Genomic DNA, 72,089 nt, shown 5'->3' on the forward strand with positions numbered 1-72,089 from the left:
TCCTCCATCCTTCTCTCCTTATTTTTTTTCTCATAGGTAAGAGTCTCTCATGGTATGTCTCCCTTTTGGATTTCTTCCCATTCAGTTTTCCATTCTTTTCCTTACTGTTCTCTGCACTGTTTATTATATTTTGCATATGACGGAAACCACATGAAAATTGTCTTTTTCCTGATTGACTTATTTCACTTAGTATAATACCATCCAGTTCCATCCATGTCAATGTACATGGTGGGTATTCATCCTTTCTGATGGCTGAGTAATATCCCAATTGCATCATCATCATATGCCAAGTGATGTGGCACATTTTTTTATGTCTGTTGGCCATTTCTGTGTCTTTGGAGAAATGTCTGTTCATGTATTCTACCCATTTCTTGACTAGATTCTTTGTTTCTTGGGGTGTTGAGTTTGATAAGCTATTTATAGATCTTGGATACAAGCCCTTTATGTAACAAGGCATTTGTAAATATTTTCTCCCATTCGATAGGTTGCCTTTTAGTGTTGTTGACTGTTTCTTTTGCTGTGCAAAGGCTTTTGCTCTTGATGAAACCCCAGAGGTTCATTTTGGTTTTTGTTTCCCTTGCCTTTAGAGACATGTCTTTTTTTTTTTAATTTATTTTTTATTTTCAGCATAACAGTATTCATTATTTTTGCACCACACCCAGTGCTCCATGCAATCCGTGCCCTCTATAATACCCACCTCCTGGTACCCTGACCTCCCACCCCCCACCCCTTCAAACCCCTCAGATTGTTTTCCAGAGTCCATAGTCTCTCATGGTTGACCTCCCCTTCCAATTTACCCCAACTCCCTTCTCCTCTCTAACTCCCCATGTCCTCCATGCTATTTGTTATGCTCCACAAATAAGTGAAACCATATGATAATTGATTCTCTCTGCTTGACTGATTTCACTCAGCATCATCTCTTCCAGTCCCGTCCATGTTGCTACAAAAGTTGGGTATTCATCCTTTCTGATGGAGGCATAATACTCCATAGTGTATATGGACCACATCTTCCTTATCCACTTGTCCATTGAAAGGCATCTTGGCTCTTTCCACAGTTTGGTGACTGTGGCCATTGCTGCTATAAACATTGGGATACAAATGGCTCTTCTTTTCATGACATCTGTATCTTTGTGGTAAATACCCAGGAGTGCAATGGCAGGGTCATAGGGAAGTTCTATTTTTAATTTCTTGAGGAACCTCCACACTGTTCTCCAAAGAGGCTTGCAACAGCTTGCATTCCCACCAACAGTGTAAGAGGGTTCCCCTTTCTCCACATCCTCTCCAACACATCAACATGTGTTGTTTCCTGTCTTGCTAATTTTGGCCATTCTAACCGGTGTAGGGTGATATCTAAATGTAGTTTTAATTTGAATCTCCCTGATGGCCAAGAACCATAAGATACCTGGGAATAAACCTAACCAAAGAGGTAAAGGATCTGTACTCAAGGAACTACAGAACACTCATGAAAGAAATTGAAAAGACACAAGATGGAAGACCATTCCATGCTCTTGGATCGAAAGAATAAACATTGTTAAAATGTCTATACTGCCTAGAGCAATCTATACTTTTAATGCTATTCCAATCAAAATTCCATCGGTATTCTTCAAAGAGCTGGAGCAAATAATTCTAAAATTTGTATGGAATCAGAAGAGACCCTGAATCACTACAGAAATGTTGAAAACAAAAATAAAATGGGGGGCATCATGTTACCTGATTTCAAGCTTTACTACAAAGCTGTGATCACCAAGACAGCGTGGTACTGGCATAAAAACAGACGCATAGACCAGTGGAACAGAGTAGAGAGCCCAGATATGGACCCTCAAATCTACGGTCAAATAATCTTCGACAAAACAGGAAAAAATATACAGTGGCAAAAAGACAGTCTCCTCAATAAATGGTGCTGGGAAAACTGGGCAGCTATATGTAGAAGAATGAAACTCAACCATTCTCTTACACCGTACACAAAGATAAACTCAAAATGGATAAAAGACCTCAATGTGAGACAGGAATCCATCAGAATCCTAGAGGAGAACATAGGCAGTAATCTCTTCAATATCAGCCACAGCAACTTCTTTCAAGATATGTCTCCAAAGGCAAAGGAAACAAAAGCGAAGATGAACTTTTGGGACTTCATCAAAATCAAAAGCTTCTGCACAGGCAAGGAAACAGTCAAGAAAACAAAGAGGCAGCCCACGGAATGGAATTTATTTGCAAATGACAGTACAGACAAAAGGTTGATATCCAGGATCTATAATGAACTCCTCAAACTCAACACACACAAAACAGACAGTCATATCAAAAAATGCACAGAAGATATGGACAGATACTTCTCCAATAAAGGCTTACAAATGGCTATCAGACACATGAAAAAATGTTCATCATCAATCTATTCTTTTTATCTATGGGTTCAGTTTATTTATTTATTTTTCTGATCGAACATATATATGAAATCATACATACTTGTTTTTTACTGTATGACTTATTTTATGTACTTATTTTTATCCTCATTTCATCATTATATATATATGTGTACAGATACACATATTTTACCTATATAAAATATATGCATATTATACATATATAAAATATAATATGTACATATATTTCAGGCATTATATATGTGTATATATATGTATGTATATATACATATATATGTATGTGTATATATGTGTGTATAATGTGATATACACACATATATGTACATATTATATTTTATATATGTAAAATCATTTCATTTTCTTTATTCACCCATCAATGAACTCCATATTCCATTTAGAAAACTAAGCAATCAAAAGACTACTTCAGAAGATCCCGCCACTACATCAATCCCTTTTAATATCCTTGCTCAGAAATGCGCCCTTCTCCCTGGGTATTATGAATAAATTGTCTATGTTTCTAATCATAACTAATCCATCCACCATGCAATAAATCTGGAACGCTCCTTCTTGCTCAAGACCCTCTCTTCTGTTATCCTTTCCCTCATGCATTATAAAAATTTCTCCATAAACATGTAAATATACTGTCTTTCTTCCACATTTCTTGAGTCATTGCTTTCTAGAGGGGCAATACTCCTCTATATTTTCTCTACTCTCTGTCTCCAGTTGCTCACATCTCAATGGCTCTTGATCCCTGAAGTGCTGGACTATAAAAATGCCTGTAAATTCTTCCCTTCCTTGTATACATTATATAGGGACTTTGTAGCTCCACTCGAGAGATGGCCCTTTATCCATACCTTGAATATAGTTTGGCCTTTGACATGCTTTGGCAAGTCAGTGTGGAGCAAGTACGACATGACCAGCCTCCTGATGAAAGCCTTGGGGGCAAGGCTTGCTTTTTGCTTTGCTATGAACCCACCATACCAGCACATGAAACACCCTCACTTATTAGAGGATGAGCAGGACACATGGAAGAAGTTTTTTCTAGAATTTTATGTGAGCCTATTGCATTCTAAGCAAAATTTGACCCATATGGGACACCAGCCTTTTTCTATCCCACCCCTAACATGACAACACTTGCATGACTGCACACTTGAGAGAGTCCAGCAAAGAAGGGAAAGAGTCTAGACTCAAAAATCACATATGATCTGACTCTATATAGGAAATATCCCCAAATGCATTAATCTGTAGACAGAAAGCAGACATTTGTTGCCAGGGAATGGAGAGAGGGACAGAGGAGTGATTGGGTATTCTGTGGTTTTCTTTGGGTGTGATGAAATGTTTTGAAGCTTAAGAGGAGTTGTGATTGCACAACATTGCAAATGTAAGTTCCATTGAATGACACAAAATAAGATGGTGAATTTTATGTTCTATTAATTTCTTCTCAATAATAAATGTAAATATACATATAAATAAGGTAGACTATATGCACCAAGGTCTAAAAAAGGGTAAAGTATTATAAACAAGATAAATTTTCCCAGAAATGCTAAAATAGCTCATCTTTAAGAAATCTCTTAACATAGTTAAGACTATCTTGAGGACAAAAGGCACATAACGTTTTAATAAATAAGAAATTTACATTCATATATATTTAACATGCATTTATGATAAAACTAAACCCTATAGTGTATTATAGATACAAAGGAGATTTTAAATTTATGAAAGGTAGCTAGCTAATGTAGACATAGACAAACCAACAAATTATGAAACTCAACTAATTCTCTTTTAAGTGAGATATGTAAAAAGTGTACCACTACCATGTCCCCATTTTTTATTGCCTTTTAGCTCCTAACATGTGGTAAAGAATTCAAAGGAGGATAAGCATTCCCAAAACCAAAAGTGTGACTGTTATTATTCACTGATGATGATGAGGGAACAGAAAGCAAGCTGAGGACAAAGCAGAAGCTGACACCCCATTATGCCCCCCTGCATATATGTGACATTCCTCATGCATTCCTGGGTGTCCTAAAGCTAAGGAAAGGAAAAACAAATAGTTAGCTTTCAGAAATCACAGTCCTGCAAGACCTGAGTGTAAGGACCTATTTAGCCAGAGTGACTCCACAGTGGTTAAAAGCCATTTTTTTGTTTGTGCAGTAAAACTGACCCTCCCCCTCTCCCCCCAGAGAAACTTAGAAGCAAGTCTGGGAAACCAGTAAAATATGGTCAGCTAGTTCCTAATAACAGAGCCCAGAATACAAGGAAGAGTCAGGCCAGGTGGAGACATCCAATCAGTTAAGAAACACACATACTTTTTCCCTAACCACCATAGAATGTAAACCCTGCCATTTGGGCGCCAACCTTGAGCACCAGTTCTGACCAAAGTAATAGGTTAGTTCAAACAGCTACTATAGGGTAAATTGTAATTCAGTTGGCCACCTGCATGTGACCTAACATGACTACAATTTCATTGGCCACCTATGTGTGGCCAGACTTTTGCTCTATAAAAGATAGTCTGTAAGATGGGGAGGGGTCATCCTCTTCGGAGATGGCCCTGACCAGTCAGTCAGTTAATTCTTAAGCCTGTAAGCTGGGGGTGGTTGTTCTCTTCAGAGACGGCCCTGGCCGGTCAGTCTGACTTCTAATGCTTGGCATAGAATAGAGCTTTGCATAACTTTCACCTTGTTTCAGTCTTGTTCTCCTGATCAATCAGTCTAACTTCTAATGCTTAGCATAGAATAGAGCTTTGCATGACTTCACCTTCTCTCAGTCTCGTTCCCCTGACCACTCAGTCTAACTTCTAATACTTACATTAAAATAAAGCTTTAAATAACTTTCACTTTGTCTCAGTCTTGTTTCATTTAATAATGGACCTAATTCTGAGTGTCCCTCAGTTTACAAATGTCTTAGTGATCCATAAGAACAAAGCATTTCTATCAATGGCCTAGCTTCCAAAAGGAAGTGTAAATACTATTAAATGTCCTTATATGTGTCCTGTCCCTGTGTGATGAGGAAATGGAAGGCAAGCTGAGGACAGAGCAGAAGCTGACACCCTGTAGCCTCCTCCCACCCCCAACTCCTGGGTAAGACACGTGTGATATTCTTCCAGGAATCTCGCAACTATCTTTTTTTTTTTAATTTAATTTAATTTTTTCAGTGTTCCAAGATTCATTGTTTATGCACCACACCCTGTGCTCCAAGCAATATGTGCCTCCTTATATTTGTTCACTTTTTTTTTTCTCTCTCGCCTTGACTTGATGGTTTTTTTAGGTTTAGAGGAAAGCAAACTGCACCCTGACTTCCCTCTCAGAGAGAAGCCTCAGTCTGGCTGCAGAGCTCAAATAAATCCCCCCTTGGCTGCTGGCAGAGCAGGTTCCCAGTTGTGGTCCCTGGGGACTCAGGGTTTTTTGCTTGTACCCAAAACCATGGCAGCGGGGGGCTGTCTGGGCAGCTCCAGACTGCCAGAGAAGTTCCAAGCAGCGATCGCACACTGAGATTTTCCCACTGGCCCGGGCTGGGGGTGCCTAGTCTTTCCGTCCGAGAGCACCCAGCTGGCGTTTTTGTGCACCTCTCTCAGGGGAGGGTGCGGGGCACGATTCGGACTCTGAGGGCATGGCAGGGCACTGGAGTGGGGACTGCAAAAAGGCTGTGCTTCTGTTAGCTGGCGAGGCTCCCAGCTCTTCACAGGAGGCGGGCACCACGCACTCTGAGGCGCGCTGGTGGTTCAGGGACCGAGACCTGGTTTCTCTGCCGCACTCTCTCTGGCTCTGCACCAGGGGTGGCTGTCCTGGATCCGGGGACTTAAGCCCCGACCCTAACACCCCGATTCCCACAACCCCCCCCCCCCCGCCCCGGTGATCCTTTGCTTTTTTTGAGTGCTTTCTACCAGACTCCAGAGTTAATGCTGGTCCCCAGGAGCAGGGCACTCTTGTATTGGGATATTATTTTCCATTGGGTCGCCTCTGGTGGCTCCCTCCCTCTTTTGTTTATCTTCCAATATCAGTCTGACTTTCCCACTCTGCTTACCTGCCCACTGGCGTCTTCTGCTCCAGTAGAGATCCAGATGTGTATAATTCTGACCTCAGGCTGATTTCGTGGGTGATCGGAGTTCTTTGGAAGGTAATCAGCTCACTTTAGGGTACAGGTTGAAAGGGCGCCTCCTCCTACTTCCTTCCCCACCATCTTGTCTCCCCCATGTGTGCCTCCTTAATATCTACCACCAGGCTCACCCAACCCTCCATCCCTCTCCTCTAAAACCCTCAGTTTGTTTCTCATAGTCCACAGTCTCTCATGGTTCATCTCCCCCTCCAGTTTACTTTTCATTTCCTTCTTCTAATGTCCTCCATGTTATTCGTTATGCTCCACAAGTAAGTAAACCATATGATAATTCACTCTCTGTTTGACTGATTTCACTCAGCATACACAGATGCATTTCATCCTGCAGTCCCATCTGTGTTGATACAAAAGTTGCATAATCATCCTTTATGATAGGATCATAATATTCCTTTGTGTATATGGACCATATCTTCTTTATCCATTCATCTGTTGAAGGGCATCTTGCCTCTTTCCATAGGTTGGCGATTGTGGCCATTGCTGCTATGAACATTGGGGTACATATGGCCCTTCTTTTCACTACATCTGTATCTTTGGGGTAAATACCCAGTAATGCAATTGCAGGGTCATAGGGTAGCTCTGTTTTTTAATTTCTGAAAGAATCTCCACACTGTTTTCCAAAATGGCTATACCAACTTACATTCCCACTGTAAGGACCTATTTAGCAAGAGGCTTCCATTAAGGTTAAACAATAACCTTGTTGTTTAACCCTTAAACTGTCCCTGCTCCCCTTTCCCCAGGGGATTTACTTAAAAACAAGTCCTGGAAACCAGCTCCAGGTAACAAAGCCCAGATACAAGGGTGGGTCAGGCCAGGTAGAAACATCGGATCAGTGGGGTTGCATACTGTCTCTCTAGCTATCAAGGAGTAGGGGCCCCCGCCCTTTGGGAGCCTTTTGGGTGCCAATTCTAACCAAGGTGGTAGACTAGGTCGAATGTCTAGTATAGGGTAAATTGTAATTCAATTGTTCACCTAGCATCACTGTGCAGCTTTCTCTGTGTGTTACAATTTCACTGGCTACCTCTGCGTGGCCAGGCCTGAGCGCATGGCCTTTGCCCTTAAAAGCTAGTCTGTGAAACAGAGAAAATTCGCCCCTCTCTGTAAGAGGCGTGGCCCTGGCTGGTCAGTTTGATTCTTGATGCTTGGCACGAAATAAACTTTGCTTGACCTTCGCTTTATATCAGTCTCACTCCTTTAATCATGGACCTATTATTGGGTGACTTAACACCCACCAAGAGTGTAAAAGGGTTCCCCTTTCTCCACATCCTCTCCAATACTTGTTTACTGTCTTGTTAATTTTGGCTATTCTAACTGGTATAAGGTGGTATCTCAATGTGGTTTTGATTTGAATCTCCCTGATGGCTAATGATGATGAACATTTTTTTATGTTCATTATCGTTGGCCATCAGGGAGATTCAAATCAAAATCTTCCAACTATCTTAATGTTAATACCTTGTTACAGGGAAAAACAGCCTTAACCTGACAATGGCAAGGCCTCTGTATTTTGTAGATCCTCTTTAGCCTGTGAATGTTCTTTTAAACTCTCCCTTTTTTTATGTTCCCCAACCCCATAGTATATAATCAGCCACCCCTCCAACCCCCCCAACCCTCCCCCCCCCCCCCCCCCCCCCCCCCCCCCCCGCTGACAGCAGCTCTTTCTGCCCATGGGTCCTATCCCCATGCTTTAATAAACCACCATTTTGCACCAAAGACTTCTCAGGAATTCTTTCTTGGTCTTGGGCTCTGGACTCCACCCCACTGAACCTCACCTGTATTCCAAAACCGTAACAATAGTATGGTCTACCCTGAAAGTAAGTTTAAAACTCTTGAGAAAAGTATTACAGTTGGTAACACAGCTACTTCTTTTAACTGGTATTTCTGTAGCTAGACTATGTAATTTTAGAAACTATAAGATTAAGAATGACCATAATATTATGATGATTTCAAATCTGTGGCAGAATTTCTAGAATAAAATTGTACAAATCAATTGAAAGATGTTAAGACAAAATAGTAACATTATAAGACTTCTTCATCAGTCCCCTTATTTGATGGTCACACTACTTCAAAGAATGAAGAAGTAGACCAGGCAGAGTGGTGGGCAGCAAAGCAAGGTTTGTTGAGTAATAGCAAAGTGATAATACAAGCCTCCCAAGGAGGGAGGGACCTGAGAGAATTGCCATCAGAGTTTCTAAATCTAGGGGTCTTTATGGGCTTGTTTATAGGCTTTGTTTTAATCTGATTAACTCTCCCTATGCCTGTGTCCAGTCAGGTTTTTGTCACTTATCTATCATAAGGGAAAGAATGAAGGGCTCCTTTCAGAGTGGTGCAAAATCCTTTTAAGGGTGCTTTCTTCTTAGGACTGGGGCTCTTGAACCTGTTTGCCTGTCTTCCAACTACCCTTCATCAGTAGCAGTATATAGGACATTTATAAATCAGAATACTCAATATCATAAAGTGTCAAATATCAACCATATTTAACATTTAATGCAACTTTCCACAAAGTCTAAACCACTCTGTTACACTGATTTTGAAAATTTGTGTGCAAATTTTGTTTCTTAGATTAGAGAAAAATGAAAAGGCAAGAAACATGAACATGAAAACAAGGCAGTATAAAAAGAGAATGTTTTACTGAGCATTGGGTGTTATATGGAAGTGTTGAATCACCAAATTTTACACCTGAAACTAATATTACACTGTATGTTAACTACCTGGAGTTCAGGTAAAAACTTTTAAAAATAAAAAATAAATTTAAATGATGTCTAAATAAATGAAAAGATCAGTGGAAAAAGTGAAAGAAAATGAATGAGAAGAAACTAAAATCAAGAGACAATGTTTAATCAAGGTGGAAAGGTAAAGATAAACAGTAAATTGAAGGTAAAAGTAGAACAAAAAAACCCAAGAGAACAAGGGTAGTGGCCATATCAACAGGGAAGTCAGCAAAAGAAAACAAGGGAGGGAGAGAAAAAAGCACAAGTGGAGGTAGGCAAGATAACAAAAATTGTGCAAATAAAAAAGGCCCAGAGAAAGGACTATGCCAAAAATGAAACCTAACAAGAAACAGAAAAAAAAAATTAGGATGTTTATCAGAATAATTAAAAAAATATGAGATGGGGGATTTTAGGAAAGCAAAGAAAAAGAACAACATGCCAGAGTATTTGGTTTCTGAGTAAGAATTTGCTCTGAGAACAATTTAGATAGGGTTGTGGAGACCCATTGAACTCCTCAAATTAATATGATGATTATTCTAAAGTAAACACATATTTGAGAGTCATCAGATACAGAAGTCTTTTAAGAGCTTTCCCTATCTCTTTAAAGGCAGGAATGTCTGAGAATGAAACTACTATAAATGTCCTCTCTTCTCTGAGGGTATTAGATTGCCATGAGAAAGACAAAAAGTAATATTGCATCTGCATAAAAATGATTATCACAAACCTTCTTATATTCTGTTTGTTTTCCTCTGAACCCATTTGTTCTACCATAGAAGGCTCTCCTCCCCTCCATCTCTTCCCTTTCTGAAGCTGGCGATATAAACTCCTAATTTTAGTCATTTATGAGCTATTTCTTTTATGAATTCCCAAATGCAATTGAATAAAAATTTTTTTTCTCTTGTTCATCTGTCTTCTGTCAGTTTACTTTGCAGGCTCCAAACCCAACATAAGAGGGGTCTAGGAAAAGGATTTCTTCCTCAGTAGGATCAGTAAGAAATCTTAAAGGTCAAGAAGGATATAAATTCAGATAATTTAAACATTAGAAAGTACTCACAAGTGAGAGAAATATCATGAATAAACAATGGAAGACAGAGAAATGACCTCAAAAACATAAACAAAAAGAGAGAGAGAGAGAAAATAAAGGAGAAGTTTTAACCGTAAATGGAAAGCAATGGGGAAATGAATTAAAAGTCAAGGATCGAAGAACATCTGGGTGGCTCATTTGGTTAAGTGTCAGACTTGACCTCAGCTCAGGTCATGATCTCAGGGTTTTGAGATCAAGCCCTGTGTTATGCTCCATGCCAGATGTGGAGCCTGCTTAAGATTTTCTCTTTCTCTCTCCCTTTGCTCTCCTCTCCCTCATGTGTGCTTTCTTTAACCCCCCCAACCCCCCCAAAAATAAAAAAAAACCAAATAGTCAATCAACACACAGGGTTATGAGTTTTGAGGAAAAGAAGAGGTAAGAAGAGAAGAGGGTATGATAGAAAGAGAGGGGAAGGAATGCAGACAGGAACAGTAGACACAAAAGATGGGAGGACCTAAACTGAAGTAACAAGGAGAGAAAAGAGAGAAAATGAATAATACAACACAAATGTATACTAACCTACATAAATAAGATGATAGGAGGAAGCCTCAATGGAAATGCATCTTAAAAAAACACAGGTGTTTGTTTCAAGTTGCTTTATGAATCTGAATTTTACAGAAAAAAAATATGTGAGGTTTGGCCAGAAGTAATGTTGCTGCAGTAAAAATCCTTGATTTACAAACATCTTCAATATTGTCTGTCATATAATACTGGTTTATACAATTATTTTTAAGACCTCTTAATTATATCTTCCTAAAGAGATTCAGAAAAATTGGGCATAAGAGGGCAATATGCAGGTCATAATAAGAGTGAAAAAATTTAGTTTGAATGTTAGAAAATTTTGGGTTTTAGGATATTAGTATATATATCAGAGTAGACAGAATGTGCATGAATGATCATTCATACCCTTACTGAAATAGTAATAATGCATGAAGTGTCTTATGGAAAATGGAAAAAAAATGTAGAAAACTATGTTGAAGAATGTAAAGAAATGTTAGAAAGGAAAAAAATATACATTTAAGATAATAGAAAAGAGTGGAAAAAGGAAGAAATGATGTATTAAAAATAGAGGGAAAGAGGAAAAGCAGGGAATAAGTCCAGAGGAAATTAAAAATAGAATTGCAAAAACAATAAGTTAAGGGCTGAGAAATGAACACTTTTGAGAACAATCATGACATATGGAAAATGGTAAAGATATAAACAATCAGAAAAATATCAATTAATTAAGAAAAATATTAACATACAAGTGTGAAGATTATAAGAGGAAGAATAAATAATTTTTATCACACCACTGAGAATTATGGAATGAGAGCAATGAAAGGAGAAAACAGCAGAATAGAAAGACTAACAGGAAAGGATGAGAGAAATGGAAGAGAAAAGAAATGATAAAGGGAAATGATAAGAAGTGTGGGAGTAAGAACATGGAGAGAGGAGACTTATTGTTAAGGACAAACAAAATATTTAGCATAAGAAGAATCCTAAACAAAAAAAGAATTGAGAAGCAAATTCTTGCAAAAATGGCCAGGTCTCTCCCTTCATGCAAGAACTACAGACAGGGAGGGGACTTACTTCCTCTGAGCTCATCTCTGGTGGGCTGTAGCTGGGTGCAGGTGCCTGGGTCCAGGGCTATAGGAGGACTAGCTTGCTCAATCCCCAAGGACTGGAAATTACTTTGCACACAGTGAACTTCCTGATTCATCCAGAAGAATCACAAATTACAACAAATTCTCTTGATATGCTTAGAAATGTATTTAATTAAAGTCAGCACCTAAGGTCACAAACACCTTAAAATTTTAAGTGACCCTAGAGAGTTCTATAAGACTAGAGGAGGAAGTAAACTTAGAATGTTTATTGTTTTCAGTTACCAGGAAACATAAAAGATTTTACTGCTACAAATCAGCCATTCAGAGAGTAATCTCTTTCCTCTGAGACTTCAATATTGATCCATAATTTATGTTGGAGCATCCAAGCCTCCATTGATTTAATTAAAAAGTAATATAAATGCTGGGATCTGGGACTAATAAACCAACTGAATTTTTAGTTGAAAACCTAATACGTAGTAAGGGCTCTAATTAACATAAGTATATAATTTAAGCTATGGCTTAAAGCTATGGCTTTTATTGTTCCTTGTGGAATTTGTATAGTTGTTAAAACCTTCCATCTTGCAGACCAAAAAATAAATGAACCTGAAATTTATGTAGTGCCTGGTCCAATAAGATAATTGCTGACCTCGAATTTTTTTTTTTTTTTGTACAAGAATATTAACAGAATCAGTGGGTTGGTATTTTGGAAGTGAGCTTAAATGAGTTTGATCTTATGTTAATGCTGTGATTTGTGGGAAGGTGGAGTTTCTTTCCCATGAATACCCTACTTTAGTACCCCCTTCCTTAGTAGCACAGGCATCCAAACCCAACTTCAGACCTAAAGATACATCTCTGATCTCAGTTGATCATTCACAACTATTTACCAAGTGTACAGGTTTCAATATCAAAGGTTTTAAAAGTTATTGGTGGCAGAAGACATAGATATTTTTCCAAAAAATCCAGATGGTCAGCAGACACATGAAGATGTTCAAATCACATCATCAGGGAAATACAAATCAACACTACTATGAGATATTATCTCATGCCTGTCAGAATGACTAAAATTAACAACACAAGAAATAACAGGAGTTGGCAAGTATGTGGAGAAAAAGGAACACTTGTGCCCTGTTGGTGGGAATGCAAACTGGGGCAGCCACTCTGGAAAACAGTATGGAGGTTCCTTGAACAGTTAAAAATGGGGCTACTCAAGGCTCCAGCAATTTCACTACTAGGGATTTACCCAGAAAATACAGAATTAGAGATTCAAAGGGGTACATGCACTGTTATGTTTATAGCAGCATCATCAATAGCCACATTATGGGAGCAGCCCATGTGTCCACCAACTGATGAATGGATAAAGAAATGGTGTGTGTATATATAAACAATGGAGTATTACTCACCTATAAGAAAGAACAGAATCTTGCCATTTGCAATGACATGGATGGAGCTAGAGGATATAATCCTAAGTGAAATGAATCAGTCAGAGAAGACAAATGCCGTATGATTTCACTCATACGTGGAATTTGAGAAATAGAACAAGCTAGCAAAGGGAAAAAGAGAAAGGAAGGCATACACTTAACAGACCTTTAACTATAGAGAACAAACTAATGGCTATCAGAAGGGTGGTGGGTTGGGGCATGGGTTAAATAGGCAGTGGGGATTAGGGAATATGCTTGTTGTGATGAGCACAGTGTGATGTATGGAAGCATTACATTACTATATTGTATGCCTTAAGCTAATAGAACACTGCATGTTAACTAACTGGAATTGACATAAAAACTTAAAAAAATAATGACAAAATAACAGAACCAAAAATATATATATAGAAATAAAGTTCAGGACATATACACAGAATTTAAAATCTCTATAAATATGAAGTGTTGGGGCACCCGGGTGGCTCAGTGGGTTAAGCCACTGCCTTTGGCTCAGGTCATGATCTCAGGGTCCTGGGATCAAGTTCCGCATCGGGCTCTCTGCTCAGCCGGGAGCCTGCTTCCCTCTCTCTCTGCCTGCCTCTCTGCCTACTTGTGATCTCTCTCCGTCAAATAAATAGATAAAATCTTAAAAAAATATATGAAGTGATATTTTTAATGCATAAGTATTCTCCTTCAGGGAAGCTATTTTTGAGAATTACAGTAATATTTTTATAAACAAGGCATGTTTATCTTGACCTTAGTGTTCCTTTGAAGTTATTTTAGCAATTCTTGACATTTGCTTCTAGAACTAATTCTTCATTTCCTGAATATTGTTAGAGCATCTGCACAACTTACTGCTGAGGGTGATCATACCTCTTGGAGTCATCTCAAAATTCTCTTATTTTCATCAAGCTTACAAATCATTTTGGCTCCCTTTTTAGCTCTGCAGAAGTCTATCCATAGTGTAAGAGGCCAGTGAATATAATAGTTTCAAATGATACTGTTTTGGAAAGTTCTTCATTCTCAAATAGGGACTGGTTTATTGGGAACACTTTGTTACTTGTGTTACTCATCAATACCTTTTTATTCCAGTCCCATGCAAAGAAGCCTATAGATTTGATATTAACCCATTTAACTTTAGCTAATAACAATTATTTTCAGTGGGATTCCAAAAATATTAAATGTCTTTGGAGTAAGAAATTTTCTAGATGACATTGGTTGTAAGACAGTGCTATACATGTACAGAGTCACTCAGGGTCTTTCCCTCTGTACCACGTCTTTTCTCAGTATTTTTCAGGTCATAATATCACTTCCAAAACCACTGATAGACATGGCTCAAACTCAGACTGTTCACATACATTTTCCCATCTTTCTTTTCTTTCCAAATTACACATCAGATCTACATCTATGTCATCATAAGTGCTGTGGCCCCCTTCAACACCACTGAAGTTGCACAAGTGTATTATCTGACATACTGTAGCAGAAGGGAACCCAATAAACTTCACAAGGCTAATTTTGTAGGGAGCATTGTTTTATGAAATTTCCTGTGTGTTCCTCATGATCTGGACCAATGTGTACATGGTAACAGTCCACCAGACTAGCCTTTGCACAAACCCCTTTCCTGGAACTAAGGCCACCCACAGGATCCTGGCATCTGTGAACTGCTTTAGTTTTTTTTTTTTTTTTAAAGATTTTATTTATTTATTTGACAGACAGAGATCACAAGTAGGCAGAGAGGCAGGCAGAGATAGAGGAGGAAGCAGGCTCCCTGTGGAGCAGAGAGCCTGATGTGGGGCTTGATCCTAGGACTCTGGGATCATGACCTGAGCCGAAGGCAGAGGCTTTAACCCACTGAGCCACCCAGGCGCCCCCAACTGCTTTAGTTTTTTGTTTTTGTTTTTGTTTTTACTCAGCCAATAGCTACCTTACAATTTACAGAAGTTATAGACATAATACACAAGGGCCTTTTCTCTGTTCTTGTTATCTAGCAATCTGTCCTCTTCTACTGATGAAAAATAACAGATGATCCTTCCTAAACTGTGCCTTTGCAAAGATGAGAAAGTCCTCTCTATATTTCCTTCAGAAGTTTGAACACTCTCACTCACACATTTCTCTGACACAAAGGGCATGTGATCATAATTTCCCACACCACAATTTTAATGAGGTAAAATTCTGATAAGGCATTAATAAATTTTACTTTGGACATTTCATCAAACCATCCAGTTTCATGAACATATAAAATAAATGACCAGATACATGGAATAAAACATGTTTGAGGGTTGCCTGGGTGGCTCTGTAGGTTGAGTGTCTGACTCTTAATTTTGGCTAGGGATCTAACTCCACATTGGGCTCTGAGCTAACTGGGGAGTTTGCATTAGATTCTTTCTCCATCTGCCCCCCCCCAATCTGCTCATGCCCTTTATCTCTCTCTCAAGTAAGTAAATAAATCTTTACAAAAATGTTTGAGATTGCTGCACATGGTTGGGGCTGTCTTTGACCCTTCCTAAAATAATTGTCAGAAATTTATGCTTGTGATTATTTGGATGCCTTTTTTAAAAAAGAGATCTTCTCTAATGTGAAATATCTATCAGAAAAATGACAGCAACTACACTTGCTGATTATGCTAGATTATCTTTATCAGTCAAAATATTTTATATTTACACAGGCATATACTTTAGATCCAAACAATACTTGAGTTTATTATATAGTTTTGATTATATCTGATTTAATTGTGGATCATGATGTAAGTGTGAATATAACTTAGTTTCCTTCACACAGTGAATACAGATCAAGATTCCCCAAAATACAAATGTATTATACAATCTCAAATACTTTATGAAACCCACGTGTTGCTTTTTATGTATGCCACTTTGGATTTATTTACCTCACTAGATGTGTTTCAATTTCCACTACATTATTATAGTCATTTTTCTAACAATAGCAGAAATTTATATCTGTGTAGTTTTGTACTTCTATTAAATATTTAACAATTTCCATGTTGGAATGCCTGGGTGGTTCAGTTAGTTAAGCATTTGTCTTCAACTCAGGTCATACCAGGTCAGGTGCTGTGATAGAGTCCCACCTCAGAATCCTTGCTCAGTGGGGAGTCTGTTTCTCCCTATTCCTGCTCTCACTGTTTGTGCTCTCTCTCTCTCTCCCCCGCTCTGACAAGTAAATAAATAAATAAAATCTTTAAAAAATCCCATGTATCACAGTATGATATATTAGAAAACCTAAATTTTTTTCTTTTTCTTTTTTTTTTTAATTTTTTATTTTTTTTATTTATTTTTTTTTAAAATTTTTTATTTTTTATAGACATATATTTTTATCCCCTGGGGTACAGGTCTGTGAATCACCAGGCTTACACACTTCACAGCACTCACCAAATCACATACCCTCCCCAATGTCCATAATCCCACCCCCTTCTCCCAAACCCCCTCCCCCCGGCAACCTCAGTTTGTTTTGTGAGATCCAGAGTCACTTATGGTTTGTCTCCCTCCCAATCCCATCTTGTTTCATTTATTCTTCTTCTACCCACTTAAGCCTCCATGTTGCATCACCACTTCCTCATATCAGGGAGATCATATGATAGTTGTCTTTCTCTGCTTGACTTATTTCGCTAAGCATGATACGCTCTAGTTCCATCCATGTTGTTGCAAATGGCAAGATTTCATCTCTTTTGATGGCTGCATAGTATTCCATTGTGTATATATACCACATCTTCTTGATCCATTCATCTGTTGATGGACATCTAGGTTCTTTCCATAGTTTGGCTATTGTGGACATTGCTGCTATAAACATTCGGGTGCATGTGTCCCTTTGGACCACTACATTTGTATCTTTAGGGTAAATACCCAATAGTGCAATTGCTGGGTCATAGGGCAGTTCTATTTTCAACATTTTGAGGAACCTCCATGCTGTTTTCCAGAGTGGCTGCACCAGCTTGCATTCCCACCAACAGTGTAGGAGGGTTCCCCTTTCTCCGCATCCTCGCCAGCATCTGTCATTTCCTGACTTGTTGATTTTAGCCATTCTGACTGGTGTGAGGTGATATCTCATTGTGGTTTTGATTTGTATTTCCCTGATGCCGAGTGATATGGAGCACTTTTTCATGTGTCTGTTCGCCATCTGGATGTCTTCTTTGCAGAAATGTCTGTTCATGTCTTCTGCCCATTTCTTGATTGGATTATTTGTTCTTTGGGTGTTGAGTTTGCTAAGTTCTTTATAGATTCTGGACACTAGTCCTTTATCTGATATGTCGTTTGCAAATATCTTCTCCCATTCTGTCAGTTGTCTTTTGATTTTGTTAACTGTTTCCTTTGCTGTGCAAAAGCTTTTGATCTTGATGAAATCCCAGTAGTTCATTTTTGCCCTTGCTTCCCTTGCCTTTTGCGTTGTTCCTAGGAAGATGTTGCTGCGGCAGAGGTCGAAGAGGTTGCTGCCCGTGTTCTCCTCAAGGATTTTGATGGATTCCTTTCGTACATTGAGGTCCTTCATCCATTTTGAGTCTATTTTTGTGTGTGGTGTAAGGAAATGGTCCAATTTCATTTTTCTGCATGTGGCTGTCCAATTTTCCCAGCACCATTTATTGAAGAGGCTGTCTTTTTTCCATTGGACATTCTTTCCTTCTTTGTCGAAGATTAGTTGACCATAGATTTGAGGGTCTATTTCTGGGCTCTCTATTCTGTTCCATTGATCTATGTGTCTGTTTTTGTGCCAGTACCATGCTGTCTTGATGATGACAGCTTTGTAATAGAGCTTGAAGTCCGGAATTGTGATGCCACCAACGTTGGCTTTCTTTTTCAATATCCCTTTGGCTATTCGAGGTCTTTTCTGGTTCCATATAAATTTTAGCATTATTTGTTCCATTTCTTTGAAAAAGATGGATGGTACTTTGATAGGAATTGCATTAAATGTGTAGATTGCTTTAGGTAGCATAGACATTTTCACAATATTTATTCTTCCAATCCAGGAGCATGGAACATTTTTCCATTTCTTTGTGTCTTCCTCAATTTCTTTCATGAGTACTTTATAGTTTTCTGAGTATAGATTCTGTGTCTCTTTGGTTAGGTTTATTCCTAGGTATCTTATGGTTTTGGATGCAATTGTAAATGGGATTGACTCCTTAATATCTCTTTCTTCTGTCTTGCTGTTGGTGTAGAGAAATGCAACTGATTTCTGTGCATTGATTTTATATCCTGACACTTTACTGAATTCCCGTCCAAGTTCTAGCAGTTTTGGAGTGGAGTCTTTTGGGTTTTCCACATATAGTATCATATCATCTGCGAAGAGTGATAATTTGACTTCTTCTTTGCCGATTTGGATGCCTTTAATTTCCTTTTGTTGTCTGATTGCTGAGGCTAGGACCTCTAGTACGATGTTGAATAGCAGTGGTGATAATGGACATCCCTGCCGTGTTCCTGACCTTAGCGGAAAAGCTTTCAGTTTTTCTCCATTGAGAATGATATTTGCGGTGGGTTTTTCATAGATGGCTTTGATGATATTGAGGTATGTGCCCTCTATCCCTACACTTTGAAGAGTTTTGATCAGGAAGGGATGCTGTACTTTGTCAAATGCTTTTTCAGCATCTATTGAGAGTATCATATGGTTCTTGTTCTTTCTTTTATTGATGTGTTGTATCACATTGACTGATTTGCGGATGTTGAACCAACCTTGCAGCCCTGGAATAAATCCCACTTGGTCGTGGTGAATAATCTTTTTAATGTACTGTTGAATCCTATTGGCTAGTATTTTGTTGAGTATTTTCGCATCTGTGTTCATCAAAGATATCGGTCTATAGCTCTCTTTTTTGGTGGGATCCTTGTCTGGTTTTGGGATCAAGGTGATGCTGGCCTCATAAAATGAGTTTGGAAGTTTTCCTTCCATTTCTATTTTTTGGAACAGTTTCAGGAGAATAGGAATTAGTTCTTCTTTAAATGTTTGGTAGAATTCCCCCGGGAAGCCGTCTGGCCCTGGGCTTTTGTTTGTTTGGAGATTTTTAATGACTGTTTCAATCTCCTTACTGGTTATGGGTCTGTTCAGGCTCTCTATTTCTTCCTGGTTCAGTTGTGGTAGTTTATGTGTTTCTAGGAATGCATCCATTTCTTCCAGATTGTCAAATTTATTGCCGTAGAGTTGCTCATAGTATGTTCTTATAATAGTTTGTATTTCTTTGGTGTTAGTTGTGATCTCTCCTCTTTCATTCATGATTTTATTTATTTGGGTCCTTTCTCTTTTCTTTTTGATAAGTCGGGCCAGGGGTTTATCAATTTTATTAATTCTTTCAAAGAACCAGCTCCTAGTTTCGTTGATTTGTTCTATTGTTTTTTTGTTTCTATTTCATTGATTTCTGCTCTGATCTTTATGATTTCTCTTCTCCTGCTGGGCTTAGGGTTTCTTTCTTGTTCTTTCTCCAGCTCCTTTAGGTGTAGGGTTAGGTTGTGTACCTGAGACCTTTCTTGTTTCTTGAGAAAGGCTTGTACCGCTCTATATTTTCCTCTCAGGACTGCCTTTGTTGTGTCCCACAGATTTTGAACCGTTGTATTTTCATTATCATTTGTTTCCATGATTTTTTTCAATTCTTCTTTAATTTCCCGGTTGACCCATTCATTCTTTAGAAGGATACTGTTTAGTCTCCATGTATTTGGGTTCTTTCCAAACTTCCTTTTGTGGTTGAGTTCTAGCTTTAGAGCATTGTGGTCTGAAAATATGCAGGGAATGATCCCAATCTTTTGATACCGGTTGAGTCCTGATTTAGGACCGAGGATGTGATCTATTCTGGAGAATGTCCCATGTGCACTAGAGAAGAATGTGTATTCTGTTGCTTTGGGATGAAATATTCTGAATATATCTGTGATGTCCATCTGGTCCAGTGTGTCATTTAAGGCCTTTATTTCCTTGCTGATCTTTTGCTTGGATGACCTGTCCATTTCAGTGAGGGGAGTATTAAAGTCCCCTACTATTATTGTATTATTGTTGATGTGTTTCTTTGATTTTGTTATTAATTGGTTTATATAGTTGGCTGCTCCCACATTGGGGGCATAGATATTTAAAATTGTTAAATCTTCTTGTTGGACAGACCCTTTGAGTATGATATAGTGTCCTTCCTCATCTCTTATTATAGTCTTTGGCTTAAAATCTAATTGATCTGATATAAGGATTGCCACTCCTGCTTTCTTCTGATGTCCATTAGCATGGTAAATTCTTTTCCACCCCCTCACTTTAAATCTGGAGGTGTCTTCGGGCTTAAAATGTGTTTCTTGGAGGCAACATATAGATGGGTTTTGTTTTTTTATCCATTCTGATACCCTGTGTCTTTTGACAGGGGCATTTAGCCCATTCACATTCAGGGTAACTATTGAGAGATATGAATTTAGTGCCATTGTATTGCCTGTAAGGTGACTGTTACTGTATATGGTCTCTGTTCCTTTCTGATCTACCACTTGTAGGCTCTCTCTTTGCTTAGAGGACCCCTTTCAATATTTCCTGTAGAGCTGGTTTGGTATTTGCAAATTCTTTCAGTTTTTGTTTGTCCTGGAAGCTTTTAATCTCTCCTTCTATTTTCAATGATAGCCTAGCTGGATATAGTATTCTTGGCCTCATGTTTTTCTCGTTTAGTGCTCTGAAAATATCATGCCAGCTCTTTCTGGCCTGCTAGGTCTCTGTGGATAAGTCAGCTGCCAATCTAATATTTTTACCATTGTATGTTACAGACTTCTTTTCCCGGGCTGCTTTCAGGATTTTCTCTTTGTCATTGAGACTTGTAAATTTTACTATTAGGTGACGGGGTGTGGGCCTATTCTTATTGATTTTGAGGGGCATTCTCTGAACCTCCTGAATTTTGATGCTCGTTCCCTTTGCCATATTGGGGAAATTCTCCCCAATAATTCTCTCCAGTATACCTTCTGCTCCCCTCTCACTTTCTTCTTCTTCTGGAATCCCAATTATTCTAATGTTTCGTCTTATGGTGTCACTTGTCTCTCGAATTCTCCCCTCGTGGTCCAGTAGCTGTTTGTCCCTCTTTTGCTCAGCTTCTTTATTCTCTGTCATTTGGTCTTCTATATCACTAATTCTTTCTTCTGCCTCATTTATCCTAGCAGTTAGAGCCTCCATTTTTGATTGCACCTCATTAATAGCTTTTTTGATTTCACCTTGGTTAGATTTTAGTTCTTTTATTTCTCCAGAAAGGGCTTTTATATCTCTCGAGAGGGTTTCTCTAATATCTTCCATGCCTTTTTTGAGCCCGGCTAGAACCTTGAGAATTGTCATTCTGAACTCTAGATCTGACATATTACCGATGTCTGTATTGATTAGGTCCCTAGCCTTCGGTACTGCCTTTTGTTCTTTTTTTTGTGTTGAATTTTTACATCTTGTCATTTTGTCCAGATAAGAGTAAATGAAGGGGCAAGTAAAATACTAAAAGGGTGGCAACAACCCCAGGAAAATATGCTTTAACCAAATTAGAAGAGATCCAAAATCGTGAGTGGGGAGAAAGGGGATAAAAAGAGGTTCAAAAAGGAAGAAAGAAAAAAAAAAAGAAAAGAAAAAGAAAAGAAAAGAAAAGAAAAGAATTTTTAAAAAAAGAAAACACCTAAGAAAAATGTAAAAAAAAATATATATATTAGATAAACTAGTAAAAAATCGTTAAAAAAGAAAAAGGTAACAGTTAAAAAAAATTTTACCCGAAGGCGAGAAAAAAAAAAATGAAAAAGAAAAAATTAAATTAACTGCAAGACTAAAAAAAATCCCAGGAAAAAAGCCATGAGTTCCGTGCTTGGCTTTCTCCTCCTCTGGAATTCTGCTGCTCTCCTTGGTATTGAAACCGCACTCCTTGGTAGGTGAACTTGGTCTCGGCTGGATTTCTTGTTGATCTTCTGGGGGAGGGGCCTGTTGTAGTGATTCTCAAGTGTCTTTGCCCCAGGCGGAATTACACCGCCCTTACCCGGGGCCGGGGTGAGTAATCCGCTCGGGTTTGCTTTCAGGAGCTTTTGTTCCCTGAGCGCTTTCCGTAGAGTTCCAGAGGACAGGGATACAAATGGCGGCCTCCTGGTCTCCGGCCCGGAGGAGCCGAGAGCCCGGGGCCCCACTCCTCAGTGCGCCCTCAGAGAACAGCGCCCAGTTACTCCCGTCTGCCTGACCTCCGGCCGCGCTCCGAGCTCACCGAGCCTGCGACCGGTTCAAGGTAACACGGAGCTGCGAGCTTACTGTCGGCTCTGTCTCTGTAGCTGGCTTTCCCGTTCCAATACCCGCAAGCTCTGCGACACTCAGACACCCCTGATCCTTCTGTGACCCTGCGGGACCTGAGGCCACGCTGACCCCGCGTGGGCTTCGCCCCGGTTTAGCCTCTGGAGCGATGTCCCTCAGCGGAACAGACTTTTAAAAGTCCTGATTTTGTGCGCGGTTGCTCCGCCGCTTGCCGGGAGCCGGCCCCTCCCCCCGGGGTCTATCTTCCCGTCGCTTTGGATTCACTTCTCCGCCGGTCCTACCTTTCAGAAAGTGGTTGTTTTTCTGTTTCCAGAATTGCTGTTCTTCTTCTCTTCGATCTGCCGATGGATTTTCAGGTGTTTGCAATCTTTAGATAAGCTATCTAGCTGATCTCCGGCTAGCTGAAGCAGTCTCAGCTTGCTACTTCTCCGCCATCTTGACTCCTCCCCCTCCTAAATTTTTTTCTTGAAGACATTAAAATCCCAATAATTATAAACAAATGATGTATTATACCTTGACTAATTGAATTTAAATAAAAATTAAAAAGAACTATTACAAACAGTAAAAATATATACACAGTTTAATTAATTAATTAATGTTAGTCACCATACAGTACATCATTAGTTTTTGATGTAGTGTTCCAAGATTCATTGTTTGCATATAACACTAAGTGCTCCACGCAATACATGCCCTACTTAATGCCCATTAGCAGGCTCACCCATCCGCTCACTCCCCTCGCCTCAGTGTGTTTCTTGGTGTTCATAGCCTCTCATTGTTTGTCTCCCACTCTGATTCCCCTAACTATGCCTTTTCCTAACGTCCTCCATGTTATTCCTTATGTTCCACAAGTAAGTGAAACCATTTGATAATTGACTCTCTCTGTTTGACTGATTTCACTCAGCATAATATCCTGCAGTCCTATCGATGTTGATACAAAAGTTGGGTATTCATTCTTTGTGATGGAGCTGTAATACTCCATAGTATATATGGACCATATCTTCTTTATACGTTCATCTGTTGAAGGGCATCTTGGCTCTTTCCATAGTTTGGCAATTGTAGCCATTGCTGCTATGAACATTGAGGTACATATGGCCCTTCTTTTCACTACATCTTTATCTTTGGGATGAATACCTAGTAGTGCAATTGCAGGGTCATATGGTAGTTCTATTTTCAAAATTTTGAGGAAACTTCACACTGTTTTCCAAAGAGGCTGTGCCAACTGGCATTCCCACCAAGACTGTAAGAGTGTTCCCCTTTCTCTACATCCTCTCCAACACTTGTTGTTTCTTGCCTTGTTAATTTTTCCAACAGGTGTAAGGTGATATCTCAGTGTAACTTTGATTTGAATTTCCCTGATGGCTAGTGATGATGAACATTTTTTTCCTGTACCTGTTAGCCATTTGTATGTCTTCTTTGGAGAAGTGTCTGTTTATGTCTTCTGCCTACTTTTTGACTTGATTATTTGTTTTTTGGGTGTTGAGTTTGAGAAGTTCTTTATAGATCCTGGATACCAATCCTTTATCTGTCATTTGCAAATATCTTCTCCCACTTCATGCATTGCCTTTGTTTTATTGACTGTTACCTTTGCTGTGCAGAAGCTTTTTATGTTGATGAAGCCCCAAAAGTTCATTTTTGCTTTTGTTTCCCTTGCCTTTGTAGACATGACTTCAAGGAAGTTGCTGTGGCTGATGTCAAAGAGGTTACTGCCTATGTTCTCCTCTAGGATATTGATGGATTCCTGTCTCACATTGAGGTATTTCATCCATTTAGAGTTTACTTTTGTGTATGGTGTAGGAGAATGATTGAGTTTCATTCTTCTATACATAGCTGCTTAATTTTCCCAGCACCATGTATTGAAGAGACTGTTTTTCCCCCCCCACTGGATATTTTTTTCTTGCTTTGTCAAAGGTTATTTGACCATAGAATTGTGGGTCCATATCTGGGCTCTCTCTTCTGTTTCATTGGTCTATGTATCTGCTTTTGTGCCAGTACCATGTTGTCTTGGCCATCATGTTTTGTAATATAGTGTGAAATCAAGAAAAAGGATGGCCCTAGAATTGTTTTTCTTTTTCAGCCTTGCCTTGGTGATTTGGGATCATTCCTGGTTCTATACAAATTTTAAGATTCTTTGTTCCTGCACCTTGAAAAATGCCATTGGTATTTTGATTAGGATGGCATTAAAAGTATAGATTGCTCTGGGAAGCATAGACATTTAAACAATCTTTACTCTTCTGATCCATGAGCATGGAAAATTTTTTCATCTTTTTGTGTCTTCTTCAGTTTCTTTCATGAGTGTTTTGTAGTTCCTAGGGTATAGATCCTTTATCTCTTTGGTTAGGTTTATTCCAGGGTATCTTACGGTTTTTGGTGCTATTGCAAATGGAATCAATTCTCTAATTTCTCTTTCTACAGTTTCACTGTCAATGTATAAGAAAGTAACTGATTTCTGTGCATTGCTTTTGTATCCTGCCACATTACTGAATTGATGTGTGAATTCTAGTAATTTGGGGTTTTCCACAGAAAGTATCATGTTATCTAAGAAAGAGTTTGACTATTTCTTTGCCAATTCGAATACTTTTAATTTCTTTTTGTTGTCTGATTGCTGTTGCTAGGACTTCTAGCACTATGTTGAACAATAGTGGTGGTATTGGGCATCCTTTGTCGTGTTCCTGATTTTATCGGAAAGGCTCTCAGCTTTTCCCCATTGAGAATGATATTCACTGTGGGATTTTCATAGGTGGCTTTTATGATATTGAGGTATGTTCCCTCTATGCCTATACTCTGAAGAGTTTTAATCAGGAAAGGATGCTATATTTTGTCAAATGTTTTTCTGCATCAATTCAGAGGACCACGTGGTTCTTCTGTCTTTGTTTATTAATGTGTTCTATCACATTGATTGATTTGTGAATGTTGAACTACACTTGCATTGCCAGGACAAATCCCACCTGATTGTGGTGGATAATTCTTTTAATATCCTGTTGGATTCTGTTAGCTAAGATCTTGTTGAGAATCTTGGCATCCATATTCATCAGGGATACTGGTCTGAAACTCTCATTTTTGGTGGGGTCTTTGCCTGGTTTGAAGATCAAGGTAGTGCTGGACTCATATAAAGAGTCTGGAAGTTTTCCCTCTGTTTCTAATTTTTGAAACAGCTTCAGGAGAATAGGTATTATTTCTTCTTTGAATTTTTGGTGGAGTTCCCCAGGGAATCCATCAGGTCCTGGACTCTTGTTTTTTGGGAGGTTTTTAATCACTGCTTCAATCTCATTCCTAGTTATTGGCCTATTTAGGTTATCAATTTCTTCCTGTTTTAGTCTTGGAAGTTTGTAGGCTTCTAGAAATGTATCCATTTCTTCTAGGTTTCTTAACTTATTGGCATATAGCTATTGATATTAATTTCTGATGATTGTTTCTATTTTATTGGTGTTAGTTGTAATCTCTCCCCTTTCCTTCATAATTTTATTAATTTGAGTCCTTTCTCTGTCCTTTTGGATAAATTTGCCTGGTGGTTTATCGATCTTATTAATTCTTTCAAAGAGCCAGCATCTAGTTTTGCTGATGTCTTCTACTGTTATTTCTGGTTTCTAATTCATTAATGTCTGCCCTAATATTTATTATTTCCCTTCTTATGCAGGGGTTAGGCTTAAGTTGTTGGTTCCCCAGTTCTTCAAGATATAAAGAGAGTTTGCATATTCAGGATTTTTCTATTTTTTCGAGTGAGGCTTAGATGACTATGTATTTACATTTTAGGACTTCCTTTGCTGTATTCTATGTGTTTTCATTCTCATTGGTTTCCACAATTTGTTTAAGTTCTTCTTTGATTTCCTGGTTGAACCAAATATTCTTGGGCAGGATTATCTTTAACTTCTAAGTATTTGAATTTCTTCCAAACTTTTTCTTGTGATTGAGTTCCAGTCAAAGCATTGTGGCCTGAGAATATGTAGAGAATAATTTCAGTCTTTTGATATTGGTTGATACCTGATTTGTGACCCAGTATGTGTTCTATTCTAGAGAAAGTTCCAGGGGAGCTTGAGAAGAATGAGTATTTTGTTGTTTTAAGGTGGAATGTTCTGTACGTATCTATGAAGTCTATCTGGTCCAGTGTGTCATTTAAAGCTCTTGTTCCTTTGTTGATTTTCTGCAGAGATGATCTGTCCATTGCTGAGAGTGGAGTGCTAAGGTCTCCTACTAATATATAATTAATTATTAATCTCCTATTAATGTATTATTATCAATATGCTTCTTTATTTTAGTTAATGGTTGGCATATGTGATTGACTACTCCCATGCTGGGGGCATAAATATTTACTATTGTTAGATATTTTGGTGAACAGACCCTTTAAGAATGATGCAATGTCCTTTTGTATCTCTGACTACAGCCTTTGGCTTAAAATCTTATCTGATATAAGAATATAAGATATAAGAATCACTACCCCAGCTTTCTTTTGAGGCTTGGAATGAAAGATGGTTCTCCATCCCTTCACTTTCAGTCTGGTTGTATCTTTAGGTTCAAAATACATCTCTTATAGACAGCATATGGGTGGGTCCTGTCTTATTATCCAATCTGCAACCCTGTGCCATTTTATGGGAGCATTTAGGCCATTCACATTGAGAGTGACTATTGAAAGATATTTTTATTATCATCATGTTGCCTGTGAGGACATTGTTTTTATAGATTGTCTCTGTAAATTTCTGTTCTATATTACTCTTGGGGGGGGGTCTTTCTTCTTTTATAGAACCTCCCTTGATATTTATGTGGACAGGTCTGACGTTATTCTGGTGTTCCTCCTTCTGTATTTTAGGAATCTCTTCCCCCTAGATGCCCTTAAGATAATTTCTCTGAGTTTACAATTTGCAAATTTCATAATCACATGTCTGGAGGTCTTTCTGTCCTTGTTGATCTTGGGGGGGGTGTCCTCTCTGTCTCTAGGACATGAATACTTGTTCCATTCCCCAGATTAGGGAAATTCTCATCTAGGATTTGCTCAACTTTATCTTCTAGACCTCTCTCTCTCTCTCTTCACACTCTCAGGGGTCCCAATAATTCTGACATTGGAATATTTCATTGTGTCATTTATTTCTCTAATTCTGTGTTAGATATATAATTATATTTTATATGTGTATATTATTATATACATATATGTATGTATATGTATTTAAATTTATATATACTTATATTTATATGTATATGTATTTATATTTATATATTTATATGTATATTATTATATACATGTATGTATATAATATATATATTTATATATACAAATTTTATATATTTGTGTATATATAAATTACATATATATTTTAAATATATATATTTATACATATAAATATATACATATATTATATACATACATGTATATAATAATATACACACATAAAATATAATTATATATAACACAGAATTAGAGAAATAAATGACACCATGAAATGATATATATAATATATATTACATATAATACATATACATGTATATACATATAAAATTGTATTTTATATGTATATAATAATATACACATAAAATATAATTATATATATAAAACAGAAAGAAACAAATGACACAATGAAATTATATATATATTATATATATAATACATATATATAGTGAAAGAGAGAGAGATAGTATTGAATAGGGAGAAAAGACTACATTTAAGTACATATCTATATTATCTATATGTATCTAAAAGAAAAAAAGTATATGTATGAAAAAAGTTCGAGTTAAAAAGTTACTTTGGAATATGCTGTATTAAACATCTAGTTGAAATGTAAGTAAGTAAAAAAAAATAAAAGAACAAGAACCATGAGAATGAATTAAAAAAAAAAAAGAAAAAAGTTGTATCTAAGAAATATACAGGCTCTGAGGCAATACCAGGAACTTAGTATATTGATTTCCCTTGATGCTGGGCTTTTACAGTTTTTGGGGGACCCTGGGGTTGATGTCCTCTTGTTTCTTTCGCTTGTCTTCTTGGGGAGTGGCCTGCCTTGTTGTTTTTCAGTCAGTCCTGCTTGGGCAGAGTTGTCTTGCCCCTATCAAGGGGCTGAGCTCCATGGAAACCAGTGTGGGGGGCTTCTGCTCTCTGGAGGCTTCCATTCTCTGGCAGCTTTTTGTGCCTTTTTAGAAGGTTAGAGCAATGTAAAATGTGCATACCTGGACCTCTGCCTCAGGGAGAAGCCACAGTCTGCTCCTCTCTGAATGGTCCAGAACACACAGACTCCCCTTCTCTGCAAACTCTGTTGAACACTGCAGCCTTCTACAGGGGGTGCACACCCCAACCATTGTCTCTGTGGTTGCCCAAGTCTCCTGTTTGTTTCTGTGTCTCTGTGCCACCAAAACCATGAGTGATACTGGTCTGGGCAAGCCCAGTCCCATGGATGCCATTTCTGGGACCACTGACTCAAGTCCATGCCAGGTATGCTCAGCCTTGGTGATGGTGGAGGCAGTGGAGGTGGCTGTGATGGTCATAGCAGCCACCAGCCCTAGGGACCACCAACTGTAGCCTGCACTAGATGCACTCAGGTGTGGAAAGGTCCCAGATGTGGCCACCTGGGACCTTGGGCTTGGGTCCACACCTGTGGCTGCTGGTCCCAGAAACTATCCCTTAAGTCCCTTTGTTTTGTTTGAGTGCTATTATCAGTCCCTTCCTGACTCACAGCCACTGGTCTCCAAGTTACTATTGGTACAGGCACTTTTGCATTGGGGTATTACATTCCAATGGCTTGCTTCTGATGGCTCCCTCCCCCTTCTGTTTATCCTCTGATATTTGTCCACAGACTCCCAACTCCTCTGTATCTCTCCACTGATGATCCTCTGCCCTGGTAGAGATCCAGAAGTGTGTAATTTTACATCTCAGGTGGATTTCATGGGTGTTCAAAGTACCCTGGTAGATATGTAGCTCAATTCAGGGTTGGTATCCTATTCCTCCACCATCTTTCCCCTCCTCCCCTCTGTTTGCATTTTTTATTCCATTTCTTTTTCTCTTATCTTGGATCTGGCCTTTTCTTTTTCCTTCTTTTTTTTTTTTTCTTTCTTCTTCTGCAGGCTGTACTTGACAAATCAAAGCATACCTACTTAATGATCCAAACACTCCCCACTACAAGCAAGGAGGAACTCTGTAGAGGATGAATCAGTGAGAAAAAGGAGTCAAAACACAACAGCAGAGTGTGCACAGGTGAAATACTTCCTGACACCAGTGACACCGGAAATACTTCCTGAAGTTCTCTTTTTGTTGTTGTTATTATCACTGTTTTTTCTTTCTTTTCTTTTTTCCCCCTTCCTCTTTCTTTTATGGACACAACAATTAGATAGAGAAATTCACTGCAAAAGAAAGAACAGAAGGTAGTACTCTCTGCCATGGATTTAATCAATATGGATATAAGTAGGATGTCTGAACTAGAATTTATTTATTTATTTATAAAAGATTTTATTTATTTATTTGACAGAGAGAAATCACAAGTAGATGGAGAGGCAGGCAGAGAGAGAGAGAGGGAAGCAGGCTCCCTGCTGAGCAGAGAGCCCGACATGGGACTGGATCCCAGGACCCTGAGATCATGACCTGAGCCGAAGACAGCGGCTTAACCCACTGAGCCACCCAGGTGCCCTGAACTAGAATTTAAAGTAACAATTGTAGAGATGCTCGTGGGGCTTGAAAAAAGGGTAGAAGACATTAGAAAATCCCTTAATGCAGAAATAAAAGAACTAAAATCTAAACAGGTTGAAATTAAAAATACTATTACTGGGATGCATAAAAAATGGAGGCTCTAACATCGAGGATAAATGAAGCAGAATGGCAAGTGAGTGATATAGAAGGCAAAATGATGGAAAATAAATAAGCCAAGTAGAAAAGAGAAAGACAACTACTGGATCATAAAGCAGACTTTGAGAAATAATTGATTCTTTAAGGGAAAATCATATCTGGATAATATAGGTCCCAGAAGATAAAGACAGGAGAGAAGGTTTATTTGAAGATGAGATGAGATGAGAACATTATAGATGAGAACATTATATTATAGATGAGAACATCCCTAATCTGGGGATGGAAATAGTCATTCAGATCCAGGAGGCACAGAGAACCCCTCTCAAAATCAATGAAAATAGGTCAACACTCCAACATAAAGCGAAGCTTGCAAATTTCAGAGATAAAGAAAAAATCCTGAAAGCAGCTCAAGACAGGAGGTTTTTAACCTACAATTGTAGAAACATAAGGATGGCAACAGGCCTGTCCACAGAGACCTGGAAGGCCAGAAAAGACTGACATGATATATTCAATGTGTTAAGCAGGAAAAATATGCAGCCAAGAATACTTTATTAAGCAAGGCTGTCAGTCAGAATAGAATGAGAGAAACCAAATGGAGTTTCCAGGACAGAAACCAGAGGAATTTGTGAACATTAAACCAACCCTGCAAGAAATATTAGGGGATCCTTTGAACAAAGAGCCATAGTAACAAAGACCAGAAAGGAACAGAGAAAATCTACAGAAATAATAACTTTACAGGTAATACAATGACATTAACTTCATATCTTTCAATAATTACTCTGAATATAAATGGATTTAGAACTCCAATCAAAGGACATAGGGTATCAGGTTGGATTAAAAAAGGAAGAAAACAAGATCCATTGATATTCTGTCTAGAAGACACTCATTTTAGACCCAAAGACACCACCAGATTGAAAGTGAGAGGGTGGAGAACCATTTATCATGCTAATGGATATGAAAAGAAACCTGGAGTAGCAATCCTTGAACCCTGGATCACAGGTGGTCCCATTGAGGTATGTTTAGCAAGCCTTCATCTAGGAACCATGGAGCCGCCTTTTCCACTGTATTCAAAAAGGCCAGAGCAGTTTTTGCTTTTAGTGGAGTTCCATTGGCTTTCAGCAGGTCTTTTAAAGACCCTTCCAACCGCACTTTAGATACTTCAGATCCCATTATGAACACACAGACAACAGACATGGACGTTAAAGACACTAAATAGCAAATTAACTTTTTACACGCATATACTTCAGTCGACCTTTACTCCCCACTTTACCACAGAATTCCCACTTTTGAACATGGCCTTTACTCCCTGCTTTACTGCGGAATTCCCACTTTTGAATGTGGCTAATGTCCCCACTTACCTGCGGACCTTTACTCCCCGCTTTCTTGCAGATTACCTTGCAAGATTCCTTTATTTAGTTCCCGGGTTTCAGCCCTCGACCCGCAAGGATGACAAGAATCCCCAGTTCAGATGTATCTTCTCTCTCTTTATTTCTGCAAGTCTATACACTTATATACGTTTACATGACCAATCAGTGAGCAGGGTACAGGAGGGAGCAAATCAGGCTGCGCACCTAAACGAACAACTTCGCTAGCAACCAATGCTGTTTACTTCCTCTTTGGGCATTCCGCTTAGTCTCACGAGGCAATCCTAACCTGGCAACTAGCCAGGCGCCATCTTTTTTTTTTTTTTTTTTTTTTTTTTTTTTTTTTGCTTTGTAATCAGTATATTAAGGAGACATTCATACATTCCAATTGCTTAATTCTGATAACCAGATTTAAGCTTGTGAACATGACTTTTTAAACATACAATTAAAGCTATTCATCATAATTTGCTATACTACCAACATTAAATTACAGTTACTTCAGAGCGTTATTTAAAGTAAGCCTGTAACATACCTTAAAAAAAAAAACAACCTTCCTATCTCATACATGCAAACTTCTCCACGTAAATGTCTCTTCACTGTAAGTTACCCTGCTCCCGAAGCCACTACTCTGAAGCTTATCATGGTCCAAAAAGAAGGCAAAAAAGTATAACCAGGACTGATATACATACATACATATATATATATATGTATGTATATATATATATATATATTTAAAAAGGGGGGAAGAAAAAGATGGCACAGAAGGGAATACAATTCTACAAGTGCAAGCCCTCAAGCAGCAGCATATGACAAACCCCTTCTTTAAAGAGATATCCTTTCTATCACTGATACCACAGGCCAAATTACATAGCATGCCATCTTCAAGTAACAGTTGAGGCAATAAATGCAGAGGCATCACAATGAATCCCACTTAACATAACTATAGACCAACACTTCTCTACAAATTCTTTGTCTGATTGCCAATTAAATACAAGTTTTAACTTCATAGCTTAACAATTAAGGGTCATACACTGAAGTCAATACATACACCCAGCATTTCAGTCTGAGCTGTTTCATATACATAGAACCGAAATTAATTACAAGGTATGGCCTAACAAATGCTAGGGGAGATTTTTTTTGAAAGCAGTTTTTACAAATATTAAACTTATCTTCCACACTGAAGTCATCATACATACGGGGCAAAGTCAGAGCTTTTATATTTGAGTTTATTCTTCATTTAACTTTTAAAACACTACTATAGTTGAATATTAAAACAAAAACAATAGCAAGTAGTGAGATATGATTATAGTCCTTCACTCATTCACTACTGCACATAAGATGCCAGCAGTGTTATTCACTGGCCCCATTAAGAGGTCTGACACTGAACACCACCCCTGGGATGATGTTCATCATCCTCATATGCTTCCCCATTGTAATGACTCCGTCTTTCCTGATTTGGATCAAAGTCCACCAGTTCTACCTGGTCCATTTCATCAGTCTCTTCTTCCTTCCTCTCAGGTAGGAGTTTTTCCAGCAAAGAGAGTTTATCAGGAGACAGAAAGCCATTCTCAGGAAAATTTACCTTAAATTCGATGATGAGGCGACCCTTCTCATATGGCCTATGATAAATTGGCATGCCTTCATTTAGCACACACTTGATATCTCCATGCTTGACAATTTGACCTGGATGAGAGGTGATGACAATGGTTCGGTTGTCAAGAGTAGATACTGGCTTTTGAAAACCGCACAGTGCTTCAACCAGCTGTATGTCCATACACATGAAAAGGTCTTCTCGCCGAGTAAAAACAGCATGGTCCTTCTGATCTAAAACAATGATAATATCTCCTGGTTCCAGTCCTGGTTCTTGGTCTCCCTCACCATGGAATGTTATCTTCTGGCCATCTTTCATGCCTTTGTCAATATGAACTTCTAGAATCTTCTTCTCTCGAACTATCTTCCTTCCATTGCAGCTTTTACATCTATCTTTAGGACTGATCCATTCCCCATGGCCCTGGCACTCCATGCACACAGACTGAATTTGCCGAACCATTCCAGGTCCTATCTGATGAATTCTTATTTGCATTCCAGTACCTCAGCAATTGGGACAACACTCAACTGCTCCTTTCTTACCACCTCGGCCTTCACATTTATCGCAAATCACATTCTTTTGCAGAGCTAGTTTTCTTGTTGCACCGTTATATAAATCTTCTAAGGTTACTGAGAGCTGATGCACAACATTTTTACCTCTTCTTTCTCTCTGCATTCTTCCTCCTCCTCCAAAAAACATATCAAAGATGTCCATGGGGGAGCCAAAACCACCACCAGCTCCACCTTCTTTAATTGCCTGTTCACCTCCTTTGTCATATAATTCCCTTTTCTTTGCATCAGAGAGTACTTCATAAGCTTGAGAAATCTGTTTAAACTTCTCTCCTTCATTTGGATTCTTATCAGGGTGGTACTTCAAAGCCAGTTTCTTGTAGGCCTTTTTCAGTTCTTCTTGGGTGGCATTGGGTTTGACCCCCAAAACATCATAATAAGTGGTTTCTTTCACCATTTTCTACAGCCGGTGAGAGGGCCGAGGCCGATGTGGGGGAGCGGGAAGGAGCGCATTGCTGGGCGCAGCTCGGGTAGCCGCCGCTCCTCCGCGTCTCACCGAGCGTTCTGGAAAGTTCCCCAGGCGCCATCTTTTAATGGCGGAGGCTGCCCTGGCCAGGGGCCTGCCTCCGACAGTGTACAAAATATATGAGGAACTGATACAACTCAATACCCAAAAAACAAATAGCCCAATTTAAAAATGGGCAAAAGACGTGAGCAGACATTTTGCCAAAAAAGACATCCAGATGGACAACACACATATGAAAAGATAAACATTATCACTCATCATTAGGGAAATGCAAGTCAAAATTAAAATGAGATACCACACACATGTCAGAATGGCTAAAATGAACAACCAGAAAACAAAAAGTGTTGCTGAGGGTGTGCAGATAAGGAATGCTGGTACATATGTGGTGGGAATGACTGGTGCAGCCAACGTAGATAAGAGTATGGAGGGCCCTCAAAAAGTTAAAAATAGAACTACCCTACCATCCAGTGCTTGGACTATGGGGTATTTACCCCCCAAATAGAAAAACACTACTTCAAAAGGATGCAAGCACCCCTCTGTTTACTGCAGCATAATATACAATAGTCAGATTAAGGAAGCTGCCCAAGTGTCCACTGATAGATGAGTGGATAAAGAAGATGTGATATATATTACTTAGTCATAGAAGGAATGAAATCTCACCACTTGTAATGACATGGATGGAGTTTGAGAGTATCATGCTAAGTGAGATAAGTCAGTCAAACATAGACAAATACCATATGACTTCACTCATATGTGGAATGTAAGAAAAAAAGCTAATGAGCAAAAGGAAAAAAAGTGACCAAGAGAGACAGACCAAGAAATAGACTGTTAACTATAGAGAAAAAACTGTTGGTTTCCAGAGGGAAAGTGAGTGGGGATGGATGAAACAGGTGATGGGTATTAAAGGGTACACTTACTATGATGAGCACTGAGTAATATACAGAACTGTCAAATCACTAAATTGTGCACTTGAAGCTAATATAACACTGTATGTTAACTATACTGGCATTAAAATTAAAAACATTAAATGGGGGAATAACTGACTCTGATGTCTCATGATGTATGATTACTCCTTTTATGGGTAATCTAAGCATAATTATTAAGAACAAGCATAGGGGCACCTGGGTGGCTCAGTGGGTTAAAGCCTGTGCTTTTGGCTCAGGTCAAGATCCCAGGGTCTTGGGATCGAGCCCTGCATAGGGCCCTCTTCTCAGCGGGGAAGCCTGCTTCCTCCTCTCTCTCTGCCTGCCCCTCTGCCTACTTGTGATCTCTGTCTGACAAATAAGTAAGTAAAATCCTTTTTTTTTTTTTAAAGAACAAGCAAATTGAATAAATGTGTAAATAAAAATTTTAAAACTTTTAGGTGAACTTGTAGGGGCCCCCTCTATGTTTCAGTTCTTACACCATGTGACTCTTGATCTTGGTTGGGGTTGTAAGTTCGAGACCCATGCTAAGTGTAGAGCTTAAGAAAAATAAATTATGAGTTAAGCTTTTAAATAGTTTCCAAAATATTTCTGCTAAACTGAAACCTTATAGTTCTGCTAAGTTAGATTAAGTAATGATTTAAGTTAAATTCATTAAATATTTAGATCATTTCCAAATAACATAAAATAATGAAACATTAATTACTAAAGTTAGGTTTCCTTAATTTTGTTTTTTTATTAAACATAAATATAGGTCTGTTGGTAAACATTTTTGGACTCCTTTACAGAAAGGTGTACTATTAAAAAAACACATTTGTAGAAATTATAAAATGTACTTCTACATTTGCCAATCTAAAGAATGCTGGGATAACACACAGTTCACTCATGCTTACTATTTCATTTTCACTAGAAATTAAAGTTTCCAAGGGCTAAGAACTCTAATTAACTAATGTGGCTAGAGCTAGTAAAAATAAAAAAGAAATATATCTTAATAAAAGAAAAATTTTAAAAATGTATGTGGATTAGGGATGTACTTTTTTTGAGGCAGAAGAAAGCTGTAAAAAAGATTGTGAAAAATGAATCTTTGGAAAGGAATTTTATGCATGGTCAGGACTGATTCACATTGGAATGAAAAAATTTTAATACAAAAGGAATTGGAGGGGGAGATGAACCATGAGAGACTGTGGACTCAGGAACAAACTGAGGGTTTTGGAGGGGAGGTGGTGGGGGGATGGGTGAGCCTGGTGGTGGGTAATAAGGAGAGCACATATTGCATGGGGCACTGGGTGTGGTGGGTAAACAATGAATTCTGGAACATTGAAAAGAAATTTATATATATATATATATATATATATATATATATATATATTTTTTTTTTTTTTAAAGTAAGTTCATGCAAAATTAGAATTTGGTTTCTTGCCTGTCAAGAAGACAAAGTTTTCTTTGTTCTTCCAGGATTTGGTCTACTTTTGGTAGTAGGTTGTGAAAGTTCCCTTGCCATTTAAGTGATCTTCCTAGAAAACAAAGATCCTATGTTTTATGTTCTATTTTGTAGGTATAGAAGCAGTCTAGAAATTATGTGAAATTCCTGGAAATTTGATATGTCTTAGTATAATGCTATCCTGTATAATTACTCTCTTATCTTCTGAAATTGAGAACTGAGGCTCACACTGAAAGGACTGAAACAGAGTACCAAGAAAATGCCCCAGCTGACTCTCATGCAAAGGCAGCCGGCAAAAGTATCTATAAAGAATGTGGCACATGTGGGTAACATCCATTCTGCCTCTGTAAAAATGTCCCTTCATTGTGAGATTCCTGCCATTCTGATGTCAGGGTAACATGGCAACCCTCTGCTTCTGAATCTGAGAAAATGAGATACATAAACCATGGCTTTAAGTTGAATGAACAGTTAAGGCTTTGGGAAACCCAAGGCAGCTGCTAGGTTTTCCTTGGCTCACTGGCAAACTCCACGGTGGTTTTTTTGTGTGTTTATTTGCTTTTTTCATTCCTTCACCCATCACTGTGTATTTAAGATGATTCAAACTATGACTATACAGTGGAAGGAAGACGTCTGTAAAACTGTGGGAACCGTTTGCCAGCAATTTCTGACTTGTCAGGCCCATTATCCTGGAAAAATTTTTTTTTGCCCTCAGAGGACTCACATCACCTCCTTTGAGAGACATTTGAACACCCACAGCTGGTCTTCATTCAGCTGTCACCTAGCCTGAGTCATCAATGTGTTATTCTTACTGTATGTGTGTTTTCCAGTTCAGTTGAAGTTTGCCCTGCTGCAAAGCAGATGCCCTCACAGTGGGAAAGGAACTGTCAATGATTTCTTTCTTTTTCTCTTCCCCTCTTCCTTTAAAAACATTTCCCTTCCTATAGCTCAATGGAGTCCCTTTCTGTTTGCTAGATAAGATGCTGCCTAATTTATGAATCATATACTAAAGCTAATCATCCTTTAAAATTTATTTATTTGAGGGGCACCTGGGTGGCTCAGTGGGTTAAAAGCCTCTGTCTTCGGCTCAGATCATGATCCTAGGGTCCTGGGATCAAACCCCACATGGAGCTCTCTGCTCAGCAGGGAGCCTGCTTCCCCCTCTCTCTATGCTTGCCTCTCTGCATACTTGTGATTTCTGTCTGTCAAATAAATAAATAAATAAAATCTCTAAAAAAAGTTATTTATTTGAATGCATCATTAATAGATAATACACGCATTCTCTCCCCCACAGAAAGGTAGTTAGGCATGAGATGGGGGGGGGCGGGGTGTCTGATCAGGAAGCTCTTGGTGAAAAGCCCCATCCACTGACACCCCAGACATTCACATGATCCTTCTGAATTTCACAGGAATAAAGTTTGTCCTCCAACCTCCCTCTGAAAATGTCCCAAATAGTTAAATGCTCTAACTGGCTCACAGTCATCTACCAGACATCCTCCCCCTCACTCTTCCTACTCCACAGCACCCAAAATCAAGCATCTAGGCTCTCCCAACATCAGGCCTACAGATGTGTAATTCTATTTTTAGACCTGTACTCAACCCAAAGTGATTTCTTGCTTACCAGCTCCTGGAGGGAAAGAGACCCCTGGTTTCAGCGTTAAGCTCTGAATGTGTCCCCGGGAAGCTCAGGAGATGCTGAGCCTGGTGGACATGCTCCCTGCAGCCCACAGCAGGAGAGCTGCCCTGCTCAGACTGGCATTGCACTGGAAAAGGTCCTATGTGCTGGTGTGGTCACTGCAGAGAGAAAGAGCTGACGGTCACCCCAAATGTCTTTACAGACTTTGAGGAGCAGGCAGGACTTAAATCATCTCTAGCTTCTACTCCACCCTCAGAGGAATCTGACCAATAGTAAAAAGAAACAGCCATCACACTGCAGAGCCCTGCATTTCCAAGAACAGAAAGTGAAATTGAAGTTCTGAGGGCTCCTTTTCTGAGAAACACAGCCATCACCAGGAAAGGAAACTGAAAGGCATCAGGACCATTGGTATGGTGTGTTTTTGGCTTCATGAGTGAGAAGAGGACACAGGATCCCAGGCAGCAGGCTTCTCAGTGACCCCAAAGGACACTTAACTGAGCCCCAGATTCCATGCCAGGCAGAATCTGAATACACATTCAGAGAACACAGTCTTGGGAAAAACCTTGGAGAGCCCATACTCTATGGGAAGTGAAGTCTAGTAAAGAGGGTACCTAGTCCTAGTCCCTGGTTCCTGGCAAGGGCTTCAGAATCCCTGGGGATTTCCTTATTGTTGGAAGCTGACCTTGTTTTGCTAATGAAGTGATTCCAGGCAGGATCCTAAATTGCTTCAGGTCAGTGGCTGGTCACCAGGAAACCAGCCCTGTCAACACAGGGTGGAGGCTCTTGGCTAACTGAACCTCTTGGAGAAGAAAAGGGTAGGCACTGAGTTCAATTAAGTAGCCAGTGATTTAAGCAATCATGTCTTTGTAATGAACATCAATCAAAACCCTAGACACCAAGGCTCAGTGGGCTTCTTAGTTGATGTTTGTGTTGATGTTCTGGAAGCTTGCATACTCTGGCTCCATGGACAGAGGCATGGAAGCTGTGTACTCCCCACCAGAACCCACCCTATGTGTACCCTTTTAAATAAAACTGGACTTGTAAGTATAACACTTGCCTGACTCATGTGAATCATTCTGATCAATTAGCAAGCCTGAGGCGGTTATAGGACCCCTCTAATTTGTAGACAGTTGGAGATCCAGGTGACCTAGGGAGCCCCCCCACCCCCCCAGTGCAGCTGGTGTCTGAAGTGAGAGTAGTTTTCTGAAGGACTGAGCCCTGAAACCTGGGGAGTCTTTGCTAACACTGCATGGTTAGTGCAGGAATTAAAAGACGGTATACCCAGTTGGCATGGAAACTGAATAGGGAGTAACCCTGTGTCCTGGAAGCCATAACCTGGCTTTAATTTTTCTTTATTATTTTTTAAATATAAATCCTTATATATTTTACAATTCAAGGGGTTTAAAATGTATGCAATAATATGTCCCTCCACTTGACAATGGGCCTTTGTCAAGTGTCTGTGCTAGAGAGATCATGTCATCCTTATAGGTCCATTTTATGAATGTATGAGCAAATACGCACAATCCAGTTTCTCCTATTTATAAAAATGGCAGCCTTCCTTATACAATACCCCATACCTTGGATTTTTCATTTGATATTTGGTAATAGTTGTGGACATGCACACTCAAACCTCCTTCTGTTAAAATAGTGTACATCTGAAATTAATGGAAAAGTGTATGTTAACTAACTGGAATTAAAAAACAAAAGTAAAAAAATAAATTATGTAAAATAAAATAACAAAAGAACAAAAATATTTTTATTAATGTGTTGTCAAGTAAACATCTGTTTTACTGACAAGTAGGTTAAGAAATAAGACCTAGGTGAACTATGGCTCAATAAAACTGTCGTTTTAAAAAAGGAGAAAGAGAAATGGGACTTGCCATCAACCCAGTAAAGTCTGGTGATGCCCTGCAAATAGCAAGTTCATCCTCCAATGTGAAGTTTCTTCACCTTTTTTTTTTTTAATTGGAGCACAATTAACTTAAAATGTTATATTAGCTTTAAGTGCACATAATATGAATATAACAGCTCTAGACATTACTCAAAGCTCTCCTTGGTAAATGTGTCACCCTCTGTCAACTTAGAACATTGTTACAATATTATTTATATTCCCTATGTTGTACCATTCGTCTCTGTGATTTATATTCTTTATAGATGGAAGTTTGTACCTCTTAATCTCCTTCATTTGTTTTACCTTCCCCCTTCCCCTTACCTTACTTCCCCTGAGGCAGCTACTAATTTGTTCTCTGTATTTCATAGTGTTTTGTTGTTGTCTGTTTAGATGCCGCATATAAGTAAAATTATGTCATATTTGTCTTTATTTTTCTGAATTATTTCAATTAGTATAAGACCTTGTAAGCCCATCTATGTCATTGCAAATGGCAAGCTCTCATTCTTTATGGCTGAGTAATATTTCATTGTTTGTATATAGTGTATGGTCTATTTCTATTGGTCTATCAGTGCACACTTGGATTGCTTTCATATCTTGACTATTGTAACTAATGCTGCAATAAACATAGAGGTGCAGATACCTTTTTGAGTTAGTGCTATTGTTTGCTTTAGGTAAATTCCCAGGAATGAAATTACTGGGTTAGGTGATACTTTTATTTTTAATTTTTTGAGGAAATTGCATTCAGCTTTCCACAGTGGTTGTACCAATTTATATTCCTGCAACAATACATATTTCCTTTTTTCCACATCTCACCAATACTTGTTACTTTTTATCTTTTTAATACTAAGCCATTCTGACTGGTTGAGATGATGTCTCATTGTTGATATGATTTGTATTCCCTTGATGATTATTGATGTTGAACATCTTTTCATATCTATTGGTATATGTTTTTGCTTTTGTTATATCTATTCAGGTCCTCTGCCTATTTTTAAATTGGATATCTTTTTCCGTGTTGAGTTGTAGAAGTTCTTTATACATTATCTATATTAACACCTTATCAGATGTATCATTTGCAAATATCTTCTTCATTTGCTAGGCTGCCTTTTGTTTTGTTTATTGTTTCCTTCACTTTCAAAAAGCCCTTGGTGTTGTCATGGTCATAATGGTTTATTATTGTTTTTGTTTACCTGCCTGGAGAGACATATTCATAAATATGTTCCTGAAAGAGATGTCCAAGTGATTACTCCATATATTTTTTAAAAATTTTATTTAGTTTTTAAATTTCTTTTCAGTGTTCCAGAATTCATTGTTTTGTGCACCACACCCAGTGCTCCATGCAGTACGTGCCCTCCATAATATCCACCACCAGGCTCACCCAACCTCCCACCCTCTACCATCCAAAACCCTAAGTTTGTTTCTCACAGTCCACAGTCTCTCAGGGTTTGTCTTCCCCTCTGATTTCCCCCAACTCACTTCTTTTCTCCATTTCCCAATGTCCCCCATGTTATTCCTTATGCTCCACAAGTAAGTGAAACCATATGATAGTTGACTTTCTCTGCTTGACTTATGTCACTCAGGATAATCTCTTCCAGTCCCATCCATGTTGATACAAAAGCTGGGTATTCATCCTTTCTGATGGAGGCATAATACTCCATAGTACATATGGACCACATCGTCCTTACCCATTCATCTGTTGAAGAACATTTTGGTTCTTTCCACAGTTTGCTGACTGTGGCCATTGCTGCTTTGGACATTGGGGTACATATGGCCCTTCTTTTCACTATATCTGTATCTTCGGGGTAAATAACCAGCAGTGCAATTATATTTTTTAGGAGTATTATGGTCTCATGTCTCACATTTAGGTATTTAATCCATTTTGAGTTTATTTTGCAGTATGGTATAAAAAGTAGTCCAATTTTATTCTTTTGTATGTAGCTGTCCAGTTTTCCCAAAAACCATTTGTGGAAAAAATTATGTCTTTCCTTTGTGTGTTCTTCCCTATTTCGTTGTACATTAATTCGCCATATATGTACAGTTTTATTTCTAGATGAAAATTCTGTCCCCCAATGATCTTGTGTCTATTTGTGTACCAGAACCATACTGTTTTGATCACTACAGCTTTGTAATATAACCTGATGTCTGGAATTGGGATGTTTCCACCTTTGTTTTTATTTTTCAAGATTACTTTGGCTGTTTGGGGTCTTGTTTGGTTCCACACAAATTTTAGGATTGCTTGCTCTAGCTCTGTGAAAATTGCTGTTGGTATTTGGATGAATTGCATTAAGTCTCTATACTATTATGCATTACATGGACATTTTAACCGTATTTGTTCTTCAAATCCATGAGAGTGGGGTGTCTTTCCATGCATTTGTGTCATCTTCAGTTTCTCTCATCACTGTTTTATAGTTTTCAGGGTGCAGGTCTTTCACCTCTTCAGTTATTTTATGCCCAGATATTTCATTGCTTTTGGCACAATTGTAAATGGCATTGTTTTCATAATTTCTCTCTGCTGCTTCATTATTACTTTACATAAATGCAGTGGATTTCTGTATACTGATTCTGTATCTTGTGACCTTACCTAATTCACTGATGATTCTATTAGGCTTTTGGTGGAGTATTTAAGTTTTTTTTTTTTAATATATCATGTATCATGTCATCTGTAATAGTGTAAGTTTTACTTTTTTCTTACCAAATGTTTTAAATACTTTGTTTATTTATTTGAGAGAGAGAGTAAGAGGGAACATGATTGGATGGAGGGGAGGGCAAAAGGAGAGGAGGAAGCAGGTTTCCCACTGGGCAGGGAGCCCAATTGGAGGCTCAATCCCAGAACCCTAAGATCATGACCTGAGCTGAAGGCAGACACTTGGCCGACTGAACCATCCAGGTGCCCCAAGACCCAAGGATCTTGAAAAGGTCATGGCTGATGGCTAGTGATGATGAACATTTATTTCATGTGTCTGATAGCCATTTGTATGTCTTCATTAGAGAAGTGTCTGTTCATATCTTCTGCTCATTTTTGATATGATTATCTGTTTTGTGTGTGTTGAGTTTGAGAAGTTCTTTATAGATCCTAGATATCAACCTTTCCTCTTTACTGTCATTTGCAAATATCTTCTCCCATTCCGTGGACTGCCTCTTTATTTTGTTGACTGTTTCCTTTGCTGTGCAGAAGCTTTTGATGTTGATGAAGTCCCAAAAGTTCATTTTCATTTTTGTTTCCTTTGCCTTTGGAGATTCAAATTAAAACCACATTGAGATACCACCTTACACCAATTAGATTGGGCAAAATTAGCAAGGCAGGAAACAACGTGAGCTGAAGAGGATGTGGAGAAAGGGTAAGCCTCTTACACTTTTGGCGGGAATGCAAGTTGGTGAAGCAACTTTGGAGAATATGTGGAGATTCCTCAAGAAATTAAAAATAGATCTTTCCTATTTCCCTGCAATTGTACTACTGGGTATTTACCCCAAAGATAAAGATGTAGTGAAAAGAAGGGCCATCTGTACCCCAATATTTATAGCACCAATGGGCATGGCCGCTAAACTGTGGAAAGAAACAAGATGCTCTTCAACAGATGAATGGATAAGGAAGATGTGGTCCATATACACTATGGAGTATTATGCCTCCATCAGAAAGGATAAATTCCCAACATTTGTAGCAACATGGATGAGACTGGAAGAGATTATGCTGAATGAAATAAGTCAAGCAGAGAGAGCCAATTATTCCATGGTTTCACTTATTTGTAGAGAATAAAAAATAACATGGAGGACATGGGGAGATGGAGAGGAGAAGGGAGTTGAGGGAAATTAGAAGGGGAGGTGAACCATGAGAAACTGTGGACACTGAAAAACAACCTGAGGGTTTTGAAGGGGCAGGGGGTGGGAGGTTGGGGGAGCCTGGTGGTGGGTACTGGGGAGGGCACGGATTGCATGGAGCATTGGGTGTGGTGCAAAAACAATGAATACTGTTATGATGAAAAGAAATAAAAAAAATAAAAATTAAAAATTAAAAAAAAAGAAAAGGTCATGGCTTTGGGGGGAGAGTAAGGTTGTGTAAGTCCCAGGGCTGGCCACATCTGGTTGATGGGATGAAAAAGGACTTCCTCCATGTTCATGCTCTTTTTAAGAACAAATGGGGTATAGTGGCAAGATGATAAGCAGCATAGACTTTGAGAGTGTAAATTCAGCAGTTGGATTGCATATCAAAACCTAAGGAACAGAATATTTAAGTTCAATGTCCCTTATAAGAGAGTCATTAACTCCTTCCCTTTGAATATTTTAAACATCTGTTATACATGAAGCAACACAAACAATTATCTACTGTCTCCCTTACTGACAACCCTCTGCCCTACAGGAGATCTCTTCTGAGCAGTGGATGAGCAAAGAATGCCCAGGGAGTTGTGGCCAGTAGTGTCTTCCTCTACACTGCTGTGCCGTCCACTCTCTGGGGAGAGCTTTCAGAGTAGTGAACCATCTAAAGGACAGCTTCCCCCATATATACCTGTTACAGCATAAAGCACCCACCATGTACCATTGATGGAGAAAGTAGTGGGAAAATCTTAATTAGTAGCAGCAAGTATAACTACTCTGGAGCTTGGAGGCAGATATTGTTCATGGCACTCTGGTCCCTTTTTGTAAATTTGACGTAGAAATTTCTGTGGAAGGAAAACCACTATTCTTCCAATTTGCCCAATGAATTCATCTTTGTTTTCCATTCCCATTCTTAATTCACCTTCACTCTCTCCTATCTCCTGTTCCTTATTGTGCCCTGTTCACAAGTCCCTTGGCCCATCTAGTGTTGATAAAGTCTTAGAAATACAATCTCTGACTTTGTTCCCTTCACTCTGTTCCCCCATTCTATCTGGAAATATGACATCGTAGAACATTTCCCTTTTCCTTTTTCAACTTCCTTCTCCCTGCTATCGTGCCCTCCTACATGATAAATTATTTACTTGGACATGTTCCCATATTAGTGGATTTTACATAGTTTGGTGATGAAGGTATTGATATGATGACTGGAGGAAATCCTTCATAAAAAGCCAATGGACAATTGTTACCTTGATTGTTACTGAATCTTTTTTACCTGACTAAATCAAACACATGTAAACTACCTCATAACATGTGAGAATAATGAAAAACATGGGGTGAATTTCTGTCATGATTTAAGCAATACAAACCAGAGTGCAGGGAGAGACCATAGTCAAATCCCCTTTGCCAAACAGTGGACTCTTAGTGTAGAATAGGACCCCACCACTGACAGAATATAACACCATTTGTTGTTCAGTTAGGCAATTTGACCCATCTCTGTGGCAACTTCTTTTTTTCCCCACTCCGTGTGGCACCTTCTTAAACCTAAGCTCTCTGAAATCTTATGCAAGAAAATTTTAACATCACTAGCCTGTGTACTGATAAATTTCAAATTGGAAAAGTATATATTCAAAAATTGAAAGAAAATGCTTAACAGGGGCACCTGGGTGGCTCAGTGGGTTAAAGCCTCTGCCTTCAGCTCAGGTCATGATCCCAGGGTCCTGGGATCAAGCCCCACATCCAGCTCTCTGCTCAGCAGGGAGCCTTCCTCCCTAACTCTCTCTCTGCCTGTCTCTCTGTCTACTGTGATCTATGTCTGTAAAATAAATAAGTAAAATCTTAAAAAGAAAAGAAAATGCTCAACAAAACAATTACTTTGCATTGCTACCAATTATGAAAACTTACCATATTTTTAAATAGCTCTATGGTAATGAGGACTAGATTGCATTAATACATGGCATAGTTTCCAACTGGAGACACCCAGTAAACATTCACTAAATTACAAATTTTCTTCCATTTTAGAAAGAGCTTCACACACAATGCTTCTCTCTTCTTCAAAGAGGATGGCATCAGCAGTGGGAGGAAATCTTACCTCTCCATCAGCTGCCACTATCAATTAACCCTCCAAAGCACAAGCCAGTATCTCATCAGTGCATGTACACCATTGGCTCACTCAACAGCTCCAGAGAAATAAGAGATTTTGGATATCAGAGGTCATTAATGTTTCCACTTACACAGCTGAAAATGCTAAAGCATATTAGCTCTCTGGTTTCTTAAATGGCACTAATCCATTCATGAGGGCTGAAAATGCCAAGATTAACAAAGAGCTCCCTGGAGTCCCAGGCACAGGAGCACCCCTACTTAACTGACCTCCCTGGGAAATGCAGGCACTGGGGCCTCCTGTGATCACTGCCCTGAGCAAGGGGCTGGAGAGTCTCTGTCATGCCTGGGTAAAGTGTGAAAACAACAGGAAGGATGACAGCCTCTGTCTTGAGCCCCTCCTTCAGGAAGTCTTGGCTGAACTTTGCAGCCCCCATTTACAGAACATGAAAGTGAAACCACCATTTCCCCACAGAACAAGCAATTCTGGGAAGAAACATAAAAGTGTTTTGACTTAGGCTGGCTCAGGGAGTGAGGGGCAATGATAGGCAGGTCTCCAATAACCTCTGAGTCACCTAGACAAGACTCCCATGGGAGTCCTAGAGCCAGTGAGGAAGGCTGTGAGCAAGTTTCTAAAGCTTCTAGAGAATGAGAGAAGCATTTCCCTTCAGAAAGGAGAGGGACTATATCATTTTTCTGTTTTTTTTTTTTTCTTTCATTTTTAGGTTCCCTGTTGCTGACTGTGATGTTTTCACCCTTGGGCATATATGACACTGGCAGGTCATGGGGTCACATCTAAAACTACTAAGAGGGACTCTGGGGAAATCTGGCAAGACAGCAGGGTGGGAGTTCAGAGAAGGAGGAAGGAGCATGGAGTCTAGGCTTATGTGGAAGATCAGGAGGAAATTACCAAAGTTTCTTTAGAAGAGGCAGAACAAAGGAGGATTTTCTATTTCAGATAATATTTCTTTATTTTTAAAAAATATTTTATTTATTTACTTGGCAGAGAGAGGGAGCAAGCACAAGTAGGGGGAGCAGCAGAGGAAGGAGCATGTTCCCCACTGAGCAGAGAGCTCAACAAGTGGCCTCATCCTAGTACCCTGGGATGATGATCTGAACTGAAGGCAGATGTTTAACCAACAGAGCCATCCAGGCACCCCTATGTAATATTTATTTCTATGTATAGTATCTAAGGCAGTTGGATGCTGCCACAGGGACAGACTAACCAATCCCCAGAAAGGGACACAGAGACCTGAACAAGATTCAGGCATATTTGGAGTTCTGTGACATGGGAGAAGTGCATGGGATGTCATGGGGTACAGAAGGCACCACCTAGTAAATGGAGCTGACAGACTGGTTCTCCATATGGACATAAGTTACTGAATCTCTCCTTATGTTACTTATGATAATCAATTCCAAAGGGATTTGAGACCTAAATCTCAAATGAAAACTGCAGAAAATCATATAACTGTTCTAAGAGAGGGATTTCTTTATTTTTTTTTGTAAGTTTCAGAGGTAGAGGTTAGTGATTCATCAGCTGCATATAACACCCAGACTCATTTCAAGTGCCCTCCTTAATGCCCACCACCCAGTTACCACATCGTCCCACCAACCTCCCCTCCAACAACCCTCAGTTTTTTTCTTTGGTTACGAGTCTCTTATGCCCTCCTTAACGAGCATTGGATGGTATATGTAAACAATGAATCTTGGGCCAATACATCAAAAATTGATGATGTATTGTATGGTGACTAATATTACACAATAAAATTTAAAAACAAAAACGAAAACAAATAGTCTCTTATGGATTGTCTTCCTCTCTGATCTCATCCTATTTTATTTTTTCCTACTTTGCCTTATGATTCTCTATTTTGTTTCTTAAATTGAACATGAGTTAAATCATGTGATGATTATCTTTCACTGATTGACATATATTGCAAAGCATAATACACTCTAGTTCCCTCCATGTTGATGCAAATGGTAAGATTTCATTTTTTGATAACTGAGTTCCGTGGGTTGCCTCTTTGTTTTCTTGACCTCCTCTGCCTTTTTTAAAAACTTCTTTTCAGCATAACAGAATTCATTATTTTTGCACCACACAAAATGCTCCATGCAATACATGCCCTCCCCAATACCCACCACCAGGTTCCCCCAACCTCCCACTCCCCCACCACTTCAAAAGCCTCTGATTGATTTTAAGAGTCCATAGTCTCTCAGGGCTCACCTCTCCTTTCTGTTCCCCTCAACTCCCTTCTCCTATCCATCTCCCCATGTCCTCCATGTTATTTGTTATGCTCTACAAATAAGTGAAACCATGGAATAATTGGCTCTCTCTGCTTGACTTATTTCATTCAGCATAATCTCTTCCAGTCTCATCCATGTTGCTACAAATGTTGGGAATTTATCCTTTCTGATGGAGGCACAATACTCCATAGTGTATATGGACCACATATTCCTTATCCATTCATCTGTTGAAGGGCATCTTGGTTCTTTCCTCATTTGGTGACCATGGCCATTGCTGCTATAAACATTGGGGTACAGATGGCCCTTCTTTTCACATCTGTATCTTTGGGGTAAATACTCAGTAGTGCAATTGCAGAGAAATGGGGAAGGTCTATTTTTAATTTCTTGAGGAATCTCCAAATGTTCTCCAAAGTGGCTACACCAATTTGCATTCCCACCAGCAGTGTAAGAGGCTTCCCCTTTCTCCACATCCTCTCCAACACACGTTGTTTCCTGTATTGCTAATTTTGGCTATTCTAACTGGTGTAAGGTGGCATCTCATTGTGCTTTTAATTTGAATCTCCCTAATGGCTAGTGCTGATGAAGAATTTTTCATGTGTCTGATAGCCATTTGTATGTCTTCATTGGAGAAGTGTCTGTTCATATCTTCTGCCCATTTTTTGATATGATTATCTGTTTTGTGCGTGTTGAGTTTGAGAAATTCTTTATAGATCCTGGATATCAAAGTTTTGTCTGTACTGTCATTTGCAAATATCTTCTCCCATTCCGTGGGTTGCCTCTTTGCTTTCTTGACTGTTTCCTTTGCTGTGCAGAAGCTTTTGATGTTGATGAAGTCCCAAAAAGTTCATTTTCACTTTTGTTTCCTTTGCCTTTGGAGACACATCTTGAAAGAAGTGGCTGTGGCTGGTATTGAAGAGGTTTCTGCCTATGTTCTCCTCTAGGATTCTGATGGATTCCTGTCTCACATTGAGGTCTGTTATGCACCTTGAGTTTATCTTTGTGTATGGTGTAAGAGAATGGTCGAGTTTCATTCTTCTACATATAGTTGTCCAGTTTTCCCAGCACCATTTATTGAAGAGACTGTCCTTTTTCCACTGGATATTTTTTCCTGTTTTGTCAAAGATTATTTGACCATAGAGTTGAGGATCCATATCTGGGCTCTCTACTCTGTTCCACTGGTCTCTGTGTCTGTTTTTATGCCAGTACCATGCTGTCTTGGTGATCACAGCTTTGTAGTAAAGCTTGAAATCAGGTAACGTGATGCCCCAGTTTTTTTTTTTTTTTCAACATTTCCTTAGCAATTTGGGGTCTCTTCTGATTCCATACAAATTTTAGGATTATTTGCTCCAGTTCTTTGAAAAATACCGGTGGAATTTTGATCAGAATGGCACTAAAAGTATAACTTGCTCTAGGCAGTATAGACATTTTAACACTATTTATGCTTCCTATACAAGAGCATGGAATGGTCGTCCATCTTTTTGTGTTTCTTTCATGAGTGTTCTGTAGTTTCTTAAGTACAGATCCTTTACCTCTTTGGTTAGGTTTATTCCCAGGTATCTTATGGTTCTTGGTGCTATAATAAATGGAATCCATTCTCTAATTTCCCTTTCTGTATTTTCATTGTTAGGGTGTAAGAAAGCCACTGATTTCTGTACATTGACTTTGTATCCTGCCACGTTGCTGAATTGCTGTATGAGTTCTAGTACTTTGGGCATGGAGTCTTTGGGTTTTCCATGTAAAGTATCATGTCATCTGTGAAGAGAGAGAGTTAGACGTCTTCATTGTCAGTTGGGATATCTTCTATTTCTCTTTGTTGTCTGATGGCTGTTGCTAGGACTTCTAATACTAGGTTGAACAAGAGTGCTGAGAGTGGTCATTCTTGTGTTCCTGATCTCAACGGGAAGGCTGTGAGCTTTTTCCTATTGAGGATGATATTTGCTGTGGGTCTTTCTTCCATAGATAGATTTTATAAAGTTCAGGAATGTTCCCTCTATCCTTATACTTTGAAGCGTTTTAATCAGGAATGGATGCTGGATTTTGTCAAATGCTTTTTCTGCATCCATTGAGAGGACCATGTGATTCTTCTCTCTCCTCTTATTGATTTGTTCTAACAAATTGATTGATTTGCGAATGTTGAACCATCGTTGTAACCCAGGGATGAATCCCACCTGGTCATGGTGGATAATCTTTTTAATGTGCTGTTGGATCCTGTTTGCTAGGATCTTGTTGAGAATCTTAGCATCCATATTCATCAAGGATATTAGTCTGAAATTCTCCTTTTTGGTATGGTCTTTGCCTGGTTTGGGGATCAGGGTAATGCTGGCTCCATAAAAAGAGTCTGGAAGTTTTCCTTTTGCTTCAATTTTTGAAAGAGCTTCAGGAGAATAGGTGTTATTTCTTCTTTGAAAGTTTGGTAGAATTCCCCAGGGAAGCCATCAGATCCCGTGCTCTTGTTTTTTTTTTTTTTTTTTTTTTTTAAAGATTTTATTTATTTATTTGACAGAGAGAGAGATCACAAGTAGACGGAGAGGTAGGCAGAGAGAGAGAGAGAGAGAGAGAAGCAGGCCCCCCGCTGAGCAGAGAGCCCGATGCGGGACTCGATCCCAGGACCCTGAGATCATGACCTGAGCCGAAGGCAGCAGCTTAACACACTGAGCCACCCAGGCACCCCCGTGCTCTTGTTTTTTGGGAGGTTTTTGATCACTGCTTCAATCCCATTACTAGATATCGGTCTATTCAGGTTGTCAATTTCTTCCTGGTTAAATTTGGGGAGTTCATAGTTTTCCAGGAATGCTTCCATTTCATCTAGGTTGCTTAGCTTATTGGCATATAACTGTTGATATTAACTTCTGATGATTGTTTCTACTTCCTTGGTGTTAGTGGTGATCTCTCCCTTTTCATTCACAATTTTAAGAATTTGGGCTTTCTCTCTTTTCTTTTGGATTAGTGTGGCCAATGGTTTATCGATCTTATTGATTCTTTCAAAAAAAACAGCTTCTAATTTCATTGATGTGTTCTACTGTATCTGTAGTTTCGACCTCATTGATCTCTGCTCTAATCTTGATTATTTCCCTTCCTATGTGTGGAGTTGGTTTAATTTGTTGTTGTTCTCCAGTTCTATAAGGTGTAGTGACAGCTAGTGTATTCTGAATTTTTCAGTATTTTTGAGGGAGGCTTGGATGGCTATGTATTTCCCCCATACGACTGCCTTTGCTGTATCCCATAGATTTTGAACCAAAGTGTCTTCACTCTCATTGGTTTCCATGAATTGTTTCAGTTCTTCTTTGATCTCCTGGTTGATTCAAGCATTGTTAAGCAAGGCGGCCTTTAGCTTCCAGGTGTTTGAGTTCCTTCCGAACTTTTCCTTGTGATTGAGCTTCAGTTTCAAACCATTGTAATCTGAGAATATGCAGGGAATAATCTCAGTCATTTGGTATCAGTTGACTCCTGATTTGTGACCCAGTATGTGGTCTATTCTTGAAAAGGTTCCATGTGCACTTGAGAAGAATGAGTATTCTGTTGTTTTAGGGTGGAATGTTCTGTATGAGATCCACCTGGTCCAATGTGTCATTCAATGCTCTTGTTTCTTTATTTATTTTTGGCTTGGTGGTCACATACTCTTTTTTTTTTTTTTAAAGGCTTGCTGGTCTTGGAAACTCTTTATCTCTCCATCAATTTTGAATATAAGTCTTGCTGGATAAAGTATTCTTGGCTGCATGTTCTTCTCATTAATGACCTGAATATATCTTGCCAGCCCTTTCTGGCTTGCCAGGTTTCTTTGGACAGGTCTGATGTTATTCTGATGGGCGTTCCTCTGTAGGTAAGGAGCTTCTTTGTCCTAGCTGCCTTCAAGAGGGCCTGCCTGCAATTATAATTATTCATTCTTACTATTAGGTGTGTGGAGGACTTTTGGGAATCTGTAATCTTGGCGGGAAACTGTTCTGCCTCTAGTACATGAACACTGGTTCCATTCATGAGACTAGGAACATTTTTATGGTGAACTTGTTCTACTATATCCTCTAGACTTCTTTCTTTCTCCTCTCCTTCAGGGATTCCAATAATTCTGACATTGGATTATTTCATGACATCATTTATTTCCCTGATTCTGTTTTTGTGGCTTCTAAGCTGTTTGTTCCAGGCTTCCTCCTGATCCTTTCTCTCTATCTGTATGTCCTCCATATCACTAATTCTATCCTCTGTCTCAGTTACCCTAGCTTTGAGAGAATTTAGATTAGATTGGAACTCAGAGCATTTTGAGTATCATCCCTGGTGGCTTTCAGTTCTGCCCTAATCAATTCTGTTTGGTCATCCATGGCTTTCTCCAACCTAGCTATTGCCTGGGTAATTATTAGCCTGAATTCCCTTTCCAACATATTATCTATGTCTATAGCCATTAGCTCTGTTGTAGAAGGCCCATCCTCTGTATTTTTCTTCGTTGGGCATTCTTCCTCCTAGTCATTTTGGTGAGAGATGGCTGAACAGATGTAGCTGGATGTATCAACTGTGGTGCAGTCAATTTGCACCCTGAAACGCTTCTGAGCAATCAGGAGTCCCCACCCAAATGAAAGAAAAAAGAAAGAGAAAAAAAAAAAAAAAAAAAAACAGAAAAAAGAGAAAGAGAGACAGGAAAAAAAAAAGAAAGATAAAAGAGTAGACTCAGCCCAACTGGGCCCCAAGGTAAGATTTATGACATATACAAACAAAAACAGACAAACAAAAAGACTGATAAAAGGTTATGATAAAAGAATATATATGTGCGTGTGTGTGTGTGTGTGTGTGTGTGTGTGTGTGTATGCCAAAAAAACAAACAAACCCAAAAAAACCTCATCCAAAAAAATCCCAAGATTTATATACTATCAGGACAAACACAAATACGCAGAAACACTGATATAAGAAAAAGATGGGAGAGTGGTTATAAATTCTCATGTGGGTGAGGAAGGTTATTTTGATTCTTCCTTGATGTATCTTGATATTTTTGTTAAAGGACTCAACTTTCCTAAGATAAAGGGGGATTAAATATTGGTTTACCTATAGGAGTAGCATTGACTGGGAAAAGGGGATTACCTTGATGTTTAACTCTATATGAATGTTAAAAAATAAAAATAAAAAAAAAGAATAAACTAAACTAAACTAAACTAGAATTTTAAAAAAATAAAAAGCAAAAGAAAAACATGGGTATATGTATTAAAAAGTTCAGGTTAAAAGGTTATTATTATGGAATTTGATGTACTGGACATCTCACTGTGATGGTAAATAGATCAAAAATTTATCTATATTAAAAAAATGGACCAGAATAGTGGGAATGAGTTAAAAATAAAGGTTTTATCTATGAAGCATTGGTGGTTGTTCTCTTGTCATCTTTTTTGTTTTGTTTTGTTTTGTTTCTGTTTGGCTTTCTGGGCAGGGGCCTGCCACGTGGGTTTTCAGGCAATGTCCCTGAGTTAAGTCCTCCCACTCTCCTCAAGGGGTTGGGCTCTGAGGAAATGAGGAAACTGGTTTTTCAGGCTTTTGTTCTCTGGAGGTTTTGTGTTTGTTTCTTCATTTTTTGTTTTTTGTTTTTTTTCTCTCTTGCCTTGACAGCTTTTGATGGCTTTTGGAGGTTTAGAGGATTGCAAACCACACACAGACCTCCCTCTCAGAGAGAAGCCTCAGTCTGTTCCCCTATGGATGCTTCAGAGCACATAAGTTCCCCCTCGGCAGCTGGAAGAGCACATTCTGAGTTGCGGGCCCTGGGAACACAGCAACTCCTGCTTGTACCCAAAACCACGACAGTGGCGACTGTCTGGGCAGCTCAGACCACCAGAGAGGTTCCAACCAGTGATCGCACACTGAGATTTTCCCACTGGCCCGGGCTGGGAGTGCCTGGTCTTTCCGGGTCTGAGAGCGCCAGGCTGGCACCTGCGTGCACCTCTCTCAGGAGAGGGTGTGGGCCTCGAATCAGGCTCTAATAGCATGGCATGGCACTCACATGGAAAGTTCAAAAAGGTTGTGGTTCTGCCAGCTGATGAGGCTCACAGCCCCTCATGGGAGCCGGACCCCACACGCTCTCAGGCGCGCTGGTGGCTCAGGGACCAAGACCTGGTTTTTCCGCCGAACCATCTCAGTCCAAATGGGCCAGGGGTGGCTGTCCTGGGTTTGGGGACTTAAGCCCCTCTCCCTAACCGCCCTGATTCCCACAATTTCCCCCAGCGAGCCTTTGCTCTTTTTGAGTGCTTTCAACCAAACTTCAAGTTAATGCTAGTCCCCAGACACAGGGCACTCTCATATTGGGGTATTATTTTCCAATGGGTCACTTCTGGCTGCTCCCTCCCCCTGTTGTTCATCTTCCAATATCAGTCAGACATTCCCACTCCACTTTACCTGCCCACTGGCGTCTTCTGACTCCGTAGAGATCCAGACGTGTATAATTCTGATCTCAGTCTGATTTTGTGGGAGATTCCAGTTCTTTGGTAGGTAATCAGCTCACTTTAAGATACAGGTTGAAATGGTGCCTCCTCCTACTTCCCTGCCATCATGTCGCAGTCTCTCTTTGACTAGTTTTTATAGATAAAATTGATTTTACTGTTTTTGTACTTTAATCTCCAGATTGGTTTTATAAGCAGTCAGTCTGCTACATTTATTATGTTTGTATTTACCTGTGAAATTTTTTCCAATCCTAATGTTCTTAATCCTGATTAAGGCCTTTTCTTTCCACTCTAAGATAGCCTTCTAACATTTCTTGTAAGGCTGGTTTAGAGGTGATGAACACCTTTAATTTTATTTTGCTAAGAAAATGTTTATCTATCCTATTTTGACTGGCAGCCTTGCTGGAGAGTATTCTTGGCTGCAGACTTTTTTCTTTCAGCACTTTGAATATCTCATCCACATTTTTTCTGGTATACAAGCTTTCTGCTGAAAAATCTACTTATGTCCTTATGGGGATTCCCTTGCATGCAACTGTTTTCTTTTCTCCTGCTGATTTTAAAATTCACTCTTTTTCACTACATTTGGTCATTTTAATGATTAGGTGTCTTGGTGTACCTCCTTGGGTTGAATTTATTGGGTGCTCTCTCTGCCTCCTGGGTCTAGATGCCTGTTTTCTCCCCCAGGGTTAAGTAATTTTCAGTGATTCATTCTTAAAATAATTTTTCTGTCCACTTTTGTCTCTCTTCTTCCTCTGGGGTCCCAAGATGTAACTATAACTCTTGATGATGTCACCACGCATCCTTACCTTATTCTCATTTCTTATCTATTTATTTGCTTGTTTATTATTTATTTATATTTATTTTTTCTGTTCAGCTTTCTGTTATTTATTATTCTGGTTTCTGAATCACTGATCTCTTCTTCCAATCCTTCTAGTCTACAAATTCCCCTATCGTGAATTTTTAATTTAAATCATTGTGTTCTTCATGTCTGATTGATTCTTTTTTTTCTTTTCTTTTCATTGAAGGTGTCACAGATCCTCTGCTCTTTTATCAAGTTTGGCAAGTATGTTTATGATCACTATTTTGAATTCTCTATGAAGCATTTTGCATATCTGTGTTTCATTAACTCCTTAGTCTGATTGTGTCCTGTCTTTCTGCTGGTACATTTCTCCTTTTCTTTATTTCATCCACCCTTCTGTGTATGTTTCTATGCATTAGGAAATTCATCTAGTCTTCCTGACATTGAAAGTAGCAGCCTTCTGAAGAAGAGGTCCAATAGCACCCTATAGTGCAGTGTCTCCTGCTTACCATGACCAGTGCATCAGTGGTGTCTCTTCTGTGTCTTACTTGTGATTGAGATGCATTTTCCTTGTTTCCCATTGGCTACAATGAACCATTTGCCTTTTGTATGGTCCTGTGCTATTTAGGGGCTAATCTGGGGGTGCCTTGGGCTTGAATTGGGGTCAGAGCAGCTGCCTGCTCTCAGGTCATTTGCCAGGCCTGCTGTTCATCAAAATACAGAGTACGCTCCGTATGTTATCCTCTGAGGCTTTAGTTATTGTGTATGGCCTGCAGTAAGAACAGATATTTACCCCCAGTCTGTCTTAAATTTGTAGTGCCCCCCCCCAACAAAACAAGGTTTTCTCCTTGTGCTGCTCCCAGGGAGGTTTTGTTAGAGGACTGGACTCATGGTCATCTCAGATGTCTCTCCCCAACCCACTATTGAGGCTGTATTTGTACTAGTATGTGTGGTTATTTTCCCCTGTCCACAGTATAAGTCACTCTGGAGTGGAGCTGGGTACTGTTGGGCCTGATTATAGAATTAAATTCATCAAGAACTGCGCTATGTAGTTCTTGTTGGATGGGGTGGATAGGTTGAGGCAAGTTCACTAGAGTACATGGTGTTAGCAAGGTAGGTGCTGGTCCTCAGTTCCTACTGGAGCTACCTGAAGGATGAGATCAGTCAGAAGATGCTTTGCAGGGACTCCTGCATGTTTGGGGTGTGTTGAATTGGGTGAATCCACAGGAGAACATGGGGATGGGGCATGCAGTGTTAGCAAGCTGGATGGCAAGTATTCATGCTGTTTCCCTCAGGTATCCCGGTATCTAGTGTAGGGGTGGGGAGAGAAGTGACACCCATCAACTCTTGTGTTCTTAGAAATCTAAGGATACCTGCCCCTACCAGCACACATTCTGAAATTTGTAGATAAATCCCCTTTTATACCCTAGGCACTTTAGAAACTGTTGATTTTATGCTGTATCTCAACAGAGTTGTCTGTTATGTTGTCTCAATAAGTTCTGAGATTCAGTTTCCTATTGCCCTCCTGCTCTCCCAGAGCTGAGCCAATTGATTTCTGAAGTACCTTGGTGTTAAGCTTAAGCACCACTGATTGTAAATACTCATGACTTTAATCCCCATTGGTTTTCAAAGTAGAATGTTCTGGTGACTCATCTTCCTAGTGCAATTACCCCATGTCTGAGGTGCTTGGTGTGGGATCTCTTCCTCTTCTTTCTCTGTTTGTGGTGTCCCTCCAGGATGTGATTAGTGTCACTGGGATTTTGTTCTTTACTGCCTCTCTTCCCTTCTCACCATTTTGAGGGGGGCTCCCCTCCCCAATTAACTGTGGAGAGTATGTTCTGCCTGTATTTGGGTCATTTTCTGAGTTAACTGCAATGAGGTGATTGGGATCTAGCAATATCCACGGGATGAAGTGCACTTAAGATTTTCCACTATGTCATGTTCTCAGGATCCTTAAGATGTTTTAAAATAATAACAGCAGAAAAATGCAAACAGTGTAGAAATATGAAACTATATAGGGAACTTAGGAAGAAAAATATAGAGGAGAGGAACAAAAATTGATGGATGCTGAAGGACAAACCAATACATGGCCAACTATTCATGTAAGGTGTTTGGCCTATGGAATCACACTGTTTGGGTGAGACCAGGAGCTTACAGTTAATAGTCCAGGACCTTTACTAATTGTCTTATCTCAGGCAGTTTCTTATCTCTTACATCTCAGTTCAGTTTTATCTGTAAGCATGGTCATATTAATGAGCATAGATGAGAATTATAGGGAAATCTTAGTAAAAGTAAGATATTATTTTGTTTCCTTTTGGAGTAAGAGTCAATAAGGGAGATGAAGGGAGAAACATGAAAAAATCAGATGGGTTACATTAGGCCATCCTCACGTCATAAACTTGTGAATTCTGATGGCTAGGGTTATCAATGGCGGCAATGAAGGTGTGAGGAAGGGGGAAAGAAAGTAAATAGTGGTGGAAGCAATGGGAATGTGTGGTCATCAATCAGGGCTCCCTCCAATGTCCATTCAGTAGATGCCTTCCTATGGGCTTCTGGAAAGTGGGGGAAAAGAGGCCATTGTGGTTTGTAGAGCTGCAATCGTTTATTGTTGTGATGCTGAGATGTTTTCCATGGGACAGAGGCAATAAATTACTGTCCTTGGAAGTAATCCCTCATGATTATACCTTCAATGAGAAGAAGAAAATCCTCTCTGCCCATTATGTGAATTCACCAAGGCATTTGGGTTCAAGTTACATCTCATGAAGTGAAATAAAAAGTGTGAAAGTATGAGTCGTCCCATTGCATGTGTGGCCTTGACCTTGACTTCAGTTTAACTTTATTTAATCCCTTAACAAATATTGAGTGAGTGCCTATGTGGCAGAGGCTAAATGTGTGGATGACAGTTTAACAAGAGAACGTGTTTGTCCTCAGGGGGCTTCTATTCTGGTGAGAGAGGGTAACAGGAAATACGTAACAAAAAGTGAATACTTACAGGGTATCTGGGTGGCTCAGTAGGTTAAGCAACTGTCTTCTGCTCAGGTCATGATCCCGGAGTTCCAGAATTGGGTCCCATAGTAGTCTCCCTATGAATCAGGGAGTCTGCTTCTCCCTCTGACCCTACCCCCTTATGCTCTCTGTTTCTCATTCCCTCTCTCTCAAACACATAAATAAAATCTTATTTAAAAAGTACAAACTGGAAAAAAAAAAGTACATACTGGGGCACCTGGGTGCCTCAGTGGGTTAAAGCCTCTGTCTTTGGCTCAGGTCATGATCCTAGGGTCTTGGGATCGAGCCCCACATCAGGCTCTCTGCTTAGTAGGGGCCTGCTTCCTCCTCTCTCTCTGTCTGCCTCTCTGCGTACTTGTGATCTCTCTCTCTGTCAAATAAATAAATAAACTCTTCAAAAAAAAAAAAAGGACATACTTAAAGACAGCGATAATGTAATGTTATCAGCAGATTTGTCAGTAAAAACCTTGCAGACCAGAAGTAACAGGAAAGGTACTGGAACACTGCCAAACAAAAATGTTTTACATGGCACAGCTGTCTTTCAGAAATGAAGGAGAAATAAAGACTTTCTTAGTCCAACTAAATCTCAGGAAATTCATGACCAATAGACCTGCCTTACAGAAAATGTTAAATATTCTCAAGATGTAATGAAAACATGCTAATTAGAAATATGAAAACATTTATTAAAGTATAAATATTACTGGCAAAGGTAATATATAGTAAAATTCAGACTACTCTAATATTTAACAGTATGTGTATCACTTAACTCTATGACAAAATTTAATAGACAAAAATATTTAAAATAACCTGAGCTGAAATAAGTTCTTAATATTTAAACAATATAAGAAGACATAAATTATGACATAGGAACATAAAATGGAGGTAAAGCAAAGGTCATTTATCTTTGAGACTGAAGTTAGTTCTTTCAGTCTTAAAATGGATTGTAACTATAACATGTTTTATGTAAGCCTCCGTATAACACAAAGAGCTCTAGTAGAGGAGTCTGGGAAGATGGCAGGAAAGGAGGACAGGAAGCTCACCCTGTTCCATATTTTTAAGCAGATAGCACTCACATCCAAGTAAGTAAACTAGTAAATAGTGGTAGAATGAATGGCACAACTAAATGGTGGAACCTGCAAAGGAGCGTTTTAGAAGGGCAGAAATGGCAGTCAGCCACTGTCTGCAGGAGACAGGGAGCTTGGGGTATGGAAAGCAAAAACACCAGGGAGCCCACATAGAGAAAACAAATCCCCATAATGTCTGGTCTTGAAAATGAAGGGGTTGAATCCCATGAGTTTGAATAACTAGGAGGTCTTGGAACCTTGAGTTGTAAAAACCAGTTGACTCAGCACTACTTGAGCCTGAAGGGCAAGTGATAGCTGGTCCCTGCCCTTAAAGAGTCAACAGTGCCAGAGGCAACTCAGAAAGATGAGTTTGCACAACGCCTTGGGCAAATGAGAGGGAGACACGTTTATATGGATTTTGGAGACTGTTGGGGCACTTCTCAGGGAACAAAAGAGATGACAGGTGCCATTTTTCTACCCTGTTCCCCAGCATAGACACAGAATCCCCTTCCTGAAAAGCCACTGCATAAACACTTGCTACCTAGCCTGCTGGCAGTGTGCACTGACAGGCCTAGGAGAGCAGCTAGCTCACTGCAAATTTTGCTAATGCTACATGTGCCCCACAGAGTCATTGAACACACAGTCATGGCAAGCAGATGGATGTGGCTGGTGCCATGCACTAGGCCCCTGGCAACTGCCATTAATCAGCTGTGTCCCTCACCACCATTGCTCTTAGAAGATATGGTCTAAAGCTAGCAGCTCTGTGCAATTTAGATATGCCACATGTACACATCTAGATGCCCTTTGCCTCCACATACTGCCTTGCCCCATGCCTAGCCATGGCACATTCTTTGTCACCACCACTGCCACCCACCATGCCCCCACAAGTACCCTGCTACTGCATGGCATGTCCCTAGCTACTGCCTACATAGGGAGAATCTAACATGGAATTAGTGGCTCACTACAAATTTTGCTACAACAGTGTCCCTGAGCCCTCCAATAGTCACACCCCTTCCAAGTAGTCCGGCCTGGGTCTTGCTAACACCACAGAAAGCAAGGACAGATCACAGCAGGCACAGAGTCAATGCAGAAGTTTGGACTAAAAAGAAAAGTGAGTCAGACACAATCAAGATGCAAGCACCACTACAGGAAACTCCTCTGAGGTGCCAGGTTCTGGAGAACAGGAGATATTGCCTTGCAGGGTACTATAGTACCTCTTCTTCATAAAGCCACTACTTTCAAGAGCAGAGGATATAGTTGAATTTCCTAACACATAGAAACAGAGAGGTAGACAAAATGAGGAGACAGAGAAGTATGTCCCAAATGAAGAATAGGACAAAAACCACAGCAGGAGATCTAAGTGAAACTGAAATAAGTACTATGCCTGACAGAGAATTGAAAGTAATGATCATAAAGATATGTCACTACGAAACTTGAAGTCAGTCTCAAGAAAAATTTGGGAAGACCATGAATACATGGAGGTTAAACATTATGTTACTGAAGTATGGTCAACCAGGGTATCAAAGAAGAAATAAAAATTACATGGAAACAAATGAAAATAAAAACACAATGGTCCAAAACATTTGAGATGAAGAAAATGTGGTCCTAAGAGGGAAGTATATAGCAATATAGGTCTAACTTAAGAAGCAAGAAAAATCCAAATAACAACCTAAACTTACACATAAATGACCTAGAAACAGAACAACAAATGAAACCTAAATTTAGCAAAAGAAAGGAAATAATAAATATAGAGCAGAAGTGAATAATATGGAAACTAAAACAAAATGAGACGAAACAAAACAAAATAAAAACCCATAATAGAACAGATCAATGAAACCTGGAGCTGGATCTTTGAAAAGCTTAATAAAATTCATAAAACTCCAGCCAGAGTTATCAAAAAGAAAAGAGAAAAGACACAAATAAATAAAATCACAAATAAGAGAGGAGATATAAAAACCAACACCACAGAAATACAAACAATTATAAAATAATATTATAAAAATTATATGACAAAGAAATTGGACAACCTGGAAGAAGTGGATAAATTCCTAGAAATGTAAATTACCAAAACCGAAACAGGAAGAAACAGAAAACTTGAACAGATGAATAACTGGCAAATAAACTGAATCTGTAGTAAAAAATTCCCAAGAAAGAGAAGTACAGGGCCAGAGGGCTTCACAGGTGAATCCTACCACATATTTAAGAAGAGTTAATACCAATTCTTCTCAAACCATTCCAAAAAATATAAAGGGGAGGGGAACTCCCAAACTCATTCTATGAGGCCAACATTATTCTGATACCAAAACTAGATAAAGACTCCACTAACAAAAGAGAAGTACAGGCCAGTATGCCTGACAAACGTATATTCAAAACTTCTCAATAAAATACTAGCAAACCAAATTCAACAGTACATTAAAAGAATCATTCACCACAATCAAGTGAAATTTATTCCTGGGCTGCAGGTGTGGCTTAATATCCTCAAATTAATCATTATGACATATTGCATTAACAAAAGGAAGGACAAGAACCATAAAATTCTTTCAGTAGATACAGAAAAAACATTTGACAAAGTACAACATCCATTCATGATAAAAAAACCTTCATCAAAGTAGGGTTAGACAGAATATAACTCAATATAATAAAGGCCATATACAAAACCTCCACAGCTAATGTCATTCTCAATGGGGGAAAACCTGAGAACTTTTCCTGTATGGTCAAGAACAAGATACAGATGTCCATTCTCAATGCTATTATTTGACATAGTCCTGGAAGTCCTAGCCACAGCAATCAGACAACACAAAGAAATAAAAGGCATCCAAATGGGCAAGGAAGAAATCAAACTTTCCTTTTTCAGACTTATTTGTATAAAATATTGTACTCTATGTAGAAAACCCAAAAGACTCCACCAAAAACTTGCTAGAACTGATATACAATACAATAAAGTCACAGGATATAAAATCAACATACAGAAATCTGTTGCATTTCTATACATGAATAATGAAGCAGGACAAAGAGAAGTCAAGGAATCAATACCATCTATAATTACACCAAAATGCATAATATACCTACAAACAAACTTGACCAAAGGGGTAAACTACATGTACTCCAAAAAGCATAAAACACTGAGGAAAGAAATTGAAATTGTCACAAAGAAAATGAAAGACATTCCATGCTCATGAATTAAAAGAACAAATATTGTTAAAATGTCTATACTACTGGAAGCAAACTACACATTTAATGGAATCTTTATCAAAATACCACTAATATTTTTTTACAGAGTCAGAACAAACAATCCTAAGATATCTATGGACACATGGAAGATACTGAATAGTCAAAGGAAGCTTGAAAAAAAAAATCAAAGCTGGAGGCATTAAAATTCCGGGCTCCAAGTTGTATTAAAAAGCTCTACTGTTCAAGACAGTATGGTACTGTTATGGAAACAGATACATTGATTGATGGCACAGAATAAAACACCCAGAGATGATCCCACAATTAAATGGTCAATAAATCTTGACAAAGCAGGGAAGAATATCCAATAGATATTGGATTGAAGACAGTCTCTTCAACAAATGGTGTTGGGAGAACAGGACAGCAACATGCAAAAGAATGAAACTGGACCACTTTCTCGCACCACACACAAAATTAAAAATGGATGAAATGTCTAAATGTGAGACCTCAAACTACTAAAAACCTGGAGGAGAACACAGGCAGTAACCTCTTTGATATGGACCATAGCAACTTCTTACTAGATAGGTCTCCTGAGGCAAGGGAAACAACAACAAAAAAATAAACTATTGGGATTTCATCAAAGTAAGAAGCTTTTGCACAGTGAAGGAAATGGTCAACAAAACTAAAGGGCAGCCTTCAGAATGGGAGAAGATATCTGCAAATGACACAGCTGATGACGGATTAGTATCCAAAAGGTATAAAGAAGTTATAAGTCAATACCAAAAAACAAAATAATCCAGTCAATAAATAAATAGAAGACCTGAACAGACATTTTTCTAAAGAAGATATATGGATGGTCAGTAGATACATGAAAAGATTCTTAACATCACTCATCATTGGGGAAATACAAATGAAAACTACAATGAGCTATTACCTCACACCAGTTAGAATGGCCAAAATTAACAACACAAGAAACAAAGGAGTTGGTAAAGATTTAGAGAGAAGGGAACCCTCTTACTCTTTTGGTGGGAATGCAAACTGGTGCAGCCATTCTGGAAAACAGTATGGAGGGTCCTTAAAAACTTAAAAATAGAATTGTACTATTAAAATATGTATGCACCTAAAGAATTCAAAAATATTAATTTGAAGAGTCATATGTATCCGGATGTTTATAGCAGTATTATCGACCATAGCCCAATTATGGAAGAAACCCCAATGTCCATCAACTGATGAATGGACAAAGAAATTGTGTATGTGTGTACACATATATATGTGTATATACACATGTATATAATATTCATATCATTTATATAAAGTATTAAAATATTATACAATGTACTATTAATGGAATTAATATTGCATAATAAAATAAGTTAATAATATAAAAATATAAAATAAATATATAATATATAATATAATAATAGAAAATATATTATCTCATAAATATTATATAAAATATATTAAAATATAATAAAATATAAAATAATACTTTATATATAATATTAGTCCAATTACACTATATATGAGTATTACTCAGGTAACAAAGTATGATATCTTTTTATTTGTAATGTCATGGATGAAGCTGAAAATTATTTTGCTAAGTGAAGTAAGTCAGAGAAAGACAATTACAATTTTATTCATATGTGGATTTTAAGAAACAAAGCACAGGAACATAAGGGGGAAAGAAAAGAAAGGAAAACTAAGAAACAGATTCTTAACTATAGAGAACAAAATGGTAGTTACCAGAGGGGAGAGGGGTAGAAGGATGCATTAAATATGTGATGTAGATTAAGGAGTGCCCTTGTGATGAGCACCAGTCTTGTATATAAGTCTTGCATCACTAAATCCCACAACTGAAAGTAATATTATACTCTTATGTTTACTAATTGGATGTAAGTAATACTTGGAAGAAAGAAAAAGAAACACAAGGAAATAGCCACATGCTTAACTCATTGAAACTGTAATGTATATAAATGGTCTTTTTTATTTTAAGATTTTATCTATTCACCTGACAGACAGAGAGAGATCACAAGTAGGCAGAGAAGCAGGCAGAGAGAGAGGAGGAAGCAGGCTCAATGCCGAGAAAAGAATCCCATGTGGGACTTGATCCTGGAATCCCGGGATCATGAGCCTTGCGGAAGGCAGAGGCCTTAACCCTCTGAGCCACCCAGGCGCCCCATAAATGTATTATGTATTTAAAGACATAAATGGTCTTTAAATAATATCTTCTTTCATTAAAAAAAAAAAGTGTCTGGAGTGTAATCCCACTTTCCTCATGACCCAGCTCTGTGACCTTAGGCAAATGACTCAACAATCTCACTGGCATTTGAAAGAAGTGAGTGATAAAAGTACCACACCTCTTACTCATTAAGAGTGTCAACTACAATTGCAGTAACCTGACCACAGTTTTCAATTAGAGTTCTCTCTCATCCCACCTCACTATTATGTAGGAGAGAAGGCATCCCAACAAAGATCACTAAAGTTTACCTCTTTCTTTTTTGACGCTGACTTCCAGGAATTGATTTCATTTGTCCCTTGCTGTGTTGATTTAGGGCTGCTACCTTAGGAGAGAGGCCCAGCTGACCTGGGAGTTGAACTTTTCACATCACCTGTTCCAACAGGGTCCGAATTCTCATAACCCCTGAGCTGGACAGAAGTTAGGAGAGGGGCTGTTTTACCATTGACCCAGCTGGTGAGAAGATTGTAAGACGCCTTCAGACAGGAGCACCAAAGATCAGGGTTGGGAGGTTTCCCTCTCACCAACACCAACCCTCTGGTAGTCCAAGTCACTATACCCAAAGTCAGGCCATGAGAGGAGTTTTGTCCTCATGGAGAACAAAAAGATTAAGGCACTGTGAGATGGTTGGGCTGCTGAATGACAGGGCTCACCCCAGATGCCCATAGTGATGGCCAACCATCATGGCACCTCCTGGAGAAATTTAAGTCCCCTCAGACAGATTCTAGCTGAGTCTTCAATGCTGAGCTGATAAAGACCCCAAATCTCTCACAATTGTTGACTGGCTGGGCCCACAGGTCTTGGTTTACAGACACCTCACAGCTCCATCTCCTGCTTCCAGACACCTCTCTATCCTCTTAACTGCTACCTCCTTTCACACTTTTCACTGCCAGGGAAATCACGAATGCCAGCTAGGTACATGAACGCTCTTATTCACCCTGGGAGAAGACTGATAAAACCAAAGCACTAAATCTTATTCCCTTACTCTTATCTTCTTCTGAGTTCTTTCTTCCCACAGTGAAAGAAAGACACACATAGTTGGGACAGTTGCAATTCTGCTGATGGCTTGGGGTGGGGAATGTCCCTCAGGTAGGTGGGGCCATCTGGGGCTCCTTCATACTGTTGGCCACCTACCTCCTTAGTGTCAGACAAAGAATGGGAGTTCAGCCTCTTTCCCTGGAGATCATCTGAGGTAGGAAGACCATCCCAGCCCTTATTTTTTTCCCAGAAGGAAAACACATCCCCTTGCAAGAGGCTTGCCTTCTCATCCTCAACTTGATAGCTGTGATTCCCTCCCCCTGGCTTTTTTTAAAAAAAAGATTTTATCTATTTATTTGTGAGAGAGAGAGAGAGAAAACAGAGGGAGAAAGGGAGAGGCAGACTCCCTCTGCTGAGCAGAGAGCCTGACATGGGGTTTGATCCCAGGACCCTGACATCATGACCTGAGCCAAAGGTGGACACTTAACTAACTGAGCCATGTGGGCATCCCTAGCTATGGTTTTCTAACACGGAAGAAGGATCAAGGGTTGTGATGCCATGTTGAGAGTCTCTTGGCTGTCTAAGAGTTGTATACCTTGTTGTGGATATTTGCAATCTTTGCACTTTGCAAAGCAAACCATTTCTATCACCCTGTTACAGTCATTAGACACCTCCCTGGGGCCTCTTTCCTGTCCACAAAGACCCTGGGGAGCTTTCCTTTCTGCTTCCACATGAGAATGAGAAAGTTACAATCACTGAGAGGTTGAAGAGCTGCCCAGAGTTACCCAGTCAGTAGTGAGCAGTGCTGGGATTCAGCCCCGAAACTCCTTGGGGCTGGTGCATTGACACCAGGAGAGGCCACAGCTGAATTCAGAAAGGACACTCAGTGGTGGATGTAGCATTTGCATCTACTCTCAGCAGATGGAAGCCAGGGAGATCCTGAGGTGGACATGTTGGGAAATCCCAGGGAACAATTTTCTGGGCAGTGTGTGCACCCAGCTGAGGGGCTACCCCCTCAGGAGCTAAATGTGGACTTCTTAGTGGTCTGGGCCCAGTATGGAGTTCATGCAGCCTCTGCATTGTCCCTGCCCTCTGGAACAGAAGTGGACTTGGGAATTTCTATTTTGGGGAACTGGAATCCTTTCCAGGAATAGAAACTGAAGCTGACCTTTCCTGATTTCCTTCTTGCTGGATCTGGATTCCTGCCAACTGCTTTATCTACAAATGATAGAGCTCTGAGCATGAGAGGTGCTAGAGCAGAAAAACTAACAAAATTGTACTGTCCTTTCTAGCTCCTCTTCCCTCCTTCTCTCTAGGCTCTTCCTAGGAAAATCTGAGCCCAACATAATTCCCTTCCTTCCTTCTGGAGCAAATGGGGCCTGGAGGTAGTTTGGATACTCCCAGAGGGGACTGCCTCTGCCTGAGGGCTGGACCCTTCTTCAAGGAAAGGTAACTTTATAAGTGGACCACTGACATCTTCCTGATCATGGTCGCTCCCTGCTTACCGGACCAGGTAACTGAGAGAGCTCCTATAACCCAACTTGGTTCCTAAGCCTGCTAGTATGAAGACATGGAAGGTAGAGCCTGACACCAGGGCAGGAGAGCTTGGGGACTGGCCTATCCAGTTCAGTGAGTATTCACAACAGGCCCCGCCCCTCTGACATTCTTCAGTGACAAAGTTCAGCACCCAAACTCTGGATCCCCCAGATCCACCTAGCCCTCCCATACAGAGGCAATGTACTTCTCATAATCTTTCCAAGTTAGTTCTGGTCTGTTCAAGAGCATGCCCACTGAGCATGTGGAGTTGTTCCACTTTCCTGGAACAAACTGGGATATTGGTTTCCCCTTAGATTTTCCCTGCAATGATCGGATAAAGAACACATCTGGGGCTTGACCCACATTGAGTTTTGAGTTGACAAAAGTCCTTGATGTTTCAGGCTCTACATCTGGTATAAGGTGGGTTCCACTTCTCCATGAATCTCCCTTGTTGGTGCTCAGGATAAATAGGCATGGTGCAACCTGTATGGGAAATCCCCTAACAAGTGTCCTCATTGTATGTTTTAGGTGGTGAAATCTTTTTTATGAATATGACTAGCATTATATATTTTTTTATTTTTCACTTGCATATATTCATTTACTAAAACTTGCATAAGCCTGACCTTATTCACCAACACAAAACATATGAGCAGGACAATGCACATGCACAAGGCCTTGGAGGAGGCTGAATATGACCAGCATTTTTAAAAAGGTTAACTGATTAGAATAGACGTGAGTAGAAAACCAATTGTGTGGTGAAACATAGTTTTGGATGAGTGAGTGTGTGCATAAGTGTTGAATGTGTGCTTAGTTCCTATGTGACATGTATCTCTTACTGCTGGTCTCATTCAGAAGACTTTGGAAGACCTGCTCACAGGTCTGGTTCTCCTTCTAAGCACCACTGCCCTCTCCTGTTGAACCTGCCTCATGGGCTCCCACCATAAAGGTCTATGTCCCTTTTTAAAGGAGACATTCAGTTCCTCTTCAGAGAGAGAGAGACCAGAGGTAAGACATGAATCGGGTCTGCAAGGAAGGGCCACTTGCATCCCAGATTGATCCTTGATGGGCTTTTCTTGACTTCTGGGTCAGTGCTCTGGGTCTCAATGTCCTGAAGGCTCACATACACCAATAATGACCACTCTTGGAGGACCCTGCAACTTCTCATAAAGTTATGTGTTCTGACCCTCGCCTGGTGGGGTCACATGGATACAGTACTTCACTGGAAGGGCAATTGGGCTAGGACTTGGGCAGACTCTATATACAAGGTTGATCAGCATCAGGGTGCAGGGTATGGACAGATGAATAGGCAATGGGGGCCCAGAGCTGGGACTTTGAGGTCTCAGCACCCTCTTCAGCAGGAACCAACAGAGGTACTCAGGTGAGCAGACAGGTACAAAGTCAATGAATAGGTCAGATGTGGTCACAGAAACGGTCTATCCTAGCTCCCATTCACTTTCCTCAGGGGTGTGAATGAGCTGACTTCAACACTTCAGGTCACAGATTTAGGAAGAAAAGTTAATTTATTTGTCACCAATAAGTTCAGGATATGAAAAAAGTATATTATGTTTCTTTCATCTAATAGAAATGTGCCAAATAGCAGCTGGGAGCTAGGATCACAGGAAAAGGAATCTATTGGATTTATTTGTTTAAGAATGCGAATATCTGAATGCGTATTTTCATACCAAGTATTTCACATGAGGTGTGGCAATACTTTCTGGGACTTTAGCTCATTCTTTATGTCAGTTTCAGCCTATTGACAGCGGCTATAGTGTCTGGAAGAGACTGGGGCATTAACCTGGGTCCCTAATACTTGAGGCTAGCCAGCATAGATATTGCCATGGCCAGAGCCAATGCTGCAGCTGGACTGGCCCTTGTACTTCTTATTATGATTAGAAGATACACCTCAGCAAAACCCATCAGAGAACTTTGAAAAAACTGTATTACTCACAGGTGTTGGAGGACACGTGGTATGCAAGGGACCACACGGTGAAGTTAAGGGGAGAGAGAGAGAAAGAGAGAGAGAGGTGGACTTGAGGTTCTGTCTTTGTTGGGGTTAAATGTGGGATGCCTAGGGCTTGGGGGCTCACTATTTATTAATGAATTTAAAACATGAGAGTGGTAATTAAAACATGGGAAGGGAAAAGCAGAGTGACATGGGTGGTACGTTATCTAAGATATCCAGGGCTTTCTAAAGAGAGCTTCATGGGTAGAGTGACCAGGTTCTTTATCCAGTTGTGTAGTTGGTAACATGTTTATCTGAATGGATATCTTGGAAGGGCTGCTTTGGCATCGATGTAGGTTATGCACTTTATAAACTAAAAAGCTAATTGCCAAGCACTTACTGAGGAGACAGGGTATTTTCAGTGATCTGATAGAGAAGTCAGGGTGATATGGATACATGCGGAGGTAATGCTGGGATTGAGACAAACGAGAGCAAGGATTCAAGGGCTCCTGCCCAATTCTTGTCCTTTCTGGCTGGCCTGGCCCAGAGCACTGCTGACAAGAGCACTGAGCCTTTCCCAGTCCATATTAGGTATAAGCTTAGAAGCAAGCAGAATCCATGGCATGCTCAGGGTTAGAAGAAAGCTGTTTACACAACCTTGTCAGTGAGCTGGAAACTCACCCAGAGGATTGTTTCCCTGGGGCCAGGATGACAGGTGAGGCCTCCTGGAATCTTCATATCCCCCATAAGCAAGGGACTAAAGAGGTCTTAAAGAAGGTTTTGGTGCAAAGGTAGGGAAAGGGTGCTCTTTGAAAATTGAGATAAAAGAGATTTTATATCCACTACCACGGCTGACCATTCCTTCCTCATCCTCCACTACTCTCCTTGTGAGCAAATCATACTGTGTCCACTTATATGGCAAACACATTTTCAACTTGGTGGATAAGAGGTTGAGGGGAGGAGAATTGGAATAGGGCCTGTGAATAAGATGGTTATCTTGACATCACAGAGTTTTCTTCCCTTGTCACTTCTCCCAGTCTAGGAGGTTCCCCTATCCCCCAACCCAACCCAGAGCTCCATCTTCCTGGCTTCTAGCCAGATTTGCCCATGCATGCTCTGCCCAACCACCATGTTGCTTACCTCTCACCAAGCTCAGGGCAGCTCGACTCCCTGTAGAAGGAGAAGCCATCCTTGCTGACCTATTGCATCTCAAGTTTGTCAAGGGAGCCCCTGGTAGAGAACACTGAAGACTTTGTTGTTACCAGAAGCAGGGGATTCTGGTCTCCAAGAAGATGGGGTGGTGATCACATGATATTTCCATCATTTTTTTTTCTGTGTATACTCCCATAAACTTCTGATCATTTTTTAAGGAATTTCTATCTCCCCTTGGGTGTGTAGGTCCCAAGAAGAGTTTCTGAGAAGTGGGGACACTTTTTTGGGATTTTCTCTCATACTTGCAAAAGTGGGGAGTGCCAAATTTCAGTGAGTTTTCTTTAAGGTGGAATGAGGGTGGGAACTTATAGAGAACTATGATTTCCATTCTCTTCCTATATTAGGAAGGGCACTTACAGGAAGGGGGGTAAAAGACCATTGATAGCAGTAAGAGGACCCACATCCCCAAGGGAAGCGTCTCAGCATCCAGCCACCCTTCAGTTCATAGGGCTACAGATTTAGCATTAACTAGGATTATCCTCCCTTCCTGTATAGAAAGAAAATAATCACACTATGGGTTCAAATCTTTTATTTCTTTTCTGTAAGACATCATTTCTTCATCTATAACCAGAAATAATAATATCACTTATCTAACAGAACTTGTGAACGATTAACTAAGAAAAGGCTTTCAAAAGACCTAGCCTCAACAGACTTACAGAATAGTACCATCATACACTGTGGTAAGAGTTAGAGTGTGTTAGAACCAGAGAAAAGTCTTCCTCAAAGATCCTAATAAGATGAGAGAGGATTTACTGACAGGTGCTGGGAGCCCTGCTGAAAGAGCTTCACCTGGATGATACCACGTAACCTTCACTGGAGTCCTGAGAGGTAGGTGATATGATGGCCCTGCTGCACAGGGAAGAATACTGAGCAGGTTTTACATTGTCTTGGGCAGAGCTCATCCCTTGGCCCTTTCCTTCAATAGGCAGGGTGAGTCCATGTTTTGGAGCTGGTTTCAGCCAGAGAAGTCTGGGGAGCAATGAAGGAAACAGGTCCCACCCTAGGAGAAGTGAACTTGGCTGACCAGAGGATAAAAGCAAGAAGCTTTACCATGCGGCCTACCAATGGGTGTGGAACTTATACCACAGTGGGGACCGTGGGCTCTCTGGGACAGAAACATTGCAGGTGGGTGTGAGCATGGGTTTCTAGCAGCTTCACAGGGCCCCATAGGTTTGTCTGGTAGGCGGCATTTCATGGAGTAGATTTTTCAGGGCTTCTCTACCAAAATGGCAGACTTGAATTAAAAAAAAAAAAAAATCTGTTCATGCATACAGAAGTAGTAGATTTTTAAAAATATTTTTATTGTGTTATGTTAGTCACCATACTAAACATGATTAGTTTTTGATGTACTGCTCCCTGATACATTGTTTAAAATCCTTATTTTTAAAAATTTTTAAATTTTTTTATTTTTTACAAACACATAATATATTTTTATCCGCAGGGGTACAGGTCTGTGAATCGCCAGGTTTACACACTTCATAGCACTTACCAT

The 72,089-nt window shown here is 39.5% G+C and overlaps 2 pseudogenes; one reads left to right on the top strand and one right to left on the bottom strand.

Annotated features, from left to right (window-relative positions):
- The first annotated feature begins 10,629 nt into the window (after window positions 1-10,629).
- LOC101678483 lies at window positions 10,630-15,284 on the top strand (annotated as a pseudogene).
- Window positions 15,285-32,804: 17,520 nt separating this feature from the next.
- Window positions 32,805-34,349, bottom strand: LOC123388890 (annotated as a pseudogene).
- Between the last annotated feature and the right edge of the window lie 37,740 nt (window positions 34,350-72,089).

This window comes from Mustela putorius, unplaced genomic scaffold (assembly GCF_011764305.1).
Source record: "Mustela putorius furo isolate JIRA1106 unplaced genomic scaffold, ASM1176430v1.1 tig00003923_pilon_pilon_pilon, whole genome shotgun sequence".
Lineage (NCBI taxonomy): Eukaryota > Metazoa > Chordata > Mammalia > Carnivora > Mustelidae > Mustela > Mustela putorius.